Here is a 72,089-nt window from a genome sequence, read left to right on the forward strand (position 1 = left end):
TTATCCTGGATTCGACTGTAAGGTTGTCTGTGGGTCAAAATTGTCGCATGTATTGAAATTGGTTTTTAGGGGAAAGGAAATGCCACATATCGGCGGGCACCTGATCCGCGCCGTAAGGGAAGGGATAAAGGAGGGAGTGAAAGAAGGGAAGAAAGAGGTGTCGTAATGTAGGGCTCAGTTTAATTTCGACCGCACACTCTTTATGCCGACGACATCACACTGTGGACCACCCACGGCAGTGACGGCGACGTAAAGAACACCTTACAGGAAGAAGCCACCCTTACCCAAACTTATGCACTGAAAATCGCACTGTCTTGTTCCCCACAGAAGTCCGAACTGCTCCTCATCCGGCCAAAGAACCAAAGCTCCCCCCGCTCCCTTATTGCCATTGAACTGAATGGGGACCCGGTACCGGAGGTTGACACCCTCCGCGTATTGGGCCTGCATATCCAGAACGATGGCAAAAACACCACCACCCTCAAGAAACTCAAGCAGATTGCAGGCGTGATATCGCATCTCATCCCCAGAGTTTCGGGCCATCATAGAGGCATGAAGGAGCGCGACCTCTGTCGCCTCGTTCATGCCTTTGTCCTCAGCCGTGTGCTCTACACTACCCCATACCTAGAACTATCCAAACACGACATAAATACTTTGGATGCCTTGATCCGCAAGGCATTCAAAATCGCACTTCATCTTCCCCTCAACACCCCCACAGACAGATTACTAGTCCTGGGCCTGCACGACACGATCTGGGAACTCGTAGAGACCCATCGACAGGCCGAATACATAAGGCTTACACAAACGTCCACAGGCCGGTATATCCTGGACTCCCTCGGAATCAGAATACCGGCCAACGACCCAACCCTCCTCCCCATTCATCGATCCCTTCACCGAGAGCTGGTCATCTAGCCACTGCCAAAAAATATGCACCCCTCCCACCATGAGCAGCGCCGCAGAGCCCGTGCGATGGCACTCCACCGAGTGTACGGCTCCGAGCCGGACGCCGTATGGGTGGACGCCGCCTGCACGGGTGACGAAGCAACCGCAGCCGTGGTGGTCTGCTCTTCATCCGCCCTCCTCACACTACCTCCCCCCCCTGACACCGCCCCAGAGGCTGCAGAGGAAGCCGCCATCGAATTGCCATCACCCGCCCGGAAGCCCAGTACATTTTAATAGACTCTAAAACTGCAATTCTAAATTTTGCGCGAGGCCGAGTACACGTCCCTGTTTTTGGCATACTGGGCTCGCCCGATGCACCCCCACCCCGCCATGTAGAGCTTATATGGGTGCCTGCGCACTCCGGAAATCCCGGAAACGAGGCCGCCAACCTTTTAGCCCGAGGTTCTTTAAACCGGGTTCAGGTGGCCTCGGATCGGGGATTCGCGAGGGAGCGAGTGCACTCGTTCAGCGAGATGACGCAGGCCTACAGAGCCTCGCGCCAGCTCTACCCCCCGCCCCACCCCTCCCTTGATAACAAACACGCCACACTCTGGCGCAAACTACAGACACACACACTCCCCTCACCCATCACCCTAGCCCAATATAACCCCTCCTTCCCCACTCCTGCCTGCACCTTGTGCCCAGAACCATTCGCCTCTTCCCTCCACATCCTCTCCCTCTGCCCGGCGGACCCTCCCCCGCGTGGCCTAGAGGACCTCAAGACCTGGGAGGACTGGGAGACCCTGATGCGCTCGGAGGACCCGGCCGTGCAGACAATCGCCACCGGCCGGGCTGCCAGTGTTATGGACCTTAGGGACATAAACACTTGAGTGCAGTGGGGTCGTGCGGAGACTCAGGGGCGTGCCCCGACTTCCTCTCCAACAATAAAATTTTTTTCTCTCTCTTTCGACCACCTGGCGGTCTTTAACGTGCACTAACATCGCACAGCACACGGCCGCCTAAGCGTTTCGCCTCCATCGAAACGCTTCCGCGGCGGTCGGGTTCGAACCCGGGGAACTCCGGATCAGTAGCCGAGTGTCCTAACCACTCAGCCACGGCGCCGCAGTTATTTTGAAACAGGTGGCTGAGAATGATCTTGTGGATAACGTTGTCGAATGCTCCCTTCAAATCCAAGGCGAGTACGACCTTGTCATTGTGGGGGCATTCGACGGGGTCGAGGAAAGCCGACTGAGTTGTAGCATGACATCTTGTGAAGAACTGTGTTGGGAAACCCGAACATGGTGTCTGTGAAAAGGTGCTGGGATAGCATGGACTCGGAAAACTTGTCGGATACCATCGTCTTCATGAGTTTGCCCACACAGGAAGTCAGAGAGATGGGATGGAGGTTGTCCGTGTTGATGGCATTGCTAGCTTTAGGAATGACGTTGACCAGGGCGGTCTTCCAGTTGATGGAGAATGGCACTTCCTTAGGAAGACTTAGGTAATGTAATCCAAAAGTATACCCTACTGAAAAATGTACATAGGTTTGAACGGGTCAGCAAAAAGGATTATGACACATTTGGTTTGCCTTTATAGGATGGACCTCCTAAATCGGTTCAGTCTATGAGGGACGCCGTAGTGGAGGGCTTCGGATAATTTCGACCACCTGGGGTTCTTAACGGTTACTAACAATGCACAGCACACGGAATTTTCACATTTTTCCTCCATCGAAGTGCTACCGTAGTGGGCGGGTTCGAACCCACGACTTGCATGCACTGTGTGATGTAAGTGCACGGTAATTAACCACGGGTAATGGTAGTTATACGGAGCCATCCACAAAGGAGTCACTCAAAGGCTGAATCGCTTTGGAAGCTGCATCCTATAATGTTAAACGAAATATACCATAATCCTATTTGTCTCCTATTCAAACCTGTACCCATTTTTCAATAGGGTAGGGATGGGTGCTCTGCCTATTTAATGTGCGGAACGCAATAAAAGCAGGTTTCTGCAGTTGGACACCAACGCCACGACCATGAAAGCGAGAGTGAGGTTCCCACTGACCCAGCGAGCCATTCCCATCCAACAATGAAGAGATCAGAGGGAGCCAGTTGTGCGTCTTTCCACTGGTGAAAATGAACAGCCTCTAAAACGTTGTCAACGCCAATGAATGCCGGCGGCTCACTTGTTTTGTTTGGTTATTGAGGAAAGGAATGGGCGCTGTAACTGTCTCAAATACCTCGGTGGTCACTCGAAACGCGCCGTAAAGGCAGGGTTATGAGGGAGGGAAAAAAGGAAGATAGAGGTCTGGAAACTGGATTTTGAGGAAAGGCGTAGCGCGGCACAGCGGGGTAACACTTGTGGCTCGGTGCAACTAGTGGCGTGTGCCCAGTACACAAGTGCATGACGCTTAACTGAATTGCGCCGCTGGCCAGTGTAGTGTAGCTTTCGCTACAAAATTTATTTACACACGTGCAATTCAATCAGAAACGCGATACATGAACATTCACACTAGGACACCGGATTAGATTAAAAATTCAGGGGGCTACATTTTTAAACTAAAGTGCAGTTAGGCGAAAGCCTTTAGCGCGTTGTTCCTGCTTCTGTCACTTATGTGTGGTTAAGATGCTAAGGAAACAACTGCTTGTGAATCTTGAATGCTGGAGACACAGGAGGGCGTTTGGGAGGCATCCGTCTGATTAGACGCCTTTCCGCACTCTCCAGCGTCCTAGCCAGAGAGAACTACGTATGAGTTGGCAGGAAATATTATATTGGAGCCGCCTCCATGCGACAGTTTCTCTATTATTTAGGCCAACATCTAGCGGGGGTACCAGTCTACCTCCCAATTTACAATGGTCGATGATCTCTTCTCCGTTTTGCTGGCACTCGTCGTATGCCCAGTGTGTGGGGGGCCCGACGGCTACCCGGAAGATAGCTAGCGATAGCTCGTGAGCCGCCTCGTTGCCTGGGACGGCAACTTGCGCCGGTGTCCAAATTAACTGAATATTCCTATTCAACGTTCTTTGGGTGAGAATTTTGGCCGCTTCCAGTGACATCCTCCCTTTTCCAAAATTTTGGACGGTTGTGTTTCTGTCGCTATATTTAACCTTGGCTTCCGTTCCTACACAAGCGAGCGCAATCGCAACTCCCTCCTCAGTCTCTGTGTTGCGGCCTCTGATGGTCTGGGCGTTTCACGTGCTGCCATAGCTTAGGGATAACGATCACTGCAAACACTGTGGGGCGAGACGAACCCTAGACCACATAAATTGGGCGTGCCCACAATCCCCAGTGGTGGGACAAGATACAGTCAGTAGAGAAGCCTTGGAGACCTTGCTGCAAAGCACGGATCCTTCCATCCAGCGACGCACCATCCATCCGGCGGAAGAGTCCTCAACAATCCTAAGGCTGCCATCCAGCCTCTAATCCGCGGGCGCACGACTCCCCGTCTTCCCAGGCCTCGGTGCAATGGGCGGGGAGGGAGGCGCCTTTTTTCTGGTGGAAATAAAAGCTGTTTCAATCGATCGATCGATCGATCGTTCAATCAATCAATCAATCAATCAATCAATGAATCAATCAATCAATCAATCAATCAATCAATCAATTAATCAATCAATCAATCAATCAATCAATCTTCTTTGTCCGCTAAAAGATCCAAACACAATATGTAGCGAGCCATGACGGCCACCGCGCCTTTTCGTTACTGGCGAATGTCCTTTGACTCTGATGACACTGATGTCCTGTTCGTTCATTCTGAACAGCGCACTCAAGAAGTAGCTGAGGCATTTCACATTATCAGAAAAAGTGAAGGATGCGTGAGCACGCCACCTGTTTCATTATCGCCTCTAGAAATCAGTCTGCTACATAGTGGGTAGTGGTCCAGCGGATGCACACGTGCTTTTAAAGCGGTTTTTACCATTTACTATCACTAGGTGTCTTCTTGACTTTGCGCATGTGCACTGTTTTTTCGTGACTGTATATATGACGTGCCTCTTCCCAATAAAAAACCAGTTGTAAGTTCAGCGCTGATTTGTGTGTCTCGTCTCCTACTTGGTCTGTGTGTGCTGTTGCGCTGTCGTACCACCACTTTGACTCCTCTCGCCGGCACTCACTCGCCGGTGTCAGCGCTCCCGTCGCCATCAACTGCAGCAATGCTCCCGAGCGTCCCCCCAGCGGTTGCTTTCACGCTGCTGCTCCTGCGGATCCCCGGAAGGCACAGCAGACGCCGTGACGTGGCACTCACGCCGGCCCGCCGATCTCGAGCCACACGACCGAGACGACGACAGCCCGTTCGTTGGCCCACTGGTTGCCTTGGGTTCGTTCGGAGCGTCGTTGGAGTTGGACGCACTCGTTGCACGATCCCGAGCCGGCGCACTCGTCACTGGCTCTGCCTCGCGACTCGACGACTCGAGCTAGGAAATTGTCGAGCTTTTAGTACGTGTCTTGTGCTCTCACAGCTGTTTGCGGACACGAAACTTTTGCCCTTCCGGGCTGAAGATGTACACGTCGCACCTTCCAACTGTTCGGCCACTCTTACGTTGGTGAACTTTTCGACTGCACCTTCCGGGAAAGGGTGGCTCATCGGACATGGCTTCGGCTGGCTACGATGCAGGGGATAGAATAAAACGGGAGATGGAGTTCATGGCTGGCGGCACAAAACGGCGGGCATTGCAGAACACGGCCTGTTCAACCGAAGCGATCTCTTCTTCTTCGTCTTCTTCTGCTTCTTCTTCATCGACGCTTCGTCAGTGATCTGCCTAGTCGGCATCAGGCGCGTCCGTCATGGTTCGCTACAAATCAAACAAAAAGAAGTAATTCGTATTCTCAATCGCACGCAATGCTACGACGCTTCTTTTTTATGACCAATTTTTTTCTTTGGTCATAGCCAATTTTTGTTTTTTTTTGGTCTGAAGAGCTTAGATGGGAGCTAAAGGAAATATGCAATTCAACAGCGTCCCCTTGAAGCTGGAGGGAATGGATTCAACACAGCTGGCAAATTTCCTGCTATTTTAGAGATTTTTCTAGCCTCAACAAGCTAAATATTAAATTCATCCGTATTTTTAAAAGAAATTCAAACAACTTCATGGCCATGCCAATTATCGGTGTAAGAAACCAATCCTTAAATAACTCGCCTTTTCTTAGGAGGGATATTCAATATTCCTCAAATACGGTTCTTCACAGACACATTGTTGCCCGAAATGGCCCATGGTTTCCGAAGAGATGGAGTAGTCCGTTTCCAACCGATTTCTCTTGCTGGGATGCTGAATCCACAAAGTGAACTAAGGCGGCATATTTAGCTCGTGCTTAATAAATTTTCTTTATCAATGCTCCATTGCAGTGAGTGCAGGAAGTCTTTTGATGATCACTTTTGCCGAAGCAGAGAGAAAAATATTAGATGACTTGCAACAATTAATGCTGCTGCAATAGGAAAAGGCCACCGCCATTTCGCTGAATTTCGTCTGCGTCCAAAAAAGAAGCGCGTTTTCGTTCCCGACGCCATCGGAAATAATATGGCAATGACGGCCGCAGACTGCATACTACATGCCCAGTAGCAAGCGTCCATGACGTCACCTAGTATCGGTTATGAAAATGAAAACTGGCTTTCTAGGAAAGGAAATGGCGCAGTAACTCTCACATATCTCCGTAGACACCCTAACCGTGCCGTAAGCAAGGCATATAGGAAGGGTTAAAGAAGTAAAGGAGACAGAGGTGCCGTACTAACGAACTCCGGAATACTTGCGACCACATGGCGATCTTTAAAGTGCACAGACATCGCACAGCACACGGGCGCCTGTGAGTTTCGCCTCCATCGAAACGCGACCTCCGCGTTTGGGCTCGCATCCGGGTACTCCGGCTCAGCAGACGAGCGCCTTGGCTCATAGGTTGCCCAAAATTAACGAGGCTGCCAACGCTTTTGCCCGAAGTTCTCTCAACCACTCACCGGCGGGTTCCGATCTAGGGTTCTCACGTTAGCGCATGCATTCATCTAGAGAACTGACGCAGGCCTGCAAAGGCCAGCGTCGGCTCTACCCCCGACCCCAACTTTCCCTCGACAATTATCACCAGACACTTTGGAGGCGGCTCCAAACATGCACCTTACCCTCCCCTTATATACGCTCAGGTACCACCAAGTCCACACAAACCCCTCCTGTACCCTCTGCCACCACCCTAAAGCCACTCTCGATAATATCCTTTTTTTTTTTCCCAGCGGATCCTCCCCCTCGGGGCCTGGAGCACCTTACCACTTGGGAGGGTTGGGAGACCCTACTGCGCTCCCAATACCCGTCCAAGCAAGCCATCGCCACAGGCTGGGCTCCCAGCGTCATGAGCCTCCGGGACATAAAAATTTGAGTGCAGTGGGCCCGTGCGGGGGCCCAAGGACCTGCGTGTCCTAAACTTCCTTGTGTCCATTAAAGTTTTCACCAGCAGCATCCTCGGCAATCCTTGAATAAAGATAAAGGTCAAAACGTTATTTCATTAGGTAAAAAAGGAGCCTTTCCGATGTTACTGGTGAATGACATATTAGCTTCTGGAATGGGAATCATAACGGCTGGTGGGTTTTTATTTTCTGTCAACATGTATTGGCTCCCAACCATGGCACTTTTCACGAAGACGTGATTAAGAAAACGTCATATATACATTCTTCTATGAATTATAGATCGAAGGAGTGCATATGCAGTAAAAAGTGCAATGAAACACGCCCAGATGTGATTGAATAAGTGAGCTCCGGTTTGAATGAGAAACGATAATGAATAATTCATATCGATGCAAGCCAATCTGTACCAACACGCACTGAATCACTACCTCTTCATGAGACGGTCGATTAGAAGCCTTGTGATTATAACCAAACTGAAAACTCAGAAGCTAGCCGTACCAGCTATCTCGGCAACATTCCTTTTTTTAATGCAATAATATATTTGGCCAATATGAGATTTCCTGCGCACACATGTGGTTAAAACAGACGGTAAAGAGGGCGGATTGATAAGGCTCCTGGCGGCGTGAAGTTCCGTCATGCGCTCTCGGAACACTCCTTCGTGAACCAACCACGCTTTCTTTGCCAAATAATGGAGTGGCGTTTGCTCTTAAAATCCGGCTTGCTACTAGTGTGAAGAGATTTCTATTGCATGGTATGCACTGCAGTGATGTTCCTGAAGCAATTGCGTCTTTGGGGAGTCATGTACAGGGTGCCCCAAAAGCTCCCAGGCCAGATGGTGTAGTATTCAGCAGTTCATTCTGCCACTTGCGACACCTGTGAAAGTGTTGAGCTCTTTACAAGTGAGAACGACACATGTCGTATCGCCTTACCGAATTTCAAATTTAAGTTTGTTGTATATGTCCGACTGCACTGCTCAAAGGCAGATTTGTTGCCTAACAACTTTGGACTCACCATGTACAGGGTTGGTCAAAATTTACCAGGTCACAGACTCTGCTTTACAGCACTATATCCTCACACTTAGGATGTCTTTAAAGCTATTAAGGCTCTCAGAGGTGAGAATGATACTTCTCCTTCCCTGTACTCAGACTCGGAGCTTCGGGGTTTTTGCAATTGCACGAGTACACAGTTCAAACGCAGGCCCTGTGGCCTGGGAACTTTTGACCACCCCTGTACGTATAAATAGCGAAATGATTAAATATACCATGAGTACGAACGACAACGTATTAAGTGCAAGAAGAATTATTTATTTCCTCTTACTGCTTGTTTCCATTTCAGAGGCAGTGTTTCCAGGTGCTGTACTTTCAATGATGGTGTCAATGTCAAGATAGCATCGCTTATTAACTTGTGAATGCGAACATAAAAGGCACGCAAATATATCGGCAGAGAACGCTGCTCGTATACAATGTGCTGCGTCTGTAAGGTGTTAAAAGGTAAACGTATTGTCTTCGGGTTAACTGAAGTGTGCCAGAAGCTCAAACTTCTGTTTTGATTGAAAGCACCCTATGGTTTTTTAATGGAGAAGAGGTTCGTTAGGATCCAAACACCTCATATGCTAACCAGTAACAATCCCCCCCCCCCCCCCCCAGGGTACCAATATATATATATACTGTTAAACTCCCACAGATTAAACTTAACGTTTGTAACATAAAGCGATAGTGCGCTGTACGCTATGTTCACACATTTCAATCACCTCTCTTAGAAATATTCGAGCACTTATTTTTTTATGCGACTGGACATGCGGGCTGAAACTGTTTGAATTCGAGAATTGTTATGTTTCCCACGTACACCTCGGTAAAAATAGCTCCCGTGTACCACCTACAAGCAATTCCTGCTATATGTCTGTTTTTTTTACCCTTCTGCAGTTTTTCTTTCTTACCAGTAGTACGAAATGTGGTATAAAACTTTGTGTAACGCTCCCGAATTCCTTACAATATCTTCATTTTATTCTCAGACAACTCTCAGACATTCAATGGCACTGTCCTAAAAGCCGGCTGATTTAGAAGACTAACACTGGACGAAATTTTGATGGTTAACACTCTTAGATACATTTTATCACCCCCATCCGTCGCTTCAGCATAGTTTCTTCCAGTTATTGTCCGCCTTCCTTCGCCGTCCCGACTACGCACGCAAAAACTAGGCGCGGCTCGAGTCGGTGATTAGAATTTGCGAAGTCATTTTTACCACGAATTATTATCGACTGGAACAGCATAGTGGCGCACATAACCAGTGGACCTACTGCATTTAAATTTCATAGAATAGTACACAATAGCGTGGGCAATTTAAATGTTTTTCATTCGCACTTCTGTTTTTTGTACATTTACAATAGTTTTGTGTGTGTGCGCGCTCGTGTGCGTGCGTGTGTGCGTGTGTCTGTGCGCGCGCGCGTCTTTCAACGTACTCCTCTATGTCCTGTATATTTTACTGCCTTTCAAAGATTTGTATCACAATGTTCTACTCCGCGTATTTTTGTAACCAGCATGTTGACTACCTCTTTCTACCTCTTAATCTTATTAGTATTGCACTCCAACGTACACCTCAATTACTTTTGGTTTATTCTAAATAAACTATGACCTTTGGGGTAATTCTAAAAAAGTAAATAAATAACCATGAAACCAGATACCCAGGCCGAGAATTTAGTTGCAAGGTGCATTTCCTTGAATTACCAGTATGGTCTTGCGCACAGTTAAGTCATCGCCTGATCAAAGAGCTTTTATTTGTGAACACACATTTTTATCTGCAAACGAACAAGATACGAGAGGCGGCCTTATTCTCCAGAATCATGCTCTATATTAAGACTAGTCTGCTCTCTTATTGCTATTTTTGCAGATCTGTAACCATTTCCCTGCTCGTGCAATCTTCTAAAGAAGTGTACCTGCCTATAATGGTCGTCCGTGTATTACATAAGTTCACTACGCTACTTGCAACACCAAAATGTTGCGCGCAGCATTTTTAAGAAGTAAAATTAGGCAACCTTAACAAAAACTCTTTCTCACTCGCGAACAAGTGGCTTCGGTTACACTTTTTTAGGAGACCGTTGCTATATTTTGGACGAAAAAAAACGACTACCAGTTGCTGCGGGAACAGGGGTGCTAAAAGAGATGGGTAGACAAATTTTTGGCCACACTTATAAGCCATATTTTGGGGCCATTTACACATTGTCTTTCAATGAGATCTGCGGCTATATATTCAAGGATATCTTGGGTATATTCCCGAGTAATTTCATGTGTGCGGTTGTAGAATTACTGGAAAAGTGCGCAGGAAGTCCATCCTCTGAAACGGGAACTTCTATGTCGTATCACCGCAGCTTTGATATAATAAATGTACCCGCCGCCAGAGGTGAGTGGCTTCGGCAATCGGCTACTGATCCACAAGAAGTGGGTTTTGAATCCCCCCCCCCCTCCTTTAATGGGGGTAGGACACGAAAATTTCCAGTGTTTTCCCGATACTGCGGTGTCGTGATACCAGAATGTAGGTCGCGGTCAAGTCGCCAACTGCGTTTTCCAGAGGCTCAGAAATGGGTCAACTCAAGACATCGTAGCTTTTTCCTGCGATTGCGTCATTTCAACCACGATATCCGTTGCGCCGGCAGACTGTGTACTCTCCAGTTCGACCGCAAACTACGCACGGAGCTCTTCACTGCCAAACCCAAGAGGGAATCTTCGCTGTTGTTACGTTTCGCCTACGACGCGCGGTATAGCCGGCGCGGATGCAACGGTCGCCGGGGCTTCGTTCAAAGTGGCGGTCATTTTGGGCCTGTTCAGTGCTGCCGCAATGCCTCCCGCCAAGCGCGTCCAGGCAGGTTTCAATGCCACGTGTCTTCGTGTGTGCGTGTGTGTGTGTGCATGTTGGTGCCCACGCTTGTCAAAGCGCGGCAGCCGGGGAGAGGAGCTCCCCAACTGGGAGGCGAGGAGGTCTGACCGGCGCCGGCCCGGCGGACGCGTCACGTCACGTCTCAACATCTCCGTGCGTCGCCGTCTCGTGCGCCTCATCCCGAGCCGTTCCTTCTTGCCCTCGACTCCGAGGGTATAAAGGCAGCTGCCCCGGACGCCAAGAAGAGGCTTCGATTTCTTCCGTCGAGCAACGTGGTCGCCCTGACCGGCTGCTCTTTTGCGATGCTAGAATAAACAAGTTGTTCTGTTGGCAGTCGATTCATCCTTTGCCAGGACCTTCGGATGTTTCCAGCTGTGCCCAGGCCACCAGGCCAACGCTACCCTTGGGGCTTGCGACCCATTTGCAACAACTGGTTGCCAGCGGTGAGATCGCGACAACGGAGGCCAGCAGCGAAGATATGCGGTCGACTGTATGCTGAGCAGCACAACGACCATCCGGGAGCAGTGCAACGAGCCCTGTGTGATGACTGGTTGCCTGCAGCGGAACGACTGCGCTGAATTCTTGGCTGCGAGGTTTGGCGAGTGCGGGACTTTCTTCTTCTGAGTTTTGCCAGGCTTTTGATAGTGTCAGAAACAGAGCTGGTAATTGTTATTGTCGTTGCTGCCGGGTTAGTTTGCGGCAAGACAATAGTAGGCAGTAGAGAAAGTAGCATTCGGAGCAGCCATGGATTTGAAGTCGTTGCTCAAACCGAAATTGCTAGAGCTTGCAAGAGAGTTGGGTCTGGATGTCTGAGACAAACTCAGAAAACCAGAACTGCTAAGGGCTATTCTTGAGTTGGAGGCTGAGGATGACGAGCTGTCGGAATGCCTTGAGACCATTCAGGAGAGGGAGCAAAAAGAGAAAGACGAGCGCGAAAGTAAAGTGCAAAAAGAGAAAGACGAGCGCGAACGTAAAGAGCAAAAAGAGAAAGACGAGCGCGAACGTAAAGAACAAAAAGATAAAGAGAAAGAAGAGCGCGACCGTCAACACACTTTGGAAATGAAGCGTCTCGCGGTAGAGATGGAACGCGCTCGTAATGGAAGTCAGGCACACGGTGCAGGAGAACGAGTATCGTTCAAAATGACTGACCTGATGCGGCCGTTTAAGCTTGGAGAGGACATTGGTTTGTTCCTGGTTAACTTTGAGCGAACGTGCGAGAAGCAGGAGTTCTCTCGGGAAACGTGGCCACAGCGCTTGCTCACTTCGTTACCCGGCGAGGCGGCCGACGTAGTCGCTCGCTTGAAGAGAGAGGAGACTGAGGATTTCGACCAAGTGAAATCCAGTCTGCTAAAAAAGTACAGGCTGTCAGCGGAGGCGTTCCGTCGGAAGTTTCGGGAAAATGAAAAAGGCAGAAGTGAGTCATATACAGAGTTTGCCTACAGGCTTATGTCAAACATGCAGGAGTGGCTCAAGGAAGAGAAAGCGTTTGGTGACCACGAGAAAATTCTGCAGTGTTTCGGGCTGGAACAGTTTTATAGTCGGTTACCTGAGAACGTGCGGTACTGGGTCTTGGATAGGCCAGACGTTAGTACAGTGGCTAAAGCCGCCGAGCTACCTGAGGAGTTTGTGACGCGTCGGGCTCGCGGAGCTAAGGACGGTCAAAAGGGTGAATTTGGCTCCAAGTCTGAGAGGCCGAAGTTCACACCCATGAGAGCAAGGGGGGACACACGTAGTGCGGATGCGAGTGAAAGCAGTCCGACCGAACGTAAGGAGACGGCGGCAGCCGAAGCCGAACGCAGAAAGCGGTTCGAGACGAGGCAAGCGCGCGTGTGTTATACGTGCCAGAAGCCGGGTCACTTTTCGGCGCAGTGTCCAGAAACAAAAACAAAAGTCGTGTTTTTGTCATTGGGCAGCACTGACGAGAACATGAAGCTTCTCGAGCCTTACATGCGAGACTTCCTCGTGAACGGGAAAGAGTGCCGAGTGCTTCGTGATTCCGCAGCTACAATGGATGTAGTTCACCCCTCTTACGTAGAACTCGATATGTTCACGGGCGAGTGCGCATGGATCAAGCAAGCCGTGGAAGCCCATAGCGTGTGTCTGCCCGTAGAAAAAGTGCTTATTGAAGGACCTTTCGGAGCAATTGAGACGGAGGCCGCAGTGTCATCTATGCTGCCCCCCCCCCCCAGTACCCGTACCTATTTTCGAACAGGTCCGATCACCTCCTGCTCGAGAAGGGGCTTTTGTTTGGTGAGGCTAGCGTTCAGGCCTTAACCAGGTCGAGAGTTCGGGAGCTCGCTGCAAAGGCGGCAGTTGCGGGGCCGACGTTGTCGAACAATGAAAAAGGGTCGGAGGCGCAGCAAGCTGATATTCAGAGCACGTCCGAACTGACTAAAATTGAGCCTGTAGCGTTGAAAGCACCAGGTACTGGAGAGGAAATGCCCGACACGGGAAAGTTAGAAGAGCTATCTGCAGATTTGCTCATCGCGCCTACGTCAGATGGACTTAGTAGGTTGCTAAAAGTCAGCCGGTCGGCTTTGATAGCCGAGCAAAAAAAGGATGGCAGCCTAGAAAACATGCGCTGCAATGTCAAGGAAGGTATCGCCAAGAAAAATGCTCGTTTTGTGGAAAGAGGTGGGGTCCTGTACCGGAAGTATCTAGACCGCAGGGGAGTGGAGTTCGATCAGCTGATCGTGCCTCAGTGCTACCGTCAGGATCTGTTGCGCTTGTCGCATGGGGGTTCGTGGTCCGGACACCTAGGAGTTAAGAAGACTAAGGACCGTCTCTTGCAAGAGTACTATTGGCCGGGGTGTTTTCGTGACGCAGAACACTTTGTGAGGACATGTGACACCTGTCAGCGGGTTGGCAAACCAGGGGACAAATCGAGGGCGCCGTTGAAGTTGGTACCTATCATTACGGAGCCTTTTAGACGGCTCGTTATGGATACAGTGGGACCTCTGCCGGTAACAGCAACGGGGTACAGACACATTTTGACTGTGATCTGCCCAGCGACAAAGTTCCCTGAAGCAGTGCCGCTTAAAGAACTCAGCTCAGTTGAGATAGTCAATGCACTACTGTCCATATTTGCGCGAGTTGGTTTTCCTGCGGAAATCCAGTCAGATCAGGGCCCAGTGTTTACTAGCGCTTTGACGACAGTCTTTCTCGAAAGGTGTGGGGTAAAGCTGTTACACAGGTCAGTGTACCACACCCACAGTCGAATCCCGTTGAGAAGCTCCACTCCGTCATGAAGCGCGTGTTGAGAGCATTGTGTTTTGAACAACAATGTGATTGGGAGCTGTGTCTGCCTGGGGTGATGTTTGCATTAAGGACCGCACCGCATGCGGCTACGGGGTTTTCGCCAGCTGAGCTGGTGTACGGTCGCTCGCTGCGGTCTCCGCTTCGCATGCTTCGAGATTCGTGGGAAGGCAGGGGCGACGACGCAGTCGTGGTCGAGTACGTGCTCAGGCTCCTCGAACGCTTAAGAAGGGCACAGGAGTTGTCAGGTGAAGCAATAGCAAAGGCCCAGCAGAGGGCCAAGGTTTATTATGATCGGACAGCCAGGGCCCGTCGTTTTGAGGTGGGCGATGAGGTAATGATATTGCGCACATCGCTAAAAAACAAACTCGACGTGCAGTGGGAGGGCCCAGCACGGATTGTTCAAACACTGTTGGACGTTAACTACGTGGTGAGTCTTCCAGGAAAACGGAAAGCACAGCAAGTTTACCACTGTAATCTGCTCAAACCCTATAGACAACGGGAAGCAGTGGTGTGTATGATGGTAAACGTTCCCGAAGAGCTTCCGGTCGAGCTTCCGGGACTAGGCTCAGTGACGAACAGGGAAGACACCGATCAGGTCATTAGTGACTTACTCAGTAAAGCACCGCTGTCGCCTGAGCAGAAAACCGAATTACACCAACTCTTACAAGAGTTTCCAGGTCAGTTCTCTGAGAGGCCTGGTAGGACTTCTGTCCTTACTCATGAAATAGAACTTACCTCCCCAGAGCCAGTACGATCCAAGGCGTACCGGGTGTCACCCCGCCAGCGCGATATTATGGAGGCTGAGGTAAAGAAAATGCTACAGCTCGGTGTTATTGAGGCGGGTGAGAGTGATTATACCTCCCCTTTGGTTTTAGTTGAGGTACCGGGCAAGGAACCTCGTCCTTGCGTCGACTACCGCAGGCTTAATTCCATCACTAAAGATCAAATTTATCCGATCCCTAACATCGAGGAGCGCCTTGAGAAAGTTAGCAGCGCTCAGTTTATTTCCACCCTAGATCTTGTCAGGGGTTATTGGCAGGTTCCACTTACAGAAGAGGCTAGTAGGTATGCGGCGTTCATTTCACCAATGGGAACATTCCGTCCTAAAGTTTTGAGTTTTGGTTTGAAGAACGCGCCATACTGCTTTTCAAGCCTCATGGACAAAGTGTTGCGGGGACAGGAAGAATTCGCTTTACCGTATTCAGACTACGTAGCGATATTCTCCGCATCCTGGTCTAAGCATATGGCACACTTGCGGGCAGTGCTAACCCGCCTGCGCGAAGCGGGCTTGACAGTCAAGGCTCCCAAGTGCCAATTAGCACAGGCCGAGGTTGTCTACCTCGGTCACGTGATTGGACAGGGTCGTCGCCGCCCCTCTGAAATAAAGGTGGCCGCTGTGCGAGACCTCCCGCAACCGCTCGAAGACCGATATTCGGTCGTTCTTAGGTGTCGCCGGCTACTATCAAAGGTACATCCCCAGGTACTCCGATATCGCGGCTCCCCTGACGGATGCTCTAAGAAAAACAGAGCCCCAAACAGTCGTCTGGGGCGAGACAAAGGAAAGAGCTTTCAGCGCCCTAAAGAGCGCCCTAACAAGCCAGCCTGTGCTACGATCGCCAGACTACACAAAAGGGTTCGTTGTTCAGTGCGATGCTAGTGAGCGAGGCATGGGCGTTGTACTGTGCCAGCGGGAAAATGGAGAAGTGGAACACCCCGTCCTGTATGCTAGTCGTAAGCTGATCTGTCGTGAGCAGGCGTACAGCGCCACCGAGAAAGAGTGTGCGTGTCTCGTGTGGGCCGTTCAGAAATTATCATGCTACCTAGCCGGCTCGAGGTTTACCATTGAGACGGATCACTGCCCTCTCCAATGGCTGCAGACCACCTCTCCCAAAAATGGCCGCCTCCTGCGCTGGAGCCTCGCTTTGCAACAATATTCCTTTGAGGTGCGTTACAAAAAGGGGAGTCTCAACGGTAACGCCGATGAGGAATCAGCCTCAAAGTTGTTTGTTACTGATGTTTTCTTCCTGAGGCAGGATTTTTAACATATTGCTTTTGTTTAGTGTTTCAAAGTGATGACGTGCTTTCTAGTGCAATTTTCCCATTTGTGGACGCGTTCTGAGTGCTGCTTGACTACTGTAAGGAACTAGGCAGTAGTATAAAAGGGGAAAGAGCCTGGCAGAGCTTAGTGAGGGTTGTGTCGTGCTTGCTGACTGAGCGGTTGCGTTTCGGCGTAGTTCTAACGCTTGCTGGGAACGAGAACAAAAATGGCAACTCTCCCGAAGTCACATTGCAGTGTCCTGTGTGAACCAGAACCTGAGAACGAGGCCTTCTCTGTGCGCTGCGCTCAAGCAACGCCGAGGGACGACCGATTTCGATTACGAGCATCATCGAGCGACATCCCTCCGGACAGCGGATGCAGTCTCCTGACCATTGGGATCTCCTTCTCCCGGCGGGGCGGTCTGTTACGTTTCGCTTACGACGCGCGGTATAGCCGGCGCGGATGCAACGGACGCCGGGGCTTCGTTCAAAGTGGCGGTCATTTTGGGCCCGTTCAGTGCTGCCGCAATGCCTCCCGCCAAGCGCGTCCTGGCAGGTTTCAATGCCACGTGTCTTCGTGTGTGCGTGTGTGTGTGTGCATGTTGGTGCCCACGCTTGTCAAAGCGCGGCAGCCGGGGAGAGGAGCTCCCCAACTGGGAGGCGAGGAGGTCTGACCGGCGCCGGCCGGGCGGATGCGTCACGTCACGTCTCAACATGTCCGCGCGTCGCCGTCTCGTGCGCCTCATCCCGAGCCGTTCCTTCTTGCCCTCGACTCCGAGGGTATAAAGGCAGCTGCCCCGGACGCCAAGAAGAGGCTTCGATTTCTTCCGTCGAGTAACGTGGTCGCCCTGACCGGCTGCTCCTTTGCGATGCTAGAATAAACAAGTTGTTCTGTTGGCAGTCGACTCATCCTTTGCCAGGACCTTCGGATGTTTCCAGCTGTTCCCCAGGCCGGCAGGCCAACGCTACACTTGGGGCTTGTGACCCATTTGCAACACTGAATAAGTCCCTCGGTGCATTCGTGGGTTCCTCACCCCCTATAACGAAAATAAACTGCCTCCTCTTGTGGCGAACGCCAGAAGTGTAGTAATATGTTTGTGTGATTCGCCACAAAGTTTTAATCTCGGTGGGGGGGGGAAGTGCGTAAGTACTTTTAGCAGAGCATGTACTGCGCCCCTCAATACCCACACGGTGATTGGTTCCGACGCGGCATGCTTGCACGCTGTTGACGAAAACGCTGCGCCATGTAACTTCCTAGGGTGATCTGCACGTGCGCAGGAGCGCGGCTCCTTAAGCGAGAGCGCTAGTCCAATGCTAAAGGTATCTAATAAAACGAAGGTGACTATCTCAAAGCCGGAGGAAGCAATCTGCACTTTGGATTTTAAGAGAAATGAAAAAAAGTCCGCGCTTTAAGAAAACGCCAGTCAGTGGCACTGAAACGTCGAATAAGTCCATCGTCCAGCTGAGCATAACTTGTGGCCACTAGATGTTGGTTCATGCCACACAATGGATCTGCGTGGCGGGAACAAGGGGATGGTGCCGACATGGAGGATGAGGTGCAGCTGAATGAGGAAGAATGCCAGCACACAGACGACGAATTTAGAGGTGGAAGTTGGGGCAGGGTCAAGGAGACACATCACGTGGCGGCCGCCTTTCGATAATTATCGAAACTGAAGAGGAACCCGTGTACTGTGCGATGTGAGTGCACATTAAAGATAACCAAAATAATGCAAAGCAGTAATAGCACAGCCCTTGCAAGGGGGACTGTTTCTTTTCCAGTTCTGGAGTTGAGAGTCTCCCTGAATACGCTGGCTCGAAAAACCCGGGATTAGAAAGTCCCATCACTTTCGGGAATGTGAGGGCTGAACTGAACCACCTAAGAACCAAAACGGCAGCTGGGCCGCAGAAAATTATCACAGGATGCTCAGGAATCTAGACGGCTGTTAAATTTGGAATCTTGTAACAAATATGCAAGAATGCTGGGACCTTTGTGGGCGCCCTAGTCTTCCCGTTGCCGTAGACGCGGTCGCCTCTCAGGCCACAGACATCGATGTCGTCGCCGTTCCATCATACTGCATCCAGTACTGCAGGCGTTGCCGAAAAAAATTACTAAATACGTTACTCTTTACGATAAAGAAAGAACGCGTTACTGCGCTATCTTAGCTTCAAAATAAAAATGTAACGCGTTACCGTTACCGCAAAAAAGTACCGCACCTTACTTTTCCGTTACTGGATCGCCATAAATTTTATTCAGTGAGTCTTCGCTGCAAGAACTAACGATAACAATTTCATACAGGTTATATTTCACATAAAACATATAAAGAAACAGCGATTTTACCCGAAATCTTGATTTACGAGAATACTTTACACATATGTGCAGGAGCTCAGCTACGTTAGAATGGCCTAAAGTTGCCTGCAGAGTTATATGTGATGGCCTCAGACACTGTAGAATATGGAGCAGCCATTTTTTAAACGCGACATTAAACACAAAATAACGCTTTAGGATCAATTCTAAATTTCCAAAGAAAACATCGCTGAACTCTCCGCAAAATTACATTAATTTTGAACATTGTGATGTTACAACATGCCGGGTATGCTTCCACTCTTTAGAGATTTGTGTATGCGCAGTGCTTTGGGAAGGGGAGGTAGGTGAAGGCAGGTGTGTGGATGCGTGTTCATGCACGTGTTTCGTGCTTTATGGGTATTCTGTCGTTTTCTAGCAGTTGGGTGCGTCGTCAAAGGCACGTGTTTCTGGCATGCACGCGAGCCGCAACAAGGGTTGTCGATAACACCTGTGCATTTTGTTTATCTCCAACATCACTTTAGGCACTCCGAGCTTTCCCTTTAAAAAAAAAACAGGCGGAGGGGGGACAACTGTAATAAAAAGTAACTATTAACATAACACCTCGATTTACCAAAAAATGTTAACGTAAACACGTTAGCCGTTACAGTTTCGAAATGATAACGGGTACGTTACTAAGTTACCGAAAAAATAAAGCGTTGCGGTAACGCCGTTACTTGTAACCCGTTAGCGCCAACACTGACTGCATTGCACACACACCGTCGGCAGGGGAGTCTGAAGAGACAGTGACGCGCGCAGCCGCGAAACCCTTCGCAAAGACGCTTATGACTCCTACTGCGTGGGCACTGGCGAATAAGCGATGTAGCAAGTGGTCTGATGCTCGCACTTGCTGCCTCCGATGCTCCGCCGCATTCCGCCATCTGAAGTGCTATTTCGACTGCGACGCCTTCTCCGGTAATGGTTCCTCGCTCGAAACCTGCTCCAGTCGCTTCCCTCTCCACTTTTTGCCAGGTGTATTACATAGCCGTCTTTTTGTCAAACCACTACCGAAGAAGCGGCTACGTCGCCGACACGACGCGCTCTTTTAGCACAAAGCCCGAGAACTGGATGATTTCTATCGTGCCGACGAACACACTACACACATAGACGCGACAAGGCAAATTTCAACCTACGTGGTCCGTGCAACCACATAGCGATCTACCCTTAACTACGCCGCCGCGGTGTGCGCCCCCTCCCCCGCCGCAGCAGACAAGACAGCGATAGCGCTGGCCATCGCTGACAGCCGTACGCCCAGAGCCCTCAGTGACTCAAAACGAGCAATCCTAAACTACTCGGCACGCTGCATATGCATTCCCGCCGCACGCATCCTGCGCGGTTGCACTGCCGACCGCAAAATTAACCTTATCTTGGTACCCGCTCAAGAGGGAAACTGTGGTAACGAAGGGACATATATTAGGTTGGGGAAACCTAAAAATATTGAAAGAAGTAAGCCCCTGCCCACACCACTGACGTATAAAAGTCCAGTAAAGAAGAGGCCGGCCGACTTGCCCGAGGATTAACAATCCCGGCGCCGCCCCACGGATCCAGAAGCTCTCGCTGAATCCCCCCAGACTTTTGCCGACATCACCAATGTTCATAAATAGACGTGACGCGTTTTACAGCCTCTCCAACCCAACCTCGACAGAGCATAAGCCACCTGCTCCGAAGATTGCAGACGCATTCTATTCTCAGCCAATTCAGGCTATCACTGATCACCAATGAGGAATACGACCCCACATGCCCAAATTGCAACCACGGATTGTCCGCCACTCAGGCGCACATCCTCTGCGGGTGCGAAAATTACCCTCGACTTCCGGCCCTCTCGCCAGCTCCCTCTGCGGAATGCTGGGAGCAACTCCTCACCCAGGCAGATAAGACCACGCAACTTGCATGCATTTCATGGGCCCAGTACGCCGCCCCCACCTGCGGGCCGCACAGGACCCTCCTGCTCTAATTCCCGGCACCGGTAGCAAATAAAGTTGTGTCTCTTTCTTTCTCTCTACACTTCTTGCCATCTCCATGGCACTCCCGTTTTATGTGCCCACACAACGACAACTACGATCTTTGAACTAATTACACATATAAATTTTTCGCCTTGAAGTAAGCCCATACAAAAATTTCCTATGGCCGGCTATAGAATTTTTGGCCCAAATTGCTATAGACCTTTCCTATTTCTGTCTATAGCTGTCTATACAGGCTGATATATTTTCCTATAGAGAGCTTAAGACAGTTGTATGGTTCCAAAGCTATAGCTTTAGTGGCATAGATTTTTCAATAGCTGTCAATAAGCACCTCTATGGGTGCTTATAGACGTTCATAAAAGGCCATGGACGGACAAAGCTTTTTCCATAGACGCCCATAGGACTTTTTTGTATGGGAAGTGCATGAGCAGGAACACATTGTTATATTAGCGTTCAAAAAATGCCTTCGACCCACGACACGCACTACTTCTCCTCGGGTTCGGCGTCGCTCGGATCTTGTCACTCCATCACGAACTTCTTCAGAGTCCCGCTGACATAGCATGCGAATCATCTCGTACGGCCTGCAGTAGCGGCGAAAACGTTTTCACTCACTCCATGGTGACAAATGGATGTCCAAACTCATTCTCGGCCAGCTGGCTTGTATTCTTCGTGGCGCCGACGAAGATTGCAATGTCAACGGTTGTTGCGCCACTCGTCTTGAGTGCGCAACCAGGCATGACGTCGTTGTCCATCTGCGGACTGCACGATGTAAACATAACGGTGCTGAAATGTAGTCGGGTGACCTCTAGCACACTCCCTTTATAAAAGGGCGTGCTCTAGAGGGCAGCTTCGACATCATCCTTACTACACCCACTGTAGGGCAAACGCCTTTCCCAAGTCTCTCAATTTAATCCTCTCCTTTGCCAGCTGCGCCCATCCTATGCCTGCAAGCCTCCTAATCTCATCCGCCCACCTAACTTTGTGCCTCCCCCTGCTACTCTTGCCTTATCTTGGAATCCACTTCCTTACCTTTCAGGAGAAGCGGTTATCGTGCCTTCGCATTACATGCCCTGCTCAAGCCCATTTCTTCCTCTTGATTTCGACTAGGATGTCATTAACACGCGATTTTCTCCTCCCCCACTCTGCCCGCTTCCGGTCACATAACGTTACACCTATCGTTTTTCTTTCCATGGCTCGATGTGTCCTCCTTAATTAAAGCTGAACAATTTTCATTAGTCTCCAAGTTTCTGCCCCGTAGGAGAGTACCGGTGAGATACAGCTGTGGTACACTTTTCTCTTGGGGGATATTGGTAATCTACTAATCATGATCTGAGAGGACCTTCCATATGCGCTGCACCCCATTCTTACCCTTCTAGTTATTTCCCTCTCATGATCCGGATCAGCTGCCAATACCTGCCCTAAGATGTATTCCTTTACCCCTTCCGGCACCTCGCTTCCAATAGTGAGCTGCTGTTCCCTTCCTGGACTGTTGAACATTACTTTTGTTTTCTACGTATTTATCTTAGACCCACCGTTCTGCTCTCTGTAACTGATGTATCTTGATTTGCAGTTCATCTCTTGAGTGACTCAGCAAGGCAATGTCATCAGCCAATCGCAAAATATTTAGGTGTTCTCCTTTAACTCTTATTCCCACCGTTCGCAATTCAAGCCATGGTACACCTCCTGTAAACAGGCGGTGAATAGCATCGGTAAGATCATGTCTCCTCGCCTGACGCCCTTCCTTGTTGGAAATTTATTGCTGACTTTATGGAGGACTGTGGTAGCTATGCAGTTCCTGTATATATCTTCCAGTATTTTGACATAAGGCTCTTATACACTATAATTCAGGAATGCCTGTATGACAGCTGATGTTTCCACTTGTCAAATGCTTTCTCATAACCAATGGAGGCTATATATAGGGGTTGGTTATATTCTGTACATTTCTCTATCCCCTTATTTATAGTGTAAATATTATATAGTGTTGAATATCCTTTACGAAAGCCTGCCTGATCATTTGGTCGATTAAAGTCTAAGGTTGTCCGGACTCTATTAGTGATTACCTTAGTAGATACCTTGTAGGTAACGGGCAGTAAGCTGATCGGTCTGTAATTTTTCTAGTCCTTTTCGTCTCCTTTCATATGAATTAAGATAATGTTTGCATTCTTCCAAGTTTCTGGTACGGTCGAGGTCATACACGGTGGCTAGGTTTGTAACAGAATCTGCCCTCCGTCTTTCAACAGATCTGCTGTTGCCTGATCCTCACCAGATGCTTTTCCCGTTTGCACTGTTTCTAATGCTTTCTTTACTTCCTCTTTCGTTAATACAACATTTTGGGCGAGTTGGTTACCTACATTCATTATTACAGCGCAAAGACGGCACAGAACAAGAAGGAGACACAACAGCGCTGTTGTGTCCCCTTCTTGTTCTTTCGTTACTGGCGGGATGCCGCAATGGTGTGCGCTACTGTCTCTACCACTGACGTTCTGGTTACATTGGCTACTGTATTGATTTGTGTAGAACTGTTCGGCTACATTAACGATCTTATCCATATTGCTAACGGCATTGCCCTCCTTGTCTCATAACCCACTCATCTGGTTTTTACGTATGCCTAAATTTCTAGTAAGCATACTCCATTTCTTACTCTCATATAGACATACTCGTGCTTAGAGTGGAGTGCAGGTAGGCGGCGACGTCGAGGTTGTCCTCATCGGTGACGTGCTGCAACGTTGCGTCGACCGTTGTCATGCGGCCTCCCTGCCATTTACAAGGTATGGGTCCCACGGGGCTGCCTCCTTAACTGCGGTTTGTAGGCGAAGGGAACGTAGAGCAAGATCGCGGCCGACGATCTGTGTTCGGTGTCAACGTAGTCGGAGAGTACTTACATGCAGTTCTTTTCCACTTTAGCCCAACACGGTGCCATTGAGATGTGTACGGCACGCGAATGGTACAGCCGTCTAATTGGGTTTTATAGAGCCAGGGTAAGTTATCTCACAAGAGTGGATTGCAAACGTTGTTAGTACTAGTAAGTAACATTAAGAAAATAAACGAAATACATTTACGCGTGTCAACTGGGATCAAATATGACCGATATCAATACTTCTTGATTTTAGAACACATCAAGGGGCTGACTAACAACGCATTACCCCTTAAAGCAAAAAAAAAACGTAATGGTCCCGTTCGGCGGAAAAACCAGAATTGGCGTGACTGGGAAATTCAGATTCGTGGAATGGGTGTAGTGACGTAGAAAACCAGGTTCGCTACAAAGAAAAAAACAATGGCTGTGGCTTAGCTCAGCTAACCCTAGCTATGCAAGTGAAAGCACGGATTACATGTGAGGTTACTTTCTAAGGTTCTTCGGGCCGAAGCACAGTCTGACAGACAGACGGACCACGTGACGTCGTTGCGGGTTCCGCCCTGCGACAACTCACTTCCAGAGGCTCACCAGTCTTCGCCGCGGCTGCTAACAAGTCTCTTCGTTGTCTTCATTCGGCATTTTTCGCTCGCCGTCGAGCCAGGTGAAGCTCCCGCCCTTTGTTGCTTTCCGCTGGGCGTTTAGCGCGTTTACGCTCACTATCGATTGCTAAATCCCTCGCGCAGTTGGCAATGTCGACCTGGTGATCAGACTTGGCCCGACGTCTGCGAGTACGCACCCTCGAGGACGTCGGCTCCGGCTGACTTGCTTCGTCCATAGCAAGGCGGTGGCTAGGCAGCGCGCAGCCGCCGCGACGACGGCGGAGCGCGTGACTGCAGCTGCTGCGAGTCACGTGGTACGTCACGTGGTTACTTACGCAGCTCCGCTCCTCCTGTTCTAGATCATTCGTACAGACGCAGCGAAATAGGAGCCGCGTGGATAGTAAATCCACGGCCGCTCAATGGCACAATGTGCGTTGCAAATGAGCGGCCGTGGTAAAGCTTTGGCTTTAAAAGGTTGTCAAGCGGAAGTGAACCGGAGTCCCTTTGGTCGGGAGCCGGGAACTACTTCACCAATGAGGATGTTCGTTCAGGAGGATAAGCAGTGGATTTGTACAAGCACGTCACGTAGCAGTGTGCGCAAATGACATTAAAGGAAAACTTAGTTTTAAGGGTCACTAATTAGCGGCACGGATTATGTGCGATGACGTGTAATACAGCAGGATGTGATGACACGTGAGAAGCTGCCGATGTCTGCGTAATGCTGCGGCAAGGAATCCCCAAGCGACCGCACGGACACTTTAAAACTATCGCGCCTTATTTGCAGGGCGAACTTAACTAATGATGTTTATGAAGACGGGCTGGCTAGCCATAGCTGCACACGGTTATTAAATACAAAAAGGCAAATTTGACCGCCATACCAGCTATCAATGGGCACAAACAAGGGTACATGAGAACATATATTATATTTGGCCGGGACAACATCCACACAAGCATTTAGGCTCGTGTCCGGGAAGACGAATGCTTGCGCACCGCAAATGAAGCCGGTGCTTACTTGATTAGGTACCGCTAGCTAATGCATTCAGCGCACAAAAAAATCAGTAGTCCAGTAAGAGGCTTCTGCTCAACATAATCAACGTCTAAGTGAAACCCTTGCTTGCTTTCAACGCTGATTGTGTACTGGCGGCGTTGCATCGAAGTTTTATTTCATGTCACATTAGAATCTGAGATTTAGGCGAAACGGAGATATTATTGTTACTCTTCATTTTGCTTTACCCTGTTGACAATGCAGAGAAAAAAAATACACAGCCGTGTACTGTGCAATAAAAATTGGCCTTTGAAAAATAGGTTGACCCGCCGCGGTGGCTCAGTGGTTAGGGCGCTCGACTACTGATCCGGAGTTCCCGGGTTCGAACCCGACCGCGGCGGCTGCGTTTTTATGGAGGAAAAACGCTAAGGCGCCCGTGTGCTGTGCGATGTCAGTGCACGTTAAAGATCCCCAGGTGGCCGAAACTATCCCGGTGCCCTCCACTACGGCACCTCTTCTTCCTTTCTCCTTTCACTCCCTCCTTTATCCCTTCCCTTACGGCGCGGTTCAGGTGTCCAACGATATATGAGACAGATACTGCGCCATTTCCTTTCCCCAACAACCAATTTACTATTTACATTTGCTTAAAAAAGGGAATGGCACAGTAACTGCCTCAAATGTCTGGGTGGACATTTGAACTGCGCCTTAAGAAAGGGATAAAGGAGGAATTAAGAATGGAAGAAAGGGGCCGTAGTTGAGGGCTCCGGAATAATTTCGACCATCTGGGGGTCTAACGTACACTCACATCGCACAGCACACGTGCGCCTTTGCGTTTCGGCTCTATCGAAACACTGCCTTAGCTGACTGGATCGATCGCGTGTTTTCTGGCGCAGTAGTCGAGTGCCCTTTTCCCTGAAGGCCCGAAGCTTCGTGGACTTCATGGATTGCAAAATTCTTCGTCAGCGTCGCCTCATATTCACACTGTAAAAAAAAATTCACGGCACTTAAGCTTCGCCTTTAAGAGTGGAACGCGACAGCGTGTTGCAGCACTGCCAGGGAGTCAACGGAACGCCATCGCCCGTTCGGCGCGACGCCTTGCCCGTTACACAAATCGCTCTTCTACCTAAGGTGAAACGGACGCGCGGAGCGGCAAACCACGTAGAAGCGCTGCCATCCACCTTGCCTAAACGCGCGGGTCTCAAGTTGCAGTCAATGCGTCGGCACATAGTTCTCGACAAACTCATGCCACGAACGCCAGCATAGTTTCCGCGTCGAACGAACGGGCAGCAAGCCGCAAGCTTCGTGGCGCAAGCTTTGGATGTGCGCTGCGTTGTTCGCGGCTCACCGCGTGATTCCTCCGTGCCCGCACGGCCCCACTGCGCCCAATCTAGAGATATGTCAGACGCGTCAATTCCTTTCCTTAAAAATCAATTTTCATTTAATTTTCCTTTCCTTACGGCGCGGTGCGGGTATACACAGAAATATGTGATACAGGCCTCACTTCCTTACCTTAAAGCCAATTTTCATTTCATTTTGACCCGCCGTGGTGGCTCAGTGGTTAGGGCGCTCGACTACTGATCCGGAGTTCCCGGGTTCGATCCCGACCGCGGCGGCTGCGTTTTTATGGAGGAAAAACGCTAAGGCGCCCGTGTGCTGTGCGATGTCAGTGCACGTTAAAGATCCCCAGGTGGTCGAAATTATTCCGGAGCCCTCCACTACGGCACCTATCTCTTCCTCTCTTCCTCTCTTCTTTCACTCCCTCCTTAATCCCTTCCCTTACGGCGCGGTTCAGGTGTACAACGATACATGAGACAGATACTGCGCCATTTCCCTTCCCCCAAAAAACAAAAATATAACCAATTATATTTCATTTTCATTCCCTTGGGGCGCGGTCCGGGTAGTCGACTGAAATGAGTGACAGGCGTCCTTTCCTTTCCTTGCGCTGCCGTCGCGCACTCTAAGAAAAAAAGGTGTGAGAAAGGGGTAAAAAGGACTTTTACCCCCTTTAGAGGACTCTAGGAATAACTTTGCACCCGTTAAAAGCACGCTACTGATCACTTACCCCCTTTTAGAAAACTTACACCCTACTTACGCTCTTTACCAGTGTTGATAACTGCGCGTCCTTTCTTTCCCCCAAAACAGCGGGGTGATTTTACTTTGCTCGCATGCCGCGATGGGGCGCTCGTGGAGAATTTTGTGTGAAGTGCCTCGATGCGCATGCCGACTTCATAGATGGGCGGGAAAGAATTTATATAATGGTTGATTTCTCTTGTGGGGCAAATACATCAAGTAAAAAGATTAAGCTTAGCAGTCTACGCTCAAAACGGAATTCAAATGCTTACATCTTTTTTCCATATAGACTGTTTCTAGTACCACTAAAACATTCCATGCTTTAATTTGACATGATGCGGCGATCAGCTCCAACGCTCACGTTTTATGCGCATTTAATCTGTGTCCGTTTCAAGCAGTGCATATTTCCTCCTCGCGCTCAGCTGCACGTAATGGCAACATCTTCGGGCCCTGATGTAGTGTCATGATTAAACTTGCACCATATGCTTACGCTCGTCTGTAGGATAATATAGTAGGATATAATACTTCATTTTATGTTACGAGTGATAACGGAAATGCAATTTGCCCTTGACAGCCTTGCCGTTAACAGGGCTGGGGGTGAGCCCAAGGTAATCTTTTACAAATGAGCAGAAAGAAATAGAGAAATGCTGAGTGGCGCATACGCAGTTGAACCTACTGATTTGTGGGAAGGAGTCTTGGGTCCCTGACGCTTTCTCCTCCTCCCTGGCAACTGATTTTTTTTGCTTATTTCTCAATTAAATTTGAAAATGACTTCTGAATGCTCTACGCCAAGAGAAAAACAGAAACCAGAAAACGTGCTTGTCATAAATAATTATGGTGTAATCAATAAAAGAGTGCTCAAACTTTGTTATAGCTCACATTTCTCATGAAAATTCGTGTAGCATTTCTCATGGCAATTCCATTTCTCATGGCATTCCTGTAGCAAGGGCTGGGCAGGAAAGGGGAGAGAGAAGGCGCCTTTGGCCACGTGTCACTGCATCAATTAGTCCAAAAAGTTTTTTGTCGCGAGTCCGCTTCTCCAGATTTTTAATCCGCTTTGTGCTGCTTCATTCTTTCGGCGAAGTTCCTGGTCTCGCCGATGTACGACGCCGAGCGCTATTGTGCTCCTGCGCAGAAAGCTCTGACTTGAATCATCATTCAGACGCGGGGCAATGTTAACACTCCCTAGGAATACTTGTCCCCTCAGGGTCCACGTTCAGTGACCCGGTGGATGACTAACCGAAGGCGGGATAGAGCAGCGGACGCGCAGCTCGGAAGCCACGCTAACCCCTCACCATGCTGTCCTTGCTGTCTATGCACAGCGCTGACTTCCTGCTCACAGGAGTACACTCAAGGGTTTGAAGTTATCCCGCATTAGAAGCTTTTCGACTGATTTACTAATGCGAGCGCAAGTGAGCGTGAATCCTAGACACACGTGTGAACACTGCAAGAGCGTTGTGAAACTTATTTTTTATTAAGTATGCTTTTTGACTGAGCAAAATTCACTACGTTCAGGTCAGCGCACAAATCTGTGGCCCACATCTTGTGGCCCATCTCTACATGCAAATTTTATCGATTATATATGTGTGTGTGTGCCTAAGGCTTCGTAAATATGAGTAAACTAGTACCTGTATATTTAGTATACATTGGCTTGATTTGCTCTCCTGTGACAACTGCAAGCTGACATTTGCTTGATTTTGATATCTGGCACATTGTCTTGGCCGTTATTTAATAATAACGCTTGGAAGATCTTTCAAAGTATGGATGGTTCATGGTTTATGAGGGTTTAGCACCCCGAAGCGACTCAGGCTGTGAAGGATGCCGTAGTGAAGTGCTCCGGAAATTTCGACCACCTGGGGATCTTTAACGCCCACTGACAGCGCACAGTACATGGGCCTCTGGAACTTCGCATCCACACAAATTCGACCGCCGCGGCCGGGATCGAACCCGCGTCTTTCGGGTCAACAGCTGAGCGCCATAACGACTGAGCCACCGCGGCGGCTTCAAAGTATAGAAGATATGACGATACGTACCAGAGTTGTACGTAACGCATTACATGTAATTGATTACTTGTAATCAGCTGCACTTTCTTGCAATTTTGTGATTAATTTATTACTTTTTTTTCAAACGACAAAGTTCCAGGCAATTGAATTACTTTTTCTGTAGTTGATTACAGGTAACCAGTTCCTTCTTTCCAAAAAAAAAGCTGGAACCAAAGGTACAGCTTTCCTGACGGCAAGCAGTTTTCTTTGTGACCGAGCGACAACAGACCGGTTGCCGAGAAGCATCGCGCACGATCATGTCCGCACCACAACCGGGTGAACGCCGTCTTCTATGGGAGTTCTCCTCCCGAGAGGTATCACGTGACCGCTCTGTAGCCCCCCCCCCCCCCCCCCCCCCCCGCGGTCTTGTCAGATGGCGCTGCAGCTCACCTCTCAATCCACCCAAAATCGACGCAAGGTTTTCTAAAAGTGATCAGTGCAGCCGCTGATCGCTTCGCGAGTAAACGTAGGGATGTTTTTGACCGCAGCTTCGATAAAAAATTGCCCTCGGAAATTAACAGCGTAGAACAAATCATTGCAAACTAAACATTTTGACAGATTTGTCTGTCTGGTTGGGTTTGAAGACTTGTAATAAACTGCACTTCTCCAAACAAAAATTTTAATTTTTGGTTGGAACATTCCGAGGACTCCGACCATAGAATCAACTTCGAAGGAACCCGCATCCTGGGAACCGAAACAAATTACCACAAAAGGCTCCTTCTGGAATCCTGGCACATTCAAACCACCCCGAACAACATCAACCGCACAAAAGGAAACCTGCCCCCAGTATATGCCCTGGGACTTCGCTCTTCAACTCAACAAAAAAAACTTCGCCATTGACCGCATCCCCACAGTGCGACAACGTGACTAGCAGCCTTAACGCCCTCTCTCCCTCCACCATGCCTTTCGCATCCCAGCTGTCATTCCTTTGACCCCCTCCTCCCCTCTATACTTAAAGGACACTAGCTACAGCCCTCAGTCACCCCTGATGAAGGAGCCGAGTCAGCCTGGAAACGTTGGGTTAAAATTAAAAATTTTGGTTGGAGATGTGCAGTTTATTAAAAGAACAAATCATCAAGCAAGCTGCTGCAGTTCACTGCAGTCTGAGTAAATTTGTGTCATGGAACTATAAATGTTGGGAGGAAAGTAACGGAAGAGTAACAGCCTAGTTTTCTGTAATTGTTACGTTACTTTCCTGAGACTGTAATTCACCCCGGTATCCATATACATTTCTGATGGAGTCATTTCAATTGTACTCGGTTACTTATTTTCCGTAAGGTGTTGAAGAATGATATCTAACGGAGCTTTGTCAAGTTTTCGTTTTCTTTCTAGCAATAGTAGTAGCAATTTGTCATACATGTAAGAATTATCAGGAACAGAATCCGAAAACAGGCTTTTTCCGCACAAGTGCGTGCACTTGCTCATTTTCTAACTTATACGCAATATTTCAAATAACTTATATTAAAGCACGCTTGCACCACCTTCATAGTGGCTGCCATTTTAGAGGCGAGAAGCGCAGAGCTTATGTACATTCGGCATATTTCCTACCGCACACTTTTTTCAGTATTCAGCCGTCAAGAAAACAGGCGAGTTTTTATGCCGACAGTTAACCAAGGAATTTTTTTACATATGCGCAGAAGCAAGCACCCGGCCGGGAAGGGCCACCGCACGTGCACAACAGGCGTACCTAAAACCTGTAGTATGTCTCCGGCATGCTAATTCCCTCCACCAAGAAAGCACACGCGGGGGACACGCGGAATCCGGAACGAAAAGAGGAAAAGAAAAATTCTGCCCACAAAAGGTGGAAAGGGTGAGGGGCGGGAAGTAAAGGGTGCAGAGGACGGGTGGGTTCGCTCATTCGCCCTTCCGCGAATACAGCGCTACCGGTCATGTCACTGCCCAGTACTGGAAGCTGCTGCAGGGCGCAGCTTGCACTTTGCGTCTCTGGACAGTGCCTGTCTAGCTATTTGTACCTGTGGTGTGCAGTCACCGAGCGAATAACGCGTCTCGATAGCCTGCCAACAGGCTAACTTTGCGATGACGCCATATCAGTCCTGGTAAGTACGGTCGAATGTTTATCTGCTTGTATTTTGTAGAGGGCGGATGGTGGTGGGGAATTACTTACGCTCATGTTCACTTTTAGTAAAACAACTCAATTTCGCCCTCGCCAGTTCATGGATCTTAGAAGAGATATTAATTGTCATGGTCCAAATTGTGCAATGCACTCTTATATCCCCAGCAGTAAGTTGTGGATACGAAGCAATTAGCTGTTTTCGGCACAGTCGCCTTTCTTGAACTATTGGAGGCAGGTGTACGTTGCAAAATGCATGAAACCTCAAGCATGAGTGCAGCTAATGTGGTCTGTGAGCTTCAGAGGGTGTCCTACTTTCTTTCAGAATTTTGATGATTGCTCTGAGTGGTTGAAGTTTAGAAATTGATTAAACTGGAGTACAAACCTTTTTTATGATGAGTCACAAAGCCATATTTCATCTTTTTTCCAGACGCAGCTGAGTGGCGCGGTCAGGATTTTGTCTTCCTTTTAATGCAGAAAAAGGGCTTGTTTTTTTTTCCCCCGAACTCGAGCATTAGCTCCCTGCTGCTATGGCCCTTCTTTACCTTCACCCGCAAACGTTTTTCTATCGCTATTTCAAGTCACTTAATCCTCACGAGAGTTGACAACTTGCAAAATAGACCATCTGAAGAAGTGTGTTAGTCAGCTTCTCCGCAAGGCTTGTTTTCCAACCAAAAGGCCTCGTTCCCGGACGACACTCTCGCATTTTTTTGTGGAAACGAAAAGAGTGAAGTTCCCTCTTCTTAGTAAACTCAGGAATGTCGCCAGTTTACTTCAAAGTGGCCTGGAGAGAGCCATCAAGAGTACAATTGTACTCATGCAGTCAACCTTCGGTAGCACTGCAGTAGAGGCTAGGCAGGGAATAGAAGGCAATGGGCCTTCGTTCCTGTGCGCCGGAAGTAGTGAGCTACCTCACGCTTAACTTTCTAAAACTTTTCTACTGAACAACACAGTCGCGCTAACTTCCTTCCCTTCCCTCCTCCCCCGCGCACTCCTAGCCAGAACAAGGAACAACCCACTCCCCACTGCTCTGTGACGAATGACGGCATCCCTCCTTTTTCTGCATACACTCTGCTGCAGGCAGTGGGCGGCCATCCGGAGTTTTCATTCGCTCGAAGAATGTGAGTGTGTCCTCTGGGTTCGAGACATTTACCACCGTCTTCGTTATCACTCCCTGTTCTTGCCACGAAAGGGGAGATGGGTTAGTCGGTCCCGAAATAGATTAAGGGGAATCCAACCTTTTTCTGAAAATGCGAGACTGCTGTCTGTAAACGAGTACTTTTGGTCGGAAGACATCCTTTTGAAGAAGCTGACTTATATAATATTGCAAGTTGTTGCAGAAAGAAACGCACTATCTCAGTGCTCCTACGCTTTTGTTGCGCGCAGGCGGCAAAAATTCAGCCACAATTTTGCTAGCTAGCGCCAAAAGCATAACTGGACAACAGCTGAACAAGACCTCACTTCAGGTCATTTTTGTTTGTAAAAAATGTTCCATGGTCATACACTGACTCTAACTAGATGGTAGCACCACTGCATGCACGAGAGCAACGGGGTGAGTGAAGACGCCCTGCTTATCATTTTACAAGCGTCAAATATACTGCGGTACGGTTTCTTATGTCTTGCAGATTTCAGTTGCAAAATCGGGCCCCTTTGAGTCAACGCCGAAAGAACGCTGTAATTAAAAAAAAACTACGCCATTTACGGAAGTGGGAGCTGCACTCTATACTTCCACTGCATGTGAGATATGTGTACTGCACACCAAATGTAGGAGCCTTCTAGTTTGGTCTAGCTGGTGGGGCATGCATGTTCTTCAATCAGTATCATGATTTGGTATCCAGAGCTCGTGTTGTTCATTCTTTTAGTTATTTCTTGGCCTGTACAGCATGCTAGCTTGGAAAACACCACACATACGCCTTCGCGCTTCAGACCAAATTGTCGCAGATTAAATTTTGATCTTATAATTACAATTTATGCGTTAAATGTGTGTACTGCCCGTCATGTTTAAAGGATTTCTTTTTGTCACACAGGTTCGCTTGGAGAATGGATGCCATCATGACGTTGACCGAAGACTGCTGAGTTATGTTGCCATTTTAAATTCAGTAAGAAATAAACCCTGTCGTGCATACTGGTGTACAATCCCTGGAGTCCGAAACTGCACTCTGAAGTGCAGCACGGCACGCCACAATCTTATCACACTAACACGAACATAACCAGGAATGTGGAAGAGAAAAATATCTGCCAACTTGATGGCAGTGAGGTGCTTATCATGCCTTTTCAGCAAGCAGATTTGTTCTGTAGGTGTATTGTAATGCTGCGTTTGGTTTCGATGTGTGTAATACATTAAAGTAGATGCACCATTACCGACACCTACAAAGTGAAGTGGTTTTCTTTACAGGCCCAAAAACGATCTTACTTACTTTAATAACAATGGATGCCTAGTATCACAGCGAACGTGTCTGTGCCTTACATTCGAGAAGTTGTAACAATACACTGTAATATGGGATACATTCCTCTGGACGGTAACGTTACCCGTCCAAAAGAGACGTAAGGATGCACCTAAAAGAGCAAAACATACACACTTTCAGAGCAATGTTATTCCCACTGACGTGGTGCAAAGTTGCACCATAGAAGCGTTGTAAAAAACTCATTAGGTAACTATAGCCCCTGCGAGGGTAAGCTTACGCTTACGTTACCCTTCCTAACATGGCGTAAAGGTGCACCTAAAAGAGGAACCCATATGCTCTTGCAGAGCAGTTTTACGCCCATTGATAAGGCGCAAAGTTGCTCTGTAGGCGGGTTGTAGTAAGCTCATTAGACAGGATTAACTGTAGCCCTTGCAAGTATAAGTTTGCACCCTGGGATTGAGCATAAGCTTATTCCGAGTGGGCGCAAACATGCACCAGAAAGTAAAGCATATGTTTACACTTTCATGGCCTAAGCGTTAGTCTTTCTGAGGAGCGGTAAAGTTAGTCATCAAGGGGTTATACTTACACTTGGCCAGACGGAATAACATTACCCCGATAACAGCCTAAAGATTACAGTGTGCGCACTTAGTCCCCCGACGAAGGTGTAACGTTACACCAAAATGGGGTCGCCACAGCGTCAGTGAATTAAACCCCCTCAAAGGACTAAGACCACTCCTTTTTTTCTTAGAGTGCGCGACATCTGTTGGGGCAGTGGCGTACATTGCGAGGAAGAGGAGGACGGACTTTTTGCTCACGGCAAACGCCGACGACACCGGCTTTTCTGCGACACGAGCTCCTTAACGCTGTCGCATTGACATTGTGTCTGCCTCTAACATCTTCACATTAACTTTCAGTTGTTTAGACATGTGGATCCATGCTTAATACCAGTTGAATTAAGGATCAATCAACCTATAGCGAAAATCATCAATCGCTACTTGAGTGGAGGGCTCCGGAATAATTTCGACCACCTAATAATAATAATATTTGGTTTTTGGTGGAATGGAAATGGCGCAGTATCTGTCTCATATATCGTTGGACACCTGAACCGCGCCGTAAGGGAAGGGATAAAGGAGGGAGTGAAAGAAGTGGATCTTTAAAGTGTGCTGGGCGCCGTAGCTGGCTGGCCCGCTCTGTCTGTTAAATGCAACTGTAATAAACAGCATATAAATATTCACGCTTTGTCGTCCCTTAATTTGTTTCCTCGAGCGCGAATCCCTCGGCAGTTAGCAGTGGGAACGCTGCATCCGCGGAGTGGGAGTGCGGGCCGGAAGGCTGTCCCCCATATTTCGGCAATATATGAAACCAGAACGGCGAAAACATGGTCATTTTTCTGATCCGCTTATATTTCTAAGCGATCCGGGCGTACAGTGCGGAATCTGGACTCTGCGCCCAAAGACGGCGCCCCAGGTGTCACGCGAAAACTACAATAATAATAGTAATAATAATAATAATAATAATAACAACAATTAGTTTTGGGGGAAAGGAAATGGCGCAGTATCTGTCTCATATATCGTTGGACACCTGAACCGCGCCGTAAGGGAAGGGATAAAGGAGGTAGTGAAAGAAGAGGCCGTAGTGGAGGGCTCCGGAATAAATTTCGGTCACCTGGGGATCATGAACGTGCACTGACATCGCACAGCACGCGGGCGCCTTAGCGTTTTTCTGAAAACTACCAAGCAAAGTAGAGATACGTCTGTACAAATTTTTAAATATGTTTATATTGTTGTTATTGCTACTCCTCGTCTTATAATTTTTCTTGCATTGAGTCTTTGTGTTGAGTATATATTTAACCCGCTCCACCATGGCCTCACTGTTTATTTGTAACTCAACTCTGATCAGGTATTTCTTCTCCCAGCCGTGTGCTTGCGCCTTACGCTTCTTCTCCCGATGTAGCATGGCGCTGAGTGTAGAAATTATGTATGCCCACCAGCTGTAGGGCCTAGGAAAGGGGGCTGCTGGATTAAAAATAACTGAAAACAAGTTATGCAAAAGATTTAGGACACCACCGGAAGCTGGCTGTACTGCTCATAATTGGCGCTACCATCTGGTAACCACCACGAAGTGGCCACGTCAGAAATAATAATAATTGGTTTGGGGGGAAAGGAAATGGCGCAGTATCTGTCTCATATATTGTTGGACATCTGAACCACGCCGTAAGGGAAGGGTAAAGGAGGGAGTGAAAGAAGAAAGGAAGAGAGAGGTGCCATAGTGGAGGGCTCCGGAATAATTTCGACCACCTGGGGATCTTTAACGTGCACTGACATCGTACAGCACACGGGCGCCTTAGCGTCTTTCCTCCATAAAAACGCAGCCGCCGCAAAGTTTCGATTCGAGATACCGCAGTTGGTGTTAGAATCTCTGCCACCTATTATCATTTTTAAGGCGAAAGCCTTTAATGGCTCATGTTGCGTCCGTCCGTTACTCTCTTGCGCCCATGGCCTTCGAGGTCACCCAGCGCGCTAGCGCACGCGGGTAATCTCGGGGGCCATGTTTCGACATTGGTAGTTCACTACGCATGCTCCACGTGGCGCCACCAGCGCAAGCGCTACGTCCGAACCAGACGCCTCGCAGCTGTCGACCGATCCGGGTGCCGCGCAACCTCACTCCTAGCGCTCGCTTCAATGGAGTCTCAGAATGCGTACAAATGCAAGTACTTAATTAAACTCTTACCTACACATCAGTGACACAAGCAGCAATACCGCAATGAAGGCTTTCGCCTCACAGCACTTTAGGTCAGCAAAGTGCCCCCTGAATTTTTTCCTCTTTGTGAGACGACAAAGATTGTTCTTCCAACAGCTGCAGTGGGTGCAAATAAGTACACCAAACAGAGAATGATAAAATGTTTATTGAAAAGTCCACTGTTAAAACTTAAAATCGAATTACAGCCGTTGCACAGATGAGAACTGATTCAATGCAATCGCATTTGGAGTCCTATCGCAGCCTTGGTAGTAACGGCAGAGGCATTTTCAAAAAAAAAATAATCTATACATGTGCCCCAAGACAAACAATTAACAGTGCATGTCAACAAGAAAAAAAATGCCTTAAAGATTGAATGAAAACAAAATCTTCCTAAATCTTGGGTTGAGCAAATAAAACATCGGTTACGATAACAGTTACAAACGCAGAAAAAAAATCTGGAACTGCTCAAGCATTAATTATTTGCAGCTGTTCCCGTGTGGGCCTTTTCAATGGGAGACGCAGTCCGATTCAGCTCAACCTTCGTTTTTCTCCCACGCGTGTCTCCGGTCGGTGCTGAGTGCCTCCATCTGAGGCAGGCAGGTGGGGAGGAAGCAGCCCTGGAAGGAGAGGGCGAAAAGCAGTCAGGGGCTTTGGGGAATATCAATGCTATAAACTAGGCGTGGTGATTAGCACTTCTGGAAAAAAGACGGTTAGGGCGCTCGACTACTGATCCGGAGTTCCCGTGTTCGAACCCGACCGCGGCGGCTGTGTTTTCTTGAAGGAAAAACGCTAAAGCGCCCGTGTGCTGTGCGATGTCAGTGCACGTTAAAGATCCCCAGGTGGTCGAAATTATCCCGGAGCCCTCCACTACGGCACCTCCTTCTTCCTTTCCTCTTTCACTCCCTCCCTTATCTTTTCCCTTACGGCGCGGTTCAGGTGTCCAACGATATATGAGACAGATACTGCGCCATTTCCTTTCCCCCCAAAACCAATTATTATTATTAAAAAGATATCGAGGACCTGTCGCGATCCGCAAGTTGCTGCTTGTACTGAAAGTAGAGAACGACGTAAACAATAGGTGAGAGTATAAAAAAATACCTAAAATACCTAGAGGTCATTTATGACAACTCACCTGGCGACCTCACATTGACCACGTCGCGGCGAAAGGGGCTCGTGCCGTGGGCATGTTACGGAGATTATGTCATCACCGGTACGGCATGCGCAGAGATGCGCTATTAATGATCTGCATAATGTATGTCAGGCCAATTTTAGAATTTGGATCAGTGTTGTTTTCAGGCTCGGCTACATATAAACTTCGCCTTCTCGTCCTTTTAGAGAGGGAAGCACTTCGCATGTGCCTCGGCCTTCCAAAATTTGTGGCTATCAATGTGCTGTACCTTGAAGCCCGCATTCCGTCTCTCTTATCACGACTTCAATTTTTAACGGTGCAAACTTACCTCAGGATCTATGAATCTCATTTCCACCGTTCCCAAAGCATTTTCTGTTCTCAGCCGACCTCCTTTTTTGGTGTCCCCTGGTCTCGTTTCAATTCCCCTCAGGCAGTGTTTGTGCAAAGATTACTTCAGCCTTTAGATGTAAACATTTATGATATCCTTCCTGCGCTTCGCAATGGGCCCGCTATGCACATTGTTTTCGACGACATATTCCCAAAAAATGCTTAACTTTTGCCACCGAGTATTCTAAATGGTCTTCTAGAAGATCATCTGAGGACCATACCTACAGATATAGCAATAGCCCCTGATGCATCGCAATGCAATGAAAAAGCAGGTGTGGGAATATTTTGCTCGCATTTAGACTGGTCCTTTTCTCTGCGCCTTCCAGATTTCACCCCTATTTTTCAAGCAGAGTTTCTAGCAGTTGTACTTGCTCTACGCAAGCTAGACCCCTCTATTACAACAGTTGCAGTAATTACTGATTCTTTATCTTTGTGTTCGTCCCTCGCTGCACATGTTGACGGTCCCATTTTATCAACTTTCTCCGCATTTGAGCCTTGTTCATTTAGTATGGCCTCCCGGTCACAGCAGTGCGACAGTAAATGAGATTGCTGATAATCTCGCAAAGGCTTCCCTCAGCGGCCCCGTGTTGCCAATCATCCCGGCTACAGCCTATATTACAGCATCTAGATTTCGGCGACGTGCGTTTTTAAGCACGCAAGACACATCACTTTTAACATCGGCGGATTATGAGCACCTTAAATATTATTGGAACAGTAAAATTTGTTGCTCTCGGCAGCTTGAAGTATCACTGACGAGGCTGCGCTGCCGCATCCCCCCTCTAAATTTCTATTTACACATGTCGGGTTTGGCGCTCTCGCCCCTTTGTGCATTTTGCCGTGAGCCTGAATCTATTGAACATTTTTGGCTGCATTGTCGCCGATTCAACTCTCTGAGAAAACGGTTGCTGGAGGAGCCCTTGCAGCATCTTGGCCTTAGTTTGAGCAGCCCGCTCTAGCTATCATTTGGCGCCACCACATTTGGGTTCAGCCACAGATCTGTTTGTACCGCTGTTCTAAATTTCCTGATAGAATCTCACCGACTGCCTTGCTAAGTGTTCCAGCCTTTTCTTTTCTATCAATTATTACATTTTGACTAAATCATTAATATTTAATCCCTCTCTTTATTATTATTCTTAAAATTTTAAAATCAAAACACTCATCCCTTTACTGTTCATGACGAAAAATTCACCGGTGTTGCGCTCCCACGTGCTTTTCCTTATTGTTAACTGCGTTCAGGTGAATAGCCACCCGATTCTTGGCCGATCCCCCAGTGTGGGTATGTGCCATCTTTTGATAGGCTAACAACAATAAAGGAAGCTTGGGAATGTGTGCGCTTGTAGAACAGTCTTCCACGCGAACCAATAGCTGATGCTTCTCAACAATGAGAGTTCTGTTCAACTGGGCCAAGTGCAAAGAAGTTGTACACATGCCTGAAAGGCCACATCGATGTATAACGAGTCGTAGTAGAATTCACAGAAATGTTTCTGATATGCAGCTTAGCTGGCGTCATTCTAAACGATTTAAAATCCGCCTGTATAGGGATCCATGTTGAACACACGGCAAGGGCCGCATCGCAAGATACCAGTAACGGAGCCGGCTGCACTGAGGCTGAGTTATGTACTTAACGCTAACCCGTGCAGAAGCCGTTTTTTCATGTTGCCACTCAGAATGCATTTCGCTTTTTCGATGTATGCGAGACAATGCAGGAAGCGGCGCACGCCACAATGCAGAGGCGACTATCCCGGACCATGGAGCTGTAGGTACTGGACTATCCTTTTTCATCTGCCACTGACTCCACGGATTGTTGCACCAGCAGGGTGATGAGATTGAGCCGACACCAACTAGTAGGCTGGGTTTTCCTCCGAACAGCACCCTCAACTCTGTCGCGTTAAATAGATTTTGAGCTCCTAACCGACCACTGAGAAGAAGGGCATGACAAAGCTAAAGGCCTCTTCATCAAGTGTAGGAAAGTTCATTTGCTTTCGGTTTCAACTACAACAGCGCACCTGGTGGCTGAAGGAGACGTGATGTAAAACAAACAAACAAACAAACAGAACAAATCGAGGACATCCACGCAGCATGACAAGTTAATGTCGGTGGCTGAATTGTCGGAGCCATCGGGGAACGAAGCTGCTTTCTTATCGCCGTCGCAGGTTCGAGTCGTTCTCGGGGATAAAGCTCTCTCAGCTGCATTTCGTTGCCCTGAAAACACTACGACGCTCCAGTTGGATTTCCGCCGCCTACTACAGGAGGAATCGGCGCTGACGTCAGCACTGCCTGGACTATGGTATGTAGAGCTAGTTTCTTGCCCCAGAATGAGCCTTCCTTCGCCATTCTACAAGAACCATAACTGTACGCACGCATTTATCTCGGAGGCTTTTTCTTCTTAGGAAGGGCTGCTTTGCTGCTCTTCTGCCTCCACAGCCATGCGATTGCACTATGTCACGTGACTCGACGCGCCAAAAACAGAGCAGCGGAAACTGTCCACACGCTCTGAGTGCTGCGCAGTTGACACCCCTCCAAACCCACTGTTCTCCGTGTCCGAATTCATGCCTCACTCTCATTGGTTGACTATGGACTGACGTCACGACCTCTGCCGAACAGTAACAAATTAGATGCGGCGACGAGCACAGCTTTTTCTCCGAACGTCAGATATAACGCTATAGCGTTCAAAACAAAAAAACACCATGATTGAAGCAGTACAGCACGCAGTCACACAGCTGCAGAGTTACAAGTTGGAGCCTACCTCTTGTCATTAAATCGTGGTGCATGATGACTCCGATGCTCGGCCGCCTAGCGGGCTACGGCTGTAGAATCCACCGGATGAGGGCGCTCGCATCTGGGGACAAAGTCGGGGGAATCTCGAATTCGTTCCTCTTGATTTTGGCGATAGTCTCTGCCTTCGTCGTTGATTTGAAGGGGGCACGCCCCACTAGCAGCTTGTACCTGCGGAAAGCAGTTTGCGACCTGTCAGTGTCTGCGGTAATCCGCACACTATCTGGTGGACGACATCTCAGCCCTGCATAGCTTGATGGAGTGCGGGCACAGCAATGCTACGACACCCCTACCGGCCAATCACAACGAAATGGTAACGTAATTGCGGGCAAACGACGCTCGTGATGCACGGAAGAGCCAGGTATTGAACGTGAAGAGTATGATCTGATTATTTTAAGATGAAGACGAATATTATAGCGATTTTTGTCCATATTTTCTCTGCAGCAATCATTACTTCATTCCTGGAAGATACGTATACCCGGTTGCGCACCTGAGAATCACGCCAACAGGTTTCCAACCGTACTTTCTCGACAAATGAATTAACTCCACTTCCCGTCTGGTGGCCGGCGTCGGCGAATTCCAACATAAGAGGCGTGTCAACGGAGGAACTTTGCAGACGACTGCCAGCCAGGTCGGTGGCAATGAGGATTTCAAAGAATAGTTTGGGCTAGTGGAGTAATTAGATCGTTGTGAGAAAGAGCCTGAACCTGAACTTTTTAATTCTTTGTCCCGTCAAGTATGTGCTGTTTTATGGAACAATTATAATGAGCGCCCAATTTACTGATTCATAGGTTTTCACGGAACAGAAAATTAAAGCACCATGAAGGTTCAAAAACAGTAAAGAATAAGGGTCATGATATCTATCACAAATATCCGCAAGTGCTTTGTCCCTATAAAAGCGCGCCTGTCAACATTGTGGAATGAAAAGGCACAATTCATCCCTGCGGGGTACGGTGACTAGTTAAAATACGAAAAATTATAGGGAGTGCAATTTGCTTTAACTAAATTAACCACTTGTACATGGCGCCTAGTTCATTCGTAAAATTCACATATAGATGGCTATGCGTAACCCGACTGCGAGCAGAACTACGAAGTTTGAACACAACCCATCACCAACGTCAACTCTGGTCCGACTTGCTTCACCAGCTCAAAATACAAATAAATGCCACTGCCATGATTTCATCTCTCGTTATTGTCACCACAAGGCAAGAGAGGTAAGGTTTTGCCCGTTTTTATATCCACATTTCAAAAAGTAGACTCTTCCTTTAATACTTTTACGCCCGGATGCACCTGTACGATACGTACTGCGAACTGTCTTCGTAAACATTAACTTGTAGCCAGTTGCAAACAGTTCTGCACAATCATCGCGTGAAACTCACATGATGCACCCGACGGCCCAGATGTCCGCTTCGTAGCTGTAGCCCTTCTGGGTCAGCATCTCGGGGGGCATGTAGTTGGTAGTGCCGCAGATGGACCTCTTGAGTTGCCCCTCGTTGTGGACGCGGGTGGCGAGTCCGAAGTCGGCCACCTTGAGTTGCGAACCTGCGGTGAGGAGCAGGTTTCCGAGCTTCAGGTCTCCGTGGATGACCTGCTCCTGCACCAGGTACTCGCAGGCGAGGAGCAGCTGGCGCAGGAGGTGCCGCACCTCTGGCTCCGTCAGCGTCTCACGGCACTTGTGGAGCTCCTCAATAAGCTGCTGAATAAATGCGCTAATGAAGCCTGGGGAAGACCCTTGAAGGCTAGCCGTGCTTAAGAACATGATAAAGAAAATGGGGTCCCTCTGGATTTAGCTAGGCACATGCAGCACATTTGTTCAAATCACGGCAGTCTGGAGGAAGCTTGATTGAAGTAATTGCTCTCTGTTGTACAAAATACAGTGCCCGAACCAAAATATTAAATGACAGTTTTAGAAACAACGAAGGCAGTTTTCATTTCTTTGCTGCGCCCTAAATTTTGGTTCAAGAACACAATGTGGCCAATCTCGCAAAAATTGCCGAAGCAAATATATACCCAAATACATATTCGCGTAACCTAATTTCATAGAAGCAGTTTGGAACATACACAACCTTAAATATCCTCTCATCAGGCCTTGAAAAATAGATAAGTGAAATGCCGTCAGTTGCGCAAGAGACAAAACGTCTCTTACGCAAAAGTGTGCCCGACAGTCGCATTTCGGTTGAGGTAAAATGCAGGAGGCCCGTGTACAGTGTGAAGTCAGTAACCGTTAGAGATTCCAAGGTGGCCTAAATTATTCCGAAATTGTTCCACTACAGCGTCATTTGCAACCTGTGTTGTTTTCGGAAATTAAAGGGGCCAAGAAAGGGGGTCTCAATAAAGTTGCGATATGTCCGGGATGTTAAAAGACGACGGTTTATAATTACCCCACAGCAAGAATTATTTTAATGCGTTTTGTGGAAGCCGAGCTATATGCAGACAAAATTTTTAACTTCCGCGTCTTCTCGCCTTTCCCTCTCCTCTCGCGCGCCAAAACGGCGGCGCTCCTCCTCAGGACCCACTCACTAGGCCCCTCCCCTACCTCCGGCGGCTGCGGCGCGCGTCGAGTGGCCGCGGCCGCGGTAGCGCGTGACGTCTGAAATAATTTGGCGCTGTGAGCCAATGATTACCCCCGGCGGCAGTCGTCATTTGCAAGGCGTGACGTCGTCTGCCAGGTTTTCGCGCAAAAGCTCCGCACCGCCCGTTGCCGCGAGGTGCGACAACGGGAAAATTTTAAAAAAGTATATAAATTTTCCCCTCGCTTTTGAGGTCTCGAACGTGGCATGAAGGGACGGGGGCCTGTACTCTACAGAATGGAAGCATTTTAAATCCAAGCTCAAACAACGCTTTCTGTGTCCCTTTAAGCACCATTAAACGAAATGAAAACGAACCTTGATGATATTAGCCGCATTTTCGAATGTATGCAAAGAAATTAAGTGGAAATATATACCACCGGAAGGAGGAATGTTAACACACCTGTCTTGTGCATAGCTCCAAGATGATGTACACGTTCTGGGCGTCCTCAAAGTTTCTGTGGAAGCGAACGACGTGCTTGTGGCACAGGGTTCGGTGGATGTTGATTTCGTCTTCGAGCTGTGGACAAAAAATTAATGAGTAACCTCGCAAAAGGTTGAACTAAGCATAAAGAAAAGAAAGTAAAGTGGTGGACTAAAAAGCTGTTACTTATGATTAATAAAGATGTACGGTGAAATAACAAAAGGCCTAATGATGGCAAGGGCAATCGGTCACTAGAGTTCAATCTTGACATATCATATGGGACCGGATCTCACCATGTAATAGCCAATGGTTTGTTTTGCTTCCGTCTGGCGCTTGAAAGCCGCAGAGCATGACTAAAAAACAGTGACCTACATGTAAGAGGACTAGGCGGGTTCGATATCTAAAGTGGATTGTGTAGCATAATAGAATACGTTCGCAGGGCAAAAATCCACGAAACGTTTGTGATTGGAACCGGCAGGCTTTGACGTCTAGTTATTTTAATGTATTCGTAGGTAGGGCGAACATTCTAGGTGGACAAGGGGGGGGGGGGGGGGGACAACAGCCGATCCGCGATCACACAATCTTTCTTTTGCATTCGATAGAGGGCGCTACCCATTTTGAACTTGCGCGCGAATCCTATGCCGTAGCTCAACCTTCATTACTTTCGTTGTCGTATGATTCAGTGAGATGCCTGCCTCGCTGCGCCGGCGTCGCCAGAAAAACAGGCTGGGGTTCAACGTGGTGTCAAATCAAGAGTCAGGACCAAGGTAAGGTACCCAATGGCCGTACTCTTATGATCCCGTGGTCATACTACCATAGTTTGGGTCATACCACGGCAGAGGTAAGTGCGGTTTCACCTTGTGAGGCATTGAAAGTGATTGCCTGATGCACTTCGAAATCGGAAGTTGTACTCCCAGGAGCAGAGCTGTCACTCTAAAATCCACAAAAGCAAATTTTTGTACTCAATGTCCAATTAAAAAAATCTTCAAATAGAGAAGAGACAGAGTGATGTAGGAACTCACATATTGCCGATGCATCTGCGATTTAAGATGGCTCTTGGAGACGATGTTGCCTGCGTACACGACGTTCGCTTTTTTCTCCATGAGCTCGTAGCATTGCCCTTGTGCGCCCTGAGAAAGTGAAGCCAGCCTTGTTGCATGGACATCAAAATGACGGGCGAATGCTGTCGCACTGTGTGACTGAAACACTCAGGCAGTGGATTCCTTCACTCTAATGCGAAATCGGGTTGATGCCTAAGTGCAGAAATAGACCACAGCACGAAATTCAAGGCTGCTGGGACTAATACAACCTGAAAGCAGGTATGTTTCAAAGGTATGATTCAGCTCACAACGCATAGCAGACAGGAATAATTTGGAAGCAGTCCTTACAAATTCATGGGGAAAGCGCAAAAGTAAAGTTTTTCAGCGGAATTCTCCAGTAGTGGTTCACAATAGACTTTCTGAGGCGTTAAGATGCCTTTTATTGGCACAGTAATGCCTTTATAGTAGAGGACGTCAGAAAACAGGAGAATCGCATTAAATAATAAACTGAGTAATATGATTTTCAAATGAAAAATTTTCGAAAAATTACGATAACTGTACCCGAATTCCCCCGGTTTCGCTCATTCGTGGTCGTCCGGTCCACATGACGACCTACCCTCCGTCCGCCTCGCAATGGAGGAACCAGCCGCGCTGGCTCAGTGCATGGTTATAGCGCCCTGCTGCTAAGATGGAGTTCGCGGTTTCGAATCCGGCTGCGGCAGGCGCGTTTCAATCGAGGCGAAACGCAAACAGCGAACGTATGCTGAAGGACGTCGGTGCCTGTTAATGATCCCCACGTTGACCAATTCAATAATTAGGCGGTGGAAAGTTCTGGAGCACTCTTGAATGGCGCCTCTTTATCTCTTCCTTCCTTCACTCCTGCCTTCTCTTATTGCGCGGTTGAGGTGTCCACCGAGATGTAGTAGCAATCTTCCTCTTTTGGGATAACCAGTCTTCCCAAATGAGAAGGGGGAAGGCCGAGTAGAGAGTTCAGGCGACTGTACGTGCCCTCACAACAGCTCTTATGAGGCGGCTCTCCGCTCCCGCGTTGTGTAGCGTTGCTGTATATGCTATATAGAGACACTAAACTCGAGTACAACACGAGGAAGAAGCAGCGTATTTCCCTCACAGGAGTCCCTCCTGCGGCGAACACACCGCCACTTCACTTTCTTTTGTGCAACATATATAATCTAGGCAGGGTTGTATATAGGTTGGCCACTTGGGGAGAACGACTTGTGGCATTCCCCTGAAGGAACCGTTCAGCTTCTTTAAGGGGAATCCTTAACCCTTTGCTTTTAAGAATAGGAAGATTCAGAATAAGGCGAACCTATCCCTCTAACAGATACGGGACCCACGTGGTCGAAATTATTCCGGTGCCCTTTTACACCCTCTCCCCCACGCTGCGGTTGAGGCGAGCCGGTCTCTTAGTACAAAACGCTCCTTTGCATAAAGATGCATTGTCCTACTGTTTTATGATCGTTCGATTAAAGAGTCGAACTAACGAATTTCGTTGATAACTGCAACCCATAGTCAGGACTTCTAATGGAAAAACAACCATATTCTGACGGCTACAAGAGCCGCCCGTGCCAAAAGTGATCAAACAACGGGATTGGACTCTCAGCTGTGTACTGGAGACATTACTCTACCACTAAAGCCTACAGTGTCTCGAATGGTCAGCCTAAAACAGGGGACACATGTCGGCCGCACCGTCCGGTGGGAACGTGGCTGCCGCGCGTCTTGAGCGGGTGCGCCTCATTTCGGCTCCGGCAATTTTTGTCCGGATTACCGAAAAATTCCATACGACCGCGCAAATTTTGCCTCTGCTAGATGGATAACATCTCCCGGCAGCCGAAGATACCGCTCTCGACTGGTTAACAAAGTTTTGGGCCTTTTAGGCACATTTATGTCTTCACCATGTGAAATCTCCAGTTAGGCCTAAAGCCAAGTAGCCTATCCAGCGTTCTTCGCGGACCCCATGGCGGACTCAGCATGGACAGAAGTCGTCGCAGGCGCATTGTCTCCGCCTGAAACTTCCACTCCGACTAAGGAGATAGTGGACGAAGGTCTCTTATCGTTGGTGGCACTTCGCAAACGCCAGCAACGCCTGATCACCTCGGCGGTCAATGGACCCTCCTTAGGGCCGCTGTTTCTGTGCATCCGAATACTGCAAGCTCCAACCCTCAGCTCTCTCAAACAGTGGTATCGCAGAAATGGCGGCCCACCGCTATGCCTCGACTCCGCAAAAAGATTTCGCGATCGTCATCAAGCCTAGAGAGACGATCTCCCAGAAGACGGTCCTGCAGAACGGTGAGCTTGGTGCTTTGCTCTCAGCCTATGTAAATGCCTCTTCGGTGGACACGCTTAGTATCTGGCCCATCTGGGACCAGAATATCATCATCGCCACCACTTAAGACGTCAATGCGGGGAACGCGCTTGCTCACGAATTTCTCCTATATCTTCCAATGTCTCCATTCCAATGGTCGGCCACGCCAAAGTCGATGGTGAAGTCTCCAGGGGGATTATTACGGTCCATGAGCAGGAAACTTCTACCACCCTCAAATCTAAAGTCCTGTGGCGCGGAGGAGAGATAGCCTTCAACCGCAAGCTGGGGAAGTCGACGATTGCCCTGCTCACCGCGTTACGTGCGCTACAAGAGTGTGGTGACTGTGGGGCGCGAATATAAGCGGAGTATTCCCGCGTGTTTCCGATGCGACACCATCGGTCATCGCGTGGACTTATGCTCAAATCCTCAAGACGATCACTGCGGACACTGCGACCAAACGGTCGCAGTCCTAGAAGACGGCAACATGGCGTCCCACGAGTGCAAACCCTCCTGCATCGTGTGCGGTGGCGCCCATCTTACGGGCTCGCAAGACTGCAAAGCCAAATTCCGACAGCTGCAACAAGCGGACAACACGACCGGTCATAGAAAAAAACCCCAGAGTGCAGTGGCCCCGGGTCCTCGCCCCTCTCCGATAGTCCCCCCGCCTAGCAACAAGATAGTGCGAGGCGCAATCGGACAAGCGCCACTGGCGGGCGCTTTGCCCGGGCGTGCCCTGAAGCCTCCGCGATCAACTAATCAGAAGTCGTCACGTGATCCAGGTGCCCCCGCATTCCAAAACGGGGATTTTCCGCCTCTCGTGGGCCCTCCGCCTGGCGCGCCAAAGACATCACAGCCCAAGGTAGGCAGCCGAGAAGGGCCTCCTCCGCCTCCCCTACCTTCCCCTCCACCAAATATTCCCTCCACCTCTTAACTCTGACGTCGCGGACCTCCGCGGTGAGCTCGAGACTCTCCGGGCAAAAAATGCTCAACTCCACGCCAAAATTCATGCGCTGAAAACGGCTCGGTACTCCCCGCACACTGCCCAGGTAGCTCCGGAACCGATGCAAGAAGTGCCGGCGGACCCGGCACCGTCTAGCTCTGACATGCGTTTCAGCGCCCTCGAAAATGCCCCCGCCCAATTAAAAACTCAGATATCCAATTTTGGCCCTAATTCAAGACAACCTGCTCAAGGCAGTCACGACCACTGTTACGGCCGCCGTGACAGCAAACATTAAAACGTGGCAAGAGTCAAACCCGCGGGTTCCTCTTCGAATGGAACCCCTCAAAGACGCGAACCGCTCATCAACATTCAACCGACCCATTGATCTAACCGAACTCTCGGAGGAGCCGGAACCGCTCCCGCTACAGGTGACGGAACTTGTTCCGCTTCTCCAAGGCAATCTATCTTCAAATCAGCATGGCACCGTCCCCTCCAAAGCTACCACCTAGAGGGCGCCGCCCCCCGCAAACACAGCAAGCTCTTTTCCTTGTACAGTGGAACTGTCGGGGTTTCAAAGACAAGACCAAACGCGCCAACTTAAGGCCGTACATTGAAAACCTTGAACACCCCGCCGCAGTCCTTGCGTTGCAAGAAACCGGGGATGCGGTCAAGCTCTCGGGCTATAGCACTTTTCAACGAGACACGTTCGCCTGTCTATATAGTCCATAACGCCTACACAGCGCAGGAGGTTAATCTCGACATAAATCTAGAATATTCGTACGTGATGGTCTCTGTCCTCCCTCTATGGCGTACCGGTAGTCCCGCACACATCCTGAATATCTACTGCCTCCCGAAACTTAAAAAACACCAGTTTTTCAAACATATTTAGCGCAGCGCTAAGGATCGCGGGTCGCGGCCCCCTCATTATAGTGGGAGATTTTAACGTCCCCTGTCCCATGTGGGGCTATCGCAATTAAGAGCCGCGTGGTCGTAAGTTAGCGGTACTTATATCTGCGCTGGGCATCACTCTTCTAACCGACCCTGCCCACCCAACACATGTAGGGAATTCCGTCACTCGGGACACCTGCCCAGACCTTACCTGCACGAAACGTCCGACACGCAGAGTGGATCAACACTGAGGACACCCTCGGTAGCGACCACTGGATACTGAAAACTGTTTTTACACTCGATCGACTTTTACATCGACCCCTTGCACAAGCGAAACTTCCCGATTGGAATGCTTTCCGCCAGGAGCTCCTAGTAACTTATCTCTTGAAGCAAGACTACTCAGCTTGGGTACACGGACTCATGCCAACACTTCGTTCACACGAAAAACCGATCCAGCTTAAGGATCGTGCATCGGACGTGAATAACCACCTGATGCACCTCTGTGAAGCTCGCCTCAGCATCACGAAAATATGGTGGCGGCAGAAACACAATCGTAAGCTCCGCGCTCGCATCTCTAACCTCACCCAGTAAGGTGCCGAGTATGCTGCCCAGCTCGCTGACAATAACGGGGTAGATAGATGCCACAGCGCAGCAAGACAGATGTCGAGTCGCACAACTTGGCGGCTCTTTAGGAGTCTAATTGACCCTACACAAACACGCTCGGAAACCCAGAAACACCTCGCTCAGGCGATACACAATTTCCAAGAAAACCCAGAGAAGCTAGCGAACGTCTTACGCTCACAGTACCTCAGTCAAGATGAAGATCCGCGCGGGCAGGATTGTTCGCATGCAGGCAGCGATAATCCGGAACTGGATCCACTTTTCCAGCTTCAGGACCTTCACGCGGCTCTTGCCAAAATGCGCAGGGAAACGGCGCCCGGGACGGATAAGGTTAGAGTCAAACATTTGGCAAACCTTCCCGATCGGGCATACGAAACCCTACTTTAATATATCAACTTCATTTGGTCTGGGGACACTTCGTTGCCACGCGATTGGAAGACATCATTGGTAACCTCTACGCAGAAGGCGGGGAAACGGGTAAACACAGACAACCTCCGGCCCATCTCTCTCACTTCATGCGTTGGGAAACTGATGGAAGCGATGGTCCGGGACCCCCTTTCGGATTATCTCGAGAGCAAGAACACCTTGGCCGACACCACGTACGGCTTCCGACCTCATAAGTCCGCACAAGACATACTTTGACAGCTTCATCGCGAGGTTCTCGAACCCAAGAACAGCCAAAAATGGCAAGATAGGCCTATAGCACTCGATCTGAAGGGTGCGTTTGACAATGTTAAACACGGCGTCATATCAAAACATCTCAGCGAGGCCAATTGCGGCCCACGTACATTCAGCTACATCAAGCATTTCTTAACAGACCGCTTGGCCTATAAACGCATACAAGAGACCGAGCACGGCCCGTTTGAGATGGGAACGCGGGGCGCACCACAAGGTGCTGTGTCGTCCCCGCTTCTCTTTAATGTTGCCATGATGAACCACCCGGCACAGCTGGCGGGTGTCGGCGGTGTTCAGCATGCACTGTACACCGATGACTTCACCACCTGGGCTACCACGGGAAACATAGGAGAGATGGAGGAATGCCTGCAAGCAGCGGTGAGCACAGTAGAAAACTATGCTACATAATGCGGCCTCCAGTGCTCCCCGTCCAAGTATGAATTCGTGCATAGTCGACATACTCCGAAATTCAAAATGTCCGTTCAGCTTTCTCGGGCTGCGGCCCCATCCGTGAAGCGCAGGAGCTGCGAATACACGGTGTCTTCATTAATCAGCATCGCAAGGCAGACATGACCCTTGCCGCCAAACTCCGCGAAGTCGACGACCAGGTGGGCCGAATGGTTCGCTGCGTTTCCAACAAGCGAGCACGATTGCGAAGTAATTATGCGGCTCGCCCATGCCTTCGTAACTGGTCGAGTACTGTACTCGACTCCTTACCTCCGCTTGCGGAAATATGACGAAGATTGCTTGGAGGTTGTACTCCGCAAAATTTTCAAGACAGCCCTCGAACTTCATATCTCCACTTGCAACGCGAGACTGCTCGCGTTAGGGATGGGGAACACCTAACGGGAACTTCGCGAGGCACATCTCGTTAACCAATACACGCGTCTCCCTAAAAGAGTGTCCGGTCGCCGCCTCTTGGACCGGTTACATATCAGACATGACCACCACACGACGAAACGGGTTCGAGTGCCCTAACTGTGGAGACACGCGCTCTACGTTCGACCCCTTCCGACTAAGAGGAACAAGGAGGACCATAATGGCCGGCGCCAGGCGCGGGCGGATGCCCTGCACCGCCACTATGGCTCAAAGAATCATGTCTTCTACGTCGACATTGCAGGCCCCTACAACTCCAGGGGGAATGGTACACGACTGCAGTCATAAACGAGGTAAAATATTTGGACGGCCTCTCGTACAGAGCACCCAGCTCAACTCAAGCGGAGGAGGTATACCGATCGCCCTCGCAGCCTACCATCCCGACTCTAAATTCTTCCTCACAGACTCTCGCGGAGCCTGTCGTAACTTGGAGCTCGGTTGGATCACTCCACTTGCTCACCAAATTCTTCACCAGAGTACTCGCGACAGCGATCCAACTCATCGCTCAATCATATGCGTCCCCAGCCACCAAGGCATGCCAGGTAACGAAGCCGCCCAAGAGGCAGCCCGCGCACTGGCTTACCAGACACCAGGCGCTTCTTGGGAGAACCTTAACCCAGATCACAGCCCTCTTCTTACTTTTAAAGACATTAATGAGCACTATCGTGTCGAACACCGCCGGTTCCCGGTTCCTATGCAGGGACTAGGTAAGCCGGCGAACGAACTCTCCTTAGGATCTTTACAAACACCCTGCTGTGCCCGGCGGTTCTCAAGCACTTTGAATTTTCTTTTGACGGCCGCTGCTCATTCTGTGGGGAGGTAGCCGACACTTTTCGCATGATTTGAGCATGCAGGCGAAATCCTTCTCCCCCCCCATTACCCCATCCCCTACCCGAGAGGACTCGCAGGCGGCTTTGCTCGGCTGCCAAGAACTATCGGTCCAACAGGCCCTGGCTCGGCGGACCTGAGCAGCGGTCAGAGCCAACGGGGTCCCGGAATGAAGGACTCCGCCTTCGATTGTAAGGCGGGAGACCCACTAGGGGCCTCTATCCGAGCACCTCTCTGTACATATAGATTAAAAACTGCTTTTCACCACCACCCAACATCAAGCAAGGACAGACGGAACGGCGAGCGCCGGCGCACCGCTTCTCTAAAGGTCCGCCCGCAGCCGGTGTGAGCTTGGCATCGCACAGCACTGCCTCGGTGTATACGCTTCACGTCCGCCCAGAAAAGACAAAATAGCACTGCTATCAGAAAGACTGCTATATTTGAGTAGCGACAAATCATGCCTGCGCAAGTAGCGAGGTTTCGGCAAAGGCGCCACCCGCGGGGTCGTCGGGCAAACAACGGCGCTGCTGCATGGCTGTCCTGGTCGTCGCTAGGCCTATAGCCTATTTCGCATCGAAGCCGCACGGGACGGCGCTTCGTGAGTCGCCTGTGCTACAATAAACGGCTTAGTCGTGACAACGTTTCAACTGTTCGCAGCATTATCTCATAATAAAATTAAAATATTTTTTAATTTTTGCTGCCACGGCAGCAGCGGCCGCTGCAAAGCTGTTGTGGCATCAAAATTGTTTGAGTCGCAGTTATGGAGGAAGGAAATCACAATGACTGACAGCTATGTTCTAGCAACGGCAGCATGCCCTGCATAAGAGCCGAGCTTTCGGGAACGACCTCTCCAACGGGCGACAAACTTGTCTGCTGCCTGAGTGCCCTAGTCGTCGTTAAGCCGCGGTAATTTCGCAGCGATGCCGCCACTGAGGGCGTTTCGGAAATGGCCAGCGCTGAATTATAAAGCCATTACTAACGTCAACGCTTTATTGTCAACCCAGTCTAAAAATAAAATAAAGATATGCTCGATTTCCGGGCCGTCTTCAAATAATTGGTTGTATTATAAGTATGTTGCAGCAACATTTAAGAGCACTGTATCCCGTGCAAAGGAGGGGTATAATACAAATCATTATGATTTTCTTTCAAAATCAGGAAATACACGAGCTTTATTTAATTTCATGAGGCGCAACAAGGTGATTCCACTGGCTGCCAACATTTAATCCCTCGTTCAGACTGCTGCTGACATCCCAAAGGCCTTAGAGGATACTGCGTGTATCCTAGAGCTTTGCTTTACATCTGCTATACCTTCTCCTGCTATATTCACATGCACCTCAAGTGATTTCACGGAGGTCTCTATGCCTGAGCTGTCGCAAATTGTTCTGCACTTATCCCCAGCCGCTCCTGGCCTCGATAAGGTCGGTTCATCTATGATCAAAATTTTGTTCAATGAATCTCCTTCAGACCTATAGGCTCTAGTTAACCATTCTATTAAAGGTCCTTGGATACCTCACGAGTGGCGTCTTGCTGAAAAAATTCCATTGCTTAAAAAGCAAAGAGAGGGCTTAACTTTAGACGACATACGCCCTATTTCATTAATATCAAACCTAGTGAAATTGGTGGAAAATGTCCTCAGCCGTGTCATGTCATTCATTTCGAAAAATGTTCTCTTGAATCCGTGTCAAATTGGTTTCAGGCCGGGTTGTTCAATTTGGTGTGCTCATTCTGACCTAGAGAATCGTATTAAATAAGCATGCAATAGAAAACTGTTTGCAGCGCTTGTCACCTTGTAGATCAGTAAAGCATACGACAGCGTGGAGCACTCGACTCTGTTACTCAGATTACAGGACCTCAACTTCCCGACCTATTTTGTAGCCAGGATTTCTGCTTTCTTGGAAAATAGAGAATTCTATTGCTGCCAAAATGGTGGATCCTCAAGGTGATTTCAACAGACAAGAGGTGTATCGCAAGAATCAGTTCTCTCACCTGTTCTTTTTAACATTTTTCTAAGCTCAATTGCAGCATTCAAATCTAAAACTTATGTGTATGGTGACGATATTGCATTTTTTGCATCAGCAGGTGACATTCACACTCTTTATCGAACCCTGCAAAATTACCTCAATGTTCTTGACAACTGGTTAGGAAAAATTCATGTGTCCCTCAATGTTAAGAAATGCGCATTGTTAGTATTTCCGGTTTCTGTTCTTGTAAATATCTGTTTGGTCTCTAGAAATAACATAATTCCTCAAGTTCAGACAGTGAACTATCTCGGAGTAATTTACGGCTCTACTCTATACTGGAGGCCACACACTGAGCAATGTTCAGTAAAAGGAGTTCGGGTCATTGGCATCCAGCGCAGGATTTGTAGTGCTAGGTCAGGCATGAGAAGGCATACACTTCGGATGATTTATAAAATGTAGGTCCGCCCAATTTTGAATTCGGGCGTGTTTTATTCTCAGGAGCTCCTGCATATAAACTTCGCCTTCTTGTGCTCTTGGAGCGTGAGGCGTTGCGCCTCTGTCTGGGGCTTCCAAAATATGTCGCCAGTGCTTTTCTGTACCTTGAGGCGCGAATCCCATCGTCATTACCTAGGTTTCGCCTTTTAACAGTTGAAACATTTTTAAAATTGTGCGACTCACCTCTTCACGCTTCCAGTATAATATTTCTCAGTCAACCTTCCGCTTTATTTAATGCCGCCTGGTCTCGCCTTCATACTCTTCATATATGTTTCCTGCAGTCCCTCCTTAATCCCATAAACATTAATTTCACAGATGTCCGCCAAATGTATAACAACTCATCTTCTGTCCAGATTGAATTTGATGACATTTTCTCATCGAATGCAGAGCTGCAGCCTTTTCCGCTTCCTCAGGGTTTTTTTTTTGCAGTACCACCTAAGGTCATTTCCCTCTCATGTTCTTATGCTACCGATGCCTCGCAGGATCGCGAAAAGGCAGGTGTGGGAATTTTTTCGCCTTCACTCTGTTCGTCTTTTTCTCTCCATCTTCCTGACATCACTCCAATCTATCTGGCTGAATTATTAGCAGCAATCTTAGCTTTAGGAAAATTAGAAACTACCGTTTCCCGGGTCGTTGTTATGACGGAATCTCTGTCCATTTGCTCTTCATTATCTTCACCCACTGAGTCTCGGGCATTACGCCTCTTTAAGTACCTGATTCCGCTCCATCTAAATTCGGTAAGCTTGATTTGGGTACCAGGTCATATGGGCTTTGACTTAAATGAGGTTGCAGATTCCTTAGCAAGGGCCTATCTCTCCGGCGGAATTGTTGCTGTCCTGCCAACACGCGCATATACAGCTGCGGTGAGGTTTCGCAGGTACACAATATTTCAGGAATTTGGTGAATCGGCTCTTACATAATCTCCTGAATATCAGCATCTTCTGCATCCTTGGAGTAGCAAAGACTGGAGCTCGCGCAGACTAGAGGTTGTTGCACGCGTTTGCGTGTCCGGGTTCCCCTTCTAAATTTCTACCTACACAGATCAGGCCTGGCGGCTTCCCCATTGTGCCCTTTTTGTGCCGAACCTTAGACGATAGATCACTTCCTGCTGCTCTGCCGCCGCTTCTATCATTTAAGGAAGCGTCTTTTGCAAATTCCATTTCATCAACCAGGTTTGCCTGTGTCCTGCGCCGTGTTTCTTTCCATTGGCATTTCTTTGCATGGACGAAGCGACAGGAGTGTGCGCTCTTTTGTGCAAAATTTCCTTCAAGAAACGCAGCGGCTCCCATTGTAATATCTTTTACCCGCTCTCAGTCAGTACGACATTGAAACATTACAGGCATTGTATAATATTATGCATATTAAGCCATTGTCCCGTCTTAGATCTCCAAGCTAACAGGACTCCTGTCCTTGCGTCTTCCAATCTATCAGCCTGCATACTATTACCACTCCTTTTCCCGTGAAAACTTTCCTGTATCCAGCAATTAACCACCTGAGTCTTGGCCACTCCCCCGCAGTGAGTATGTGCCAGCAATGTCTGAGGCCGGCCTACCTTCCTACCTACCTAACACCTAAGCTATAAAAGGGCGAGGAAGAGCGAGGCACGGGGGGGGGGGGGGAGAACAGAGAAGCGGAGGCTCCGGCGGGTCAGGGACGCTGCGGCTGGATGAGAGTGACGCCGGCTACTGCTCCAGTGAGCTCTCGTTGTACGGCCTTGCATCGGGGACTTCCTGCCGTTCCTGAGCCCGTTCCAGGGCGTTAACTGAGACCGCTACGACCTGCTTCGGCCAGGGGTGTCTCCAGCGCTGTTTCCACCCATCCGGGTGGTGCCCCAACGCCAACAACACCGGCATCAACTTCACGGGCGCTTGGACCGGGAGCTTGTACGACGCAGCCAACGACGCCGCCAGCGACGCCAGCCCAAGCACGTCGAACGCCATTTCGACTCCGGCTACTAGACCCATACAACGCCGCATCCAAACCGAAGCAACCGTGAGCACGAACGCCGACCGCTAACCGTAGAACTCTAGTAGCAGACGCTAGCAGCAGTGTTCCCGGGTCGCGTGTATTTATAATCTTTGTGTTTTGTGTTAGTTTTGTTAGTTTTATGTGCTAGTGTGTGTGTCACGTAGGGTGTAATAAACTGTGCGTCTGTGTGGGTACACCTGTCGCCTAGTCCATTCTTTCGGTCCGAGTGTTCTCCGGGGATATCCGTGACAAAGCGACAGCAGCAATTAATATTGTGGCTTCCTTCACGGGGCGCTGTTAACATCAGGCTATGCTAAAAGGGTACCTGCGCGTTCTGCGGTGTAGAAAGCACCATGCCCGTTGTTATAAGGTGACATACCTTGCCGAGGAACTTGCCGCGGGTGTATTCCGTCTGGGAATTCGTGTCGATGACGACGTCGGGGAATTTGTCGCTGGTCGTCTCAGGAGCCATCACAAACAAGAGGAAACACGATCGAGATTCCACGCTTTCCAAAGCTGCAATGCACGCTACCACGCAAGCAACAGTGACTGGTCTCAACACTGCTGTTTCCGACCGGTGCGCGATGGTTTTGGAAAGTTAGGCTCATAGCACCACTTGCACGAAAAGAAGCCACGGTATTGGTTGGCGCCACACGTCGCGGAGATGCAGGCAGTGGCCACACCTATTCGGGCGTGGCCCTCTTTTGTAGACGCTCTAATGTAGTCTATTGTAGACGCCCTAGAAATCCCTTCCCTTATATTGCTTCCGAAGTAAGCCTTCTAGATGCCTCAGGTCATCCAGGCTGCTGGGCATTGCTGGGAATTGAGCTGTTATCACACTTTGACTAAAACCTCTTGCAGCTGGGAAGGCTGACATGTCGTGCGGTTCGTGATAAGCCGGAATGTGTACAGTGAGCAGCCTGTTGTCGCGAATTGGTAGCGCGTCCCCGAAATTCCGAGGGGTAACGCTATGACATGCAGGTCCGAACAAGAGTACAAAGAGATCAAACAAAACAAAACGAAGCCGTATTTATAATTTAAAGAAAAAAGGCTAATAAGAAACGCACATGCCAACAAGAAAATACACACTCAACAAGCGTGCAACACTACAGAATAAAAGGAAAAAGTTAACCAGATGTGCAGCGTCCCATGTGAAGCTGGGATGCCTTGCAGACAGGGCGAACGCGGGTCCATGTAGTGCGATGCGTTCCTGGCGATGCTTCGAAAGAAGCAGCGGAAGGGAGCCGGGTGATAGTAGCACCAGAGAGGAACCCAGGGACACGCCGGTGAACTTCCGTCAGCAGCCCCAAGAAATATGCATCAGCAGAAAGAACGAGCGTATCCAGGTCCCGTTGACGGCGTCACGAATCGCCGGGGGCTTAAAGCGGGCTATCCAAGAGTGCCTTACAGCAGTATGGACACTCATGAGTCCATCGGCTGCCACCTCCACACTTGCAGAGAACGCAGGAAGCTTGCGTCGGTGATCCAAGGGAGGTCCACGGCAGCAAGGAGCCGACGTCCGACGACTGCCACCTCCACGCTTGAATGACAGGATATCCGCTGCCCTTTCTTCCTTCACACATCCGTTTTCTGACAGGTCAGCTCACCGCTCCTCGAGCTCGCCACAATCTTTTTCATCGTCGCCTCGCATACACCCTTCGCACGCGCACACGCGCAGCGCTCCGCTGTCCGACGCGCCACTCTCGACGCAAGGCGTTCAAAAATCATCCGATTTGTTGTGCACCCAACGTATGCGGCCCCCTTCGAAAAGTTTTTTCACACAGAAAAAAAAACTTCCGCTGGTGCACACAAAGCTTATGTTTATGTGGGAAGTAGACAAATGCTGTTGATGCACGAGCAATATTGTTCACGTGATAAACAGACACGTTGGACGACGCCGTAGTCAAAGAAGGCACTTTACACAGTGGCACATGGACGCACAAGGAAACGCGCACCGAGGGAACTTGGGGTACACCAGTATACATCCGGCAAAAGGGAAACTAAAACCATGGAAAACATCAGACACAATGTTTAAACACGCCTGTACCAGAAAGGTGAACATGCACACATTGAACAACCCATTGCCGGAGAACGAGGGAAAAAATACCGTACTACATTTGCACAGGCAAAAATTGCAAACATCGGATATAGCACTGTACGTTGGGCATCGCCCTCCGGCACATTACAAATGACTCCTGCAAACAGCACCTAAGTCTTCAGAGACTGAGTAACCTTTTCCTATTGCAACGAAAGATGACACCTGCCCGGTATCTTGGGGCGCACGCTCTTCGTATCGCTTAAGCATGTTGATGTGGAAGAGCTTCCTAGTGTGGCCCAAGTCGATCCAATAATCCACATCGTTCTTTTTGCCACCAACCACGAAATGACCATTCCGCTTCATTTGCAGTTTATTGTGGCTGCTGGGCAAAAGTATTAGGGCACGCTCGCCAACCCTTAAATGAGGCTTTTTGCTGTTTCTATGGTAATATCTCTTCTGCGAATGTTGAGCACGCAACAAATTTTTACGTGCTGCTATCAGGGTTTGCTCGAGACGTTCTCTTAGATTGAGAACGTAACCAAATGTCGTCTTCTTGTCTCCTCCCAGCTCTTCCCTTGTCCAGAGCTTTCTCAGGACTGCGAGCGGTCCTCGCACAAGTCCAAATATCAACTCAGTGGTTAGGGCGCTCGACTACTGATCCGGAGTTCCCGGGTTCGAACCCGACCGCGGCGGCTGCGTTTTTATGGAGGAAAAATGCTAAGGTGCCCGTGTGCTGTGCGAAGTCAGTGCACGTTAAAGATCCCCAGGTGATCGAAATTATTCCGGAGCCCTCCACTACGGCACCTCCTTCTTCCTTTCGTCTTTCACTCCCTCCCTTATCCCTTCCCTTACGGTGCGGTTCAGGTGTCCAACGATATATGAGACATATACTGCGCCATTTCCTTTCCCAAAAAAACAATTATTATTATTATTATTATTAACGGAGACAACTCCAGACTCGCCTGCGGCACCTCTCTGTATGCGAACAGAAGCGGAGCGCTATAATAATCCCATATTTTGGGCTGCTCCTGACTGAGCTTCCGCAGCATCTGCTGTAGTGTTTCGTTAAAATTCTCCGCCATCCCATTGCACATTGGATGCCAAGGGGTCGTGCTGAGATGTTTCACCAAGAGATCATTGGGCTCTCTCATCATCTCGGAAGTGAAACAGGAGCCCTGATCAGAGAGGATCTCTCTCGGAAAACCTGTTCGGGAAAACATATGTCCAGGCGGGTGGTCCGAGCCGTCGTCCAGGCTGAGACAGCGGCCCCAGCCCAGCAACATCAGCAGACGCCGCGCGCTCTTTCTTATGCGCAGGTCGTCAGGGGAACACCCCAGCAGCAGCAGCAGCAGACACAGAAGCAAAGGCAGCGCCGGCAGCGGCAGCGGCGATCCGGTTGCCCGGCGTCCCGTACAGCGCGGCCCGAGCCTGCGGCCGCTTCTCACGGCCAGCCCCCTGACGCACGGGACGCGGAGATCGCGCGCCTAAAGCTGGCGTTGCGCGCCCTCAGCGCACTTTTCCCGGAGGGCACCGATGGACACCGGGCTTGCTTAGAAGCAGCGGGTGCTCCCGCACAGATAAGCCAGCATGATGGCTAGCCGCCGGACTCCCTCCCGCATACCATCCATCCTGCAGTGGAACGTGCGCTCACTTGCGGCACCGTACGCCGAAATGCGAGTTCGCATCGCACAGGATTCGCTGGAAGTTATCGCGCTGCAGGAGACGTACGTACGTTCACATGACGGGGAGCCCCAGATGCGGCTACCTGGCTACATTGGCTACCACTCAGCCACCACGTGCGAGGAACCCACCTGTGCTGCAGTGGCCTGTTGTGTCACATCTCATCGCCCCGGGAAATCAAGGTGCGCGATATACGTGCGGCAGGACGTCCAGCACACCCTCGTCGGCTCGGCGGCGGCGACATCTGACGCCCAGGAGTGCGTGGTGGTGACAGTGCGCGTCGGTGGTGTTGACACGTCGGTGGCCAGTCTTTATGTGCGTCCAGCTGTCGCGTGAAACGCGCTGTGTTTTCGGGCTGTGTCTTCGTGCTGTGCCCCGCGCCAAATCATCTGTGGTGATTTTAACGCCCACCATAGTGCGTGGGGCAGTGCGCGCCACTCCGCGCGGGGAGACGACCTGCACGACGCAGCAACGCAGCTGGGACTCACCCCTTTGAACACCGGCGAGCCCACCTTTCGACGACGCGGAACAACCGGCTCCTGCATCGACGTTGCCTTCGCATCCAGAGGCATCGAGGCGACATGGCGCCGATCACCATCTCTCTGGGGCTCGGATCATTACTCCATCCTAATTGAACCCACTGCGATGGAGGCGCGCCCCAAACGTGCCTACTCCATTACCAACTGGAGTGCGTTCAGGCGGGCGGTCGACGAGGCGGCGGCCACTGGCGCAGATTTCTTTTCAAGTCTAGTCCGAAGCGCTCTCGCAGCCACCCAACGAGCAGAGGTAAGGGCAGGGCAGCCCACACCTGATATGAAGCTGCTCAATCTGCGCGAGAAGAGAGATCGCGCAGAGCGACGGGCGCGACGGACTGACAGAGCCGCCGACTGGACTGTCTACAACCGCTTGGACGCAGCAGCGCGCCGCCACGCCAACAAGCTATACCGCCGGCAGTGGGCTTCACTATGCCAAAGGATGGAGGAAGATGTCAGCTCGCGGAGGCTGTTTGACACCCTGCGGCGCATCACCGAACCACAGGCAAACCGTCAACCGCTGGCCGCCCTCGCAATCTCCAGCGGGCTCAGCTTTGTAGAATTGGCAGAGCGGTTTGCCGATCGGTTCGCGCCGCCCAGCCCCGCAAACGCCGATAACATAGCTGCTCCTGAGAGCCGCAGAAGCGACGCTAGTCCCTCGCCCGTCGCCTCGGTAGGTCCATGTGATGCGCCGTTCACCGCGGCGGAATTGAACAATGCGCTGCAGCGCTGCCGCCGCCGCTCGGCGCCCGGACCGGACGGGGTGACATACCAAATGCTGCGAAACCTGGATGCGCAGCAACGACAGATCCTCCTGCAGCAGATCAACCTGGTGTGGGAACGCGGGGAGCTACCGGAGGATTGGCGAACCACGGTCGTTTGTCCCATCCGAAAGGCAGGGCGCCCACCTACGGAGCTGAGCCGATACCGGCCAGTGGCATTAACATCGACGGCAGGTAAGCTCATGGAGCATATGGCGTTGCAGCGTCTGAACGAGCGGGCTGCGGAGGCTGATTTGTTTGACGAGCGGCAGACGTGTTTCCGTGGGATGCGGTGCACGGCTGATTCTATATCGGACGTTGTTACAGCGCTGGAGCATGCCAGGGCAGCAGGCCAGGTTGCGCTGCTGCTGCTACTGGACGTCTCGGGCGCTTTTGACAACGTTCACCGCGCACCAATTCTCCCGGTGCTTGAGGGGGCCGGTGTGAGCGGGCGCCTTTTGCGATACGTTCATTGCTTCCTGAGCGGGCGCACCATGCGCGTACGAGTAGGGGGTAAGCTCTCCAAGCCTCGCCCGGTCGACATGGGCGTGCCGCAGGGCTCTGTCCTATCACCATTTCTGTTTAATGTGGCCATGTAGGTGGTGCCGGCCTCCCTCCCCACGAGTGGGCGACATCGTGTGTACATGTCCATATATGCAGACGACATAGCTCTGTGGTACCGGGGACCACCGGGCGAGGCGTTCCGCGTGCAGGGGTGCCTTCAGGGAGCCCTGACCGCAATCGATGCCAGCTTGCGCGGCCTTGGTCTGTCGCTGAGCGCGGACAAATCGGTGGCCATGGCCTGCGTTTCGCGCTCGCGCGCGCACCTTGCGCCACTGTCACTGGACGGGACTCCGATTCCTTGGCGTAAATCGGTGCGGTACCTTGGCCTGGACATCGACTGGCGCCTATCCTTCCGCCCCGCGGCGACCAAGGCCTGTCTGCAGATGAAGAGGATCACCGCCGCCGTGCACAAGCTCACCGCTCGAGGCCAGGGCATCTCCCAGCAAGCCGCGCTGCGTCTATACAATGCCGCAGCTTTGGGGGCGGTGCTCTATGCGCTGCCGCTCGTCACGGTGCGCAAGCCGTGCTGGAAGAAGCTCGAGCTTCAGCACCGCAAGTCCCTGCGCGTGTGCCTAGGCCTGCCCAAAAACTCGCAGTGCGCCGCAACGTTGGCCGAGGCAGGAGCGTGACCTCTTGAGCTCCAAGCAGCGCGCAGGGCACTGAATCACATCGACCGGCTTCACCGCGCACTGGACGGCGGCTCGCTGCTGCAGCGTATGCGCTCGCACCCGCGCTCACGAATGGGCGCGGCGCTGCTCGAGTATGAGCAATTGACCCAAGGCCCACCTCCCTACGGCTCCTGCGCGCCCTGGCCTGCTGTCTCGGAGGTACAGCGAGAGATCGTCGGCATCGCGGGAAAGCGGAGCACACCCCTCTGCGCTGTGAAGCAGCTGGCCAGAGCCGTCATACACGAGGAGCTCCAGGACCATCTCCTCGTGTACACAGACGGCTCAGTGGCCCGCGACAGCTGCTCCCTTGCTGCGGCGGCCACCATCCCCGCCCTGCGACTGCACAGCCAGCAACACGCAACCTTCCTGGGCTCCTCCACCACGGCGGAGTTGATGGGGACCCGGCTCGGGCTGGAACTGCTGCTCACCCTCGGCCCTCCGCCGCCCAGGAGTGCTCTGCTGTGCGACTCCCGCGCCACCCTCAGCCACCTGCAATCTAACGGCCGCGGTACCCCACTAGTGCGGGAAATTCGCTCGCGCATCGAGAGCCTCGCGCAGAGAGGTTGTGCCGTGCGTGCACAGTGGGTGCCCGGTCACTGCGGCATCGCCGGCAACGATGTAGCTGACGACCTCGCGACCGCTGCACACCAACTACCTGCCAGCGATCTGCCCCTTGCGCAGGAGGACGTGCGTGCGGCCATTCACGACCATCTCTGAAAGCAGCACCCCGACCCACGCATCGCGGGAGGTGAGCGCATCGACAGTGTCACCGGCTGTCGCGCACTTACACGGTCGCAACGTGCAATGATCCTCCGCGCGCGCATTGGCTGCGTGTGGCCCGGGCAACGACGGGTGCGTCACGGAATCGCGACGAGTGATGTGTGCGACGGATGCGGTGCAGTGGAAACACTAGAACATCTGCTCCTTCGCTGCTCCGCGTTCGCCGATGCTCGTCGCGATATGCGCGCGGCCTATAGGGCGCAGGGCATACTACCAGACTCCATCAAGACGCTATTGTGGCCGCAGGGCAGTGCGCGCACTCGTGAGCGAACTTTGGTGAGCCTCTGTGCATTCCTCGAACACACGGGCTTGACGTCCCGTCTGTTCTCCGTCATGTAGTTACACGCAGTGACCGAACGCTCCGCGAGTTCTACCTTGAACGATTAATAACTGGACGCCCCACTCCAGTTGTAACCTAAACAGTGCTGTGCGCGTGTGTGATTTAATTCCTCTAAAATGAACTAATCACGCGCACAACACATTACTTATTGTGTAAATAGTTTGTACATATTACTTCTCCCCCTGTCCTCTATTCCTGTCCCCTCACCTCTTTCATTTCATTTCTCCATTCTGCCTGCTGTCCTTTATTTCCGCTGCCCCAGCTCAGGTGCTTCATTATCGATGGCAGATGCCGGGGCTAGCAAAAATCTTTTCCTTCCTTTTTACTATTATTTTTAATAAAACCACTACCACCACCACCACATCTCGACTAAACCTTCAGCCACGGTTAATAATAATATTAATTGGTTTTGGTGGAAAGGAAATGGCGCAGTTACTGTCTCATATATCGTTGGACACCTGAACCACGCGGTAAGGGAAGGGATAAAGGAGAGAGTGAAAGAAGAAAGGAAGAAGAGGTGCCGTAGTGGAGGGCTCCGTAATAATTTCTACCACCTGGGGATCTTTAGCGTGCACTGACATCGCACAGCACACGGGCGCCTTAGCGTTTTTCCTCCATAAAAACGCAGCAGCCACGGTCGGGTTAAAACCCTGAAACTCCGTATCAGTAGTCGAGCGCCCTAACCACTGAGCCACCGCGGCGGGTCAGCCACAGTTGCTGAATCTATCTTTGGAAAAGCCACGGCGCCAGGATACCGCGTGGCAAAATCGACGAGAGGGAGAATATATCTATTCCCTTTCACCGATGTGAGTGACAGCGGACCGACAATATCGACACCGACCCGACCAAATGGAGTGTCGATAAGAGGCATGCGTTCCAACGGAGCTTTCCCTACTTTGCCTTTCGGGCACGTCCTTTGGCATATGTCGCACGACCTGACATACCTCTTAATCTCCTCCTGCACTACCGGCCCGTAGAATTCTTCCAGAGCTCGATCTGTAGTCTTCTTAATGCCCTGATGCCCCGCCAACGGGCTATCGTGGGCGAGCCTTAACACCTGTGATCGGCAAGACTTGGGAAGTACTACCTGTCGAACCTCTCATCCAGAGGCGAGATGGTAAAGGCGGTACAGCAAACAGCAAAAGAGTTGCTAACAGCGACAGAGTTGCTGACATTAGTATCTATAAACAACCTTCACAAAGCTTGCTAATGGCTATTGCCTCTAAGAAAATGTCTCATAAAGTGCCAGCTCTTTATTATAGCGTTTAGTTAGAAGAAAAATTCTGGATTGATTAATGAATGCTTATTTCTGATAGGTGATCCCAGCCGCGATTCCACAAACTCCAGCAGAGGTGGCGGAGACTGCTAGTCTCTTTTCGTGACGTCACGGGAGGAATACTCAGGCCTTCTCAAATTCTCTAGAGGGTGTTGGATAAAGGAGTGGGTGTTTATACTATTCCCCCCTCAGCACTGCACTCAGGCTTTCCTTTCTTTTTCTTCTGGGAGCAGGGTCCTCTACAGAATGCTCCCAAGCGCATCTACCCAATCCCGTTTGTGCTCTTTTGTGGGCTTGTCCTCCAGCCTAGAGCCTGGTCCACAGAACACATCATGCAGGGGCTTTATTCCAACCTCGGCTGCCCTGCCGATACAATAGCAGGTGTTGGGGAACAAAATGGCGGCCAGAAATCTCCGCCCACTATGTCTGACTGCCGTTTTAGGCTGTTTTTAAAAAGGGGGTACATTCATGTAGGCTCCTGTTTTTGCCTTTGAGGGATGGCTGGATGCATGGAAGGCAGAAGAGTTCCTTTTGAAACGGGGGGTTGGCAGTTGCCACCATGCTCAACTTTTTTCCCTTTATTTTTCCTTAACTGTGTTGTAAGTTATTAAAATTCGCCATTTTCTTTAAATACGTCTTCCTACACTTTTAACCTTATGTCACGTCTCTGCTTTTGATCCACCAATCTTCCAATCGCTTTTTGCTCATTTCCACCACAGATTTATTTGCATGACTATTGTTATCTCTAAACCCTAGGGCCCCAGGAAGAGTGACTGTGCCAGCATCGACATCGAGATGGATACCATCACATTTTAGTATGAGGTGTCCTATTGTTTCTACAGATTTACCGCACTTAGCACATGTGTTTTCTTCGTTAAATTTATTTTTACAGCTGCGCATTCTAATTAAGACATCCTCACCTAGATTCAAAGAGTAGGGCACTTCTTCTTGAGTTATCATGAAACGCTCCTTCCTGATCTGCTGTTTCTAGTATCAATATCGTTCTACGCTATGCTTTTTTTCCATTAAAGTTTTCCAGTATCTACCTTCCGCGTTTTTAACCTGTCGTTTAATGCTCTCTCTTTCTCCGGCATCGTTGCGTTGCTGTGCGCTACTGACTCTATACTCAACGTCGTGACTACATTGGCTACTTTATAGATTTGTGTAGAACTCTTCGGCTACATTAACGATCTTATCCATATTACTAGTGGCATTGCCCTTCTTGTCTCTTAACGCCCACGTCCGGTTTTTACCTATGCCTAGTTTCCCACGAAGCATACTCCCTTTCTTACTCTCATATAGGCGTATTCGTGCTTAGAGTGGAGTGAAGGTAGGCGGCGACGTCGAGGTACTCCTCATCGGTGACGTCCTGCAACATTGCATCCAGCTTTGTCATGTGGCTTCCCTGCCATATAAGAGGTAATGGTTCCACGGGGTTGCCTCCTTAACATGTAATAGTTTGTAGGCGAAGGGAACGTGGAGCAAGGTCGCGTCCAATTATCTGTGTTGTGAACGTAGTTGGAGTGTACTTACATGCAGTTCTTTTCCACTTTGCCCCATACACGGTGTCATTGAGATATCTACAGCAAGAGATACGTACAGCCGTCTAATTGGGTTTTATAGAGCCAGGGTAAGTTATCTCACTAGAGTGCATTGCAAACGTTGTTAGTACTAGTAAGTAGCATTAACAAAATAAACGAAATACATTTACACCTGTCAACTGCTATCAAATACGACCGATATCAATCCTTCAATTTAGAACGTATCAAGGCGCTGACTAACAACGCATTACCCATTAAAGCAAAAACTTTAACGGTCCCGTTCGGCGCAAAACCCGGCATCGGCGAGACTGGGAAGTTCAGATCCGTGGCATGGGTGTAGTTACGTAGAAAAACACGTTCTCTACAAACAAAAAGAAATGGCTGTGGCTTAGCTGAGCTAACCCTGGCTATGCAAGGGAAAGCAAGGATTACAGGTGAGGTCACTTTTTAAGGTTCTTCGGACCAAAGCACAGTCTGACAGACAGACGGACCACGTGGGTCGCTGCGGGTTCCGCGCTGCGAGAACTCACTTCCAGAGGCTCACCAGTCTTCGCCGCGGCTGCTTACAAGTCTCGACGCTGTCTTCAAGCGGCATTTTTCACTCGCCGTCGAGCCAGACGAACCTCCCGCCCTTCGTTGCTTTCGGCTGGCCATTTAGCGCGTTTACGCTCCCTATCGATTGCTAAATCCCTAGCACAGTAGGCAATGTGGACCGCTTGATCAGACTCGGCCCGACGTCTGCGAGTACGCACTGTCGAGGACGTCGGTTCCGGCTGACTTGCTTGTCCATAGTGAGACACTGGATAGGCAGCACGCAGCCACCGCGAAGACGGCGGAGCGCGTGACTGCAGCTGCGGTGAGTCACGTGGTACGTCACGTGGTTACTTACGCAGGTCCGCTTCTCCTCTTCACGGTCATTCGCGCAGACGCAGCGAAATCGGAGCCGCGTCGATAGTAAAGCTTTGGCTTTAAAAGGTTGTCAAGCGGAAGTGATCCAGAGTCCCTTCGGTCGGGAGCCGGCCACTACTTCTTTACCACTGAGAATGTTTGTTGCGGACAATAAACAGAGGATTTGTACAAGCACGTCACGCAGCAGTGTGCGCAAATGACATTAAAGAAAAACTTAGTTTTAAGGGTCATATTTAGCGGCATGGATTATGTGCGATGACGTGTAATACAGCAGGATGTGATGTCACGTGAAAGGCTACAGATATCTGCGTTATGGTGTGCCAAGGAATCCCCAAGCAACTGCCTTATTTGCAAGGTGCACTTAAATAATGAAATGTATGAAGGCAAATTTGACCGCCATACCAGATATCAATGTGCAGAAACAAGGGCACATGGGAGCATATATCTGGCTGGGACAACATCAACACCAGCTTTCAAGCTCGCGTTCGCAAATGAAAGGCCACTAGTACCGCAAATGGAGCCGGTGCTTACTTGATTAGGTACCGCTAGCTATCGCATTCAGCGCACATAAAATCAGTGGTCCAAAAAGAGGCTTCTGCTCGAAACATTCAACGTCTAAGTGAAACCCTTGCTTGCCTTCAACGCTGATTGCGTACTGGCGCCGTTGCATCGAAGATTTAATCAATGTCAACTTAGAATCTGAGATTTAGTGGAAGTAAAGGTGTTACTGTTACTATTCATTTTGCTTTACCCTGTTGAAGACGCAGAGGAAGAAAAATATACAAAACCGTGTGCTGCACAGTGAAAACTGGCCTTTGAAAAATATGTTGTTTGAGGAAAGGAAACGGTGCAAGAATTGTCTAATGTCGGTGGACACCGCAGCCGCATCGTAAGGGAAAAAAGGAAAGTGGTATAATTGGTTTTTTGGGAAAGGAAGTGGCGCAGTATCTCTCTCATATATCGTTGGACACCTGAACCGCGCCGTTAGGGAAGGGATAAGGGAGGGAGTGAAAGAAGAAAGGAAACATGAGGTGCCGTAGTGGAGGGCTCCGGAATAATTTCGACCACCTGGGGATCTTTAACGTGCACTGACATCGCACAGCACACGGGCGCCTTAGCGTTTTGCATCCATAAAAACGCAGTCGTATTGAAAGAAGAAATGGTGGTAGTGGTTTAATTAAAAATAATAGTAAAAAGGAAGGAAAAGATTTTTGCTAGCCCCGGCATCTGCCATCGATACTGAAGCACCTGAGCTGGGGCAGCGGAAATAAAGGACAGCAGGCAGAATGGAAAAATGAAATGAAAGAGGTGAGTGGACAGGAATAGAGGACAGGGGGAGAAGTAATATGTACAAACTATTTACACAATAAGAAATGTGTCCAGGTTGTGCGCGTGATTAGTTCATTTTAGAGGAATAAAATCACACACGCGCACAGCACTGTGTAGGTTACAACTAGAGTGGGGCGTCCAGTTATTAATCGTTCAAGGTAGAACTCGCGGAGCGTTCGGTCACTGCGTGTAACTACCTGACGGAGAACAGACGGGACGTCAAGCCCGTGTGTTCGAGGAATGCACACAGGCTCACCAAAGTTCGCTCGCGAGTGCGCGCACTGCCCTGCGGCCACAATAGCGTCTTGATGGAGTCTGGTAGTATGCCCTGCGCCCTATAGGCCGCGAGCATATCGCGACGAGCATCGGCGAACGCGGAGCAGCGGAGGAGCAGATGTTCTAGTGTTTCCACTGCACCGCATCCGTCGCACACATCACTCGTCGCGATTCCGTGACGCACCCGTCGTTGCCCGGGCCACACGCAGCCAATGCGCGCGCGGAGGATCATTGCACGTTGCGACCGTGTAAGTGCGCGACAGCCGGTGACACTGTCGATGCGCTCACCTCCCGCGATGCGTGGGTCGGGGTGCTGCTTTCGGAGATGGTCGTGAATGGCCGCACGCACGTCCTCCAGCGCAAGGGGCAGATCGCTGGCAGGTAGTGTGTGTGCAGCGGTCGCGAGGTCGTCAGCTACATCGTTGCCGGCAATGCCGCAGTGACCGGGCACCCACTGTGCACGCACGGCACAACCTCTCTGCGCGAGGCGCTCGATGCGCGAGCGAATTTCCCGCACTAGTGGGGTACCGCGGCCGTTAGATTGCAGGCGGCTGAGGGCGGCGCGGGAGTCGCACAGCAGAGCACTCCTGGGCGGCGGAGGGCCGAGGGTGAGCAGCAGGTCCAGCCCGAGCCGGATCCCCATCAACTCCGCCGTGGTGGAGGAGCCCAGGAAGGTTGCGTGTTGCTGGCTGTGCAGTCGCAGGGCGGGGATGGTGGCCGCCGCAGCAAGGGAGCAGCTGTCGCGGGCCACTGAGCCGTCGGTGTACACGAGGAGATGGTCCTGGAGCTCCTCGTGTATGACGGCTCTGGCCAGCTGCTGCACAGCGCAGAGGGGTGTGCTCCGCTTTCCCGCGATGCCGACGATCTCTCGCTGTACCTCCGAGGCAGCAGGCCAGGGCGCGCAGGAGCCGTAGGGGGGTGGGCCTTGGGTCAATTGCTCATACTCGAGCAGCGCCGCGCCCATTCGTGAGCGCGGGTGCGAGCGCATACGCTGCAGCAGCGAGCCGCCGTCCGGTGCGCGGTGAAGCCGGTCGATGTGATTCAGTGCCCTGCGCGCTGCTTGGAGCTCAAGGGGCCACGCTCCTGCCTCGGCCAACGTTGCGGCGCACGGCAAGAAATAAAGAGCTGCCGTAGTGGTGGGCGCTGGAATATTTTAGACCACCTGTGGATCTTTATTAGCACAGAACACGGGCCCCTTGTCTTTCTTATAAACTATTATTTTCCTTACACTATAAGAACACGGCAAAACTGAAAACAAAAATTGGTGAGTGCATGCTAAAGATTATATATTATATTATAATTGGTTTTGAGGGGAAAGGAAATGGCGCAGTATCTGTCTCATATATCGTTGGGCACCTGAACCGCGCCGTAAGGGAAGGGATAAAGGAGGGAGTGAAAGAAGAAAGGAAGAAAGAGGTGCCGTAGTGGAGGGCTCCGGAATAATTTCGACCACCTGGGGATCTTTAATGCGCACTGACATCGCACAGCACACGGGCGCCTTAGCGTTTTTCCTCCATAAAAACGCAGCCGCCGCGGTCAAGTTCGAACCCGGGAACTCCGGATCAGTAGTCGAGCGCCCTAACCTAAAGATCCCCAGTTGCGCCCGCAACGTTGGCCGAGGCAGGGGGGCGCTGCTGTCGCGCGACTGAACAGACGTGTGCGGTATCGGCTCCGCCGAATTTCGGCCAGGGCCGCGGCCCAAAGCATCCTACTCCATCAATTCTGGCATCCATCGATCCGGAATACCAAGCGGCACAACCTGACACCACTCTCAGCCAGGTGGGTCCACTTCACCAATTTTTACGGCTGTTTTTCGCCCGAGCACGTGGGCGCCGTTGCTAAGCCTAGCGACGAAGCCTACCCTCGGCCGGGTGGGACCGACTCTCCGAGGTCAATATGACAACCCACGTGCCCCAATCGCGTGGCAACGATCCTGAGATGATGGCGTGGACTTCGATCCCCGTCACCGATGACGTAAATCCCAACATGCCCCCTTATTCCATTCATCCAGACCTAATCCGATTGATTGCACGTCGCACTCGGCTTAAGACGCAGAAGTCGGCAGCTCCCGACGCCACTACCGGAGGCAACCTGCCGAACAAAAACACGGCCGCTCGAGCGACGCGCACCAAGGGAAGCAAGGGCAAGATCCTAACAAAGTGGAAACCACGACCAATGTGCAAGCCTACACCCGAAGACTGCGTCATCATCATCAAACCAAGAACGCATTTCTCTCTTCACGAGGTTTTCATGAAGAAAGGGTACGGCACTCCTTTTTTGGCACACCTCGGACCGGAACTGGCCCAAGCCAGCACCATCATACCCTCGAAAGTCCAAAACATCATTGTCGTGTACACCTCGAATGTCAAGGCGGCGAGCCGACTCATCGGGGAGTTTGTATTAAAAACCAGCAATGGATCAGTCCCACTTTACGGGTACCTAAAACAGGACTCCGAAGACATCTGCCACTGAGTAATCACGGTCCTCAACGAGGACACCTCCGAAACCCTCCAACATAAGGTACAATGGCGCACCGGTACCATCAAAGAAATCCGAAAATTCGCCAAGTCAAACAAAGCACGCATCACTTTCGGAGGGAAGAAGCCCCGATACGTGCACTACGAAAGCCTCGTTACACCTGTGCGAAACTATTACAAGACCATCCCTGCCTGCGACAAGTGTGGAATCGTTGGGCATCGATCGGACACGTGTCCAAACTTGCGACCGGACATCTGCGGAACCTGTAGAACCCCAGTCCCTTTAGTGGAGGGGGTGCGGGCCCCTCATGAATGCAATCCGCGATGCTCCGTGTGCGGTGGCGCCCACGTCACCCACTCTCACGAATGTGCGGCAAAATACCGCACACCAAAAATGGCTGCCCTCATGGGGGCAAAGAGCAACAAGACGGCGCCCAAGAGGAAAGCCGCCACCTCGGGCCCTCCCGGAGGAGGAGGTGAAGAGGCCAGCCAGGGAACCTCCAATACCAAGAAACAGCCGCAACTCACCACCGATGGAA

The 72,089-nt window shown here is 50.2% G+C and overlaps 1 protein-coding gene across 1 annotated transcript; it reads right to left on the bottom strand.

Moving 5' to 3' along the window:
* Positions 1–40,798: 40,798 nt before the first annotated feature.
* On the bottom strand, positions 40,799–56,850 carry LOC144109771 (serine/threonine-protein kinase PLK1-like). Its single transcript, XM_077642569.1, has 4 exons — positions 56,758–56,850; positions 43,743–43,859; positions 42,152–42,465; positions 40,799–40,943 (listed from the first exon to the last, which is right to left on the bottom strand). Exons 1-4 carry the CDS (start codon positions 56,848–56,850, stop codon positions 40,799–40,801), a joined length of 669 nt encoding a protein of 222 aa, XP_077498695.1.
* Positions 56,851–72,089: the final 15,239 nt, after the last annotated feature.

The sequence above is a fragment of the Amblyomma americanum genome, chromosome 11 (genome assembly GCF_052857255.1).
Source record: "Amblyomma americanum isolate KBUSLIRL-KWMA chromosome 11, ASM5285725v1, whole genome shotgun sequence".
Classification (NCBI taxonomy): domain Eukaryota; kingdom Metazoa; phylum Arthropoda; class Arachnida; order Ixodida; family Ixodidae; genus Amblyomma; species Amblyomma americanum.

Bases quoted from the DNA above. Each gene is read 5' to 3' on its own strand.
- LOC144109771 (XM_077642569.1), bottom strand. From the start codon at position 56,850: ATGGCTCCTGAGACGACCAGCGACAAATTCCCCGACGTCGTCATCGAC. The intron at 43,860-56,757 runs GTATGTCACCTT...TTTTGTCCACAG, and splicing joins GCGGCAAGTTCCTCGGCAAG to CTCGAAGACGAAATCAACAT. The intron at 42,466-43,742 runs GTGTGTTAACAT...TTTATTCAGCAG, and splicing joins TGGAGCTATGCACAAGACAG to CTTATTGAGGAGCTCCACAA.